A 70,946-nucleotide genomic window follows, 5' to 3' on the forward strand; every position below is an offset into this window, starting at 1 on the left:
GAAGGTGCCTGCCTTTTGTAATGTAAACAAAAGACTGAAACACGTGCTGGCTGCAGGCGCATGCGCTGGCACCTAACAGTTAACATGTTAACATCAGGTCTCAGCATGTTGCAAGTTGCTTTTAAAGATGCTGCAAGCCACCGGCCCGGCACAGTACGCTGCCAGCAATCGTTCGGTTGAGACCCCTTTAAGCCTTTATTCCCTAAACGCAAACTGGCAACAAGTGTCCCCTCAGAGATGTGCGTAAATACCGCTGTAAAATTCATAATTTTCGGGTATTCCTTCATACTACTGGCGACTGCGGTTTGCGGTTTCAATCAAAATGCAACGAACCTGCGGGAGGACTGCGGCAGCACGCAGCGCATGGTGGATAATTGCTTCAAGGATTTGCCGCCGCATCTAATGGAGTTTCTGCAGAACACCAAAATCATCATCAGCAAGAGCGACATTACGACCAAGTGCAAGTAAGCCGAGGACAGTCCTAAGCAGCTGCCAAGAAGTGCAGCTAAATTATTTATGGGTGCAGAATGCAAGCTGATGAGTGCAGACTCAAGTAGCAAGACTTAGAGAGGGAAATGTGCAGCCATTCCAGGCATTATTTATGTGTCACTCAAGAAGATCTCTAGTCAAAAATTATACAATATTTGTCAAGTCTCTTACTTATCTTACATTTATTAAATATGAGAAAAGTCTGCCAAGTGACAGACACTTAGCTTACAGCAATTAAAACTATTAAACGATGGCCAAAGTTGCAGGTTTAAATTTCCCAAGATTGTGGCCTGATTGGTGCTCCCTAATTTCTAAATATTTGCCAGCCTCTTTGGCTTACTCTCCGGCAAACAATTTCAAGTGAATTTCCTGATGAAAACCCACAGCCACAGCCACTCTCAGTTGTGTTCCAACTTTAGACAAAAGTTTGCACAAATTTGTTACCGAATGGGCAGACTTTGTAGACACTTTGGAACTTGTTAGTTACTTTGTTGGACGGCACTTTCCAGCTGATTGAATTCCTCATCTATGAAGAGCCTAGAACGTATGGGAAGGGTTCCGATATGAGCCTTCTCATCCTTCTATTTTCGTTTAGCCCTTAGGATTTACTTTGCAAAGTGGTTCAATTGACTTTGGGAATTGTTGAACCAGAACACCTTTCGGTCAGACATCAATGAAGCAGTCAGGGAGAGAATTTGTGCTTATTTTTACTCATTTATGCCACCATTTTGCAGCATTTTCAACCGTGGCATGCGATGCTTCGATGCCTACTCAAAGCGCTGCCTGAATGACCGCAAGCTGGAAACCTTCAAGATCAATGTGGAGGGTGCGCGGCGATTTTTCTATAAATTCTGCGGCGATGAGGATTTTCAGCGAGGTAAGCGACGTGTGAAGTGAGACAGTTGGCAGGAATTAAGTTCACACATTCAGAACGGTACACACACAGAGAGGCACACCACACACACAGAGAGGCACACCACACACACACCCACGCACGACCAGACACGAGCCCAAGGCATAGATACAGCCAAAAGCTTAACAACTCCAAAGCAGAGCCAACACTGAGATTATCCAGCTAAGACCCGGCCAAAGTTCACACAAAGGACAAGTCGACTTGACAGCACTTTAAGTGGTCTGCCAGATGATTTATTCATTTGCTGGTGCGGCTCCCCACTCTTGCAGATTACCTGCGGCACAAGGACTGCTTCGCCTACATCCAGCTGGACTGGGTCAGCTGCACATCCGAGTTCGAGGGCATCCTCAGTGACGAGGTGCACGATGGCACGCGGAATGCCAGCGCAAAATTCATGGAATTCTGTTGGTAAGTTTGGCTTGCAGCAAATTGCATTCGCTATTGGTACTATGTGGCACCCCCCTTGGCTCTTTTTTCAGTGCGCGCTTTGCCTACGAGAATTGCATCTACAACAGCGCGCGATACAAGTGCTACCAGAATTCGGCGGAGTTTGCCCGGGAGACGGCCAAAATGTTGTCGGACGAGAAGCACTTTAGGAACTGCGCCGTTCTCGAGAATATCTGCGGACAGGCCACGCGCCTGGCACGCCACTGGCTGGTTAGCCAGCTCAGCCTGCTCCTGATTTTGTTTGTGGTGCGAGTCCTGCCGTAAATCGAAGAATGAATGAGCGAATGTGAGTGAGTGCCCCTGGGGGAGTGTGTGTGAGTGTGAGTGCTTTGGGTCATGGGTCAGTGGGTGTTTAGTGGGTTTGAGCTTGAGATTTTATTTTGTCTTTTTTGTTTGTCCTTGGGTTGTCCCAAATGAAAATGCCAAGCATTTCTAGTCTACCTCCCTGCCTTACTCTCTCTCCATTTCCCTCTGTTTCTATGTGCCGTTTTTTGTTGTTCGTTGGATATGTTGGGGTGGGTCACGGGGTCGGACAGCGACTCTGGTTTATCTCTAGTCTGTTAAGCTTACATTAAATGTATCTTTCAAATAAAATTATTCTCCATGATGTTCACCTTGAAAGCGCCTTGCTCTTTGGGGAGTGGGGTTTACAGGGAAAGCATTCCTTTCTTTATTGCCAGGTCAGAGGAGAAATATTTTTACAGGTGCTCCAAATAAAATAAAAGAGACACCAAAGCTGATTTGCTACAGCATTTCAAAGAGGGCGAATTTAAATACAATTAAATTTCCCCCAATGTTTTTATCTCTTACCTTTTGGGCAATAATATTTTGCCATTACGGTACTTGCTGCCCCTCTTCCACAAACCTCGGCGATTTCCAGAGAGAGCGTCGAGAGAGCGGACTTACTGCACTCGCTCCTTTCTTTTTGCTTTTCTCCTCTTCTTCACACAACTCCGCGTCAAATTTTTTGCACACACACGCACACGAACACACATTGCCAAAGATCACTTAACAGAACGAAAAAAATAAGATTTGTGCAGAAAATAATATGCTTATACACACTTTTTAATGCACAAAACACTTTTCACTTGGTACCTCCTTTTCCCTCTGCCACGCCTTATGTGTGCCATTTTGATGACGGATGCCTCTACTCTTAATCAACAACCTTTTCTTGCATATTTTATGCCTTTTTCCTTTGAATGCACTGCACACCACAACAAACTGCACTTCACTTCACTTCGCGGCAGTTTTCCGGTTAAATTTTCCATTATTTTTCCGATTTTCGCGACCCGCAACGCGGAGCTGACCTAAAAACGCGCGCTTTGTCCGACCGAAAAATTGAAAAGAGCGGCGCAGATTTGAATGCGTAGGCGACTTAGAACCATGAAGAAACTATACAAGGTGGTACCCTCGGGTGAGTTCGGTCTGTTACTTTTCAGTGCGTGCTCGCTTGTTGATGCAAACCCTTTCACTCGCACTTACTAGCAACATAACATAGTAGACCACCACGGGACTGACGAGTCCTCCTTATATAAATTCTTCATGCTTAGAACATTTCATGCTCTCTTTCTCTCAACCTTGTTCTCCCTCTTGTACTCCAAGCAGCGAATGTTTTGCGCTGTTAATGCAACGGTGAATGTGGAGAAGGGGAAAGTACTCTGCTGCTGGGTTGGCATGTGTGGAAGATGGGGGAAGAAGCTGAGGAGACATAATGAGAATATCGAAAGTAACATCTTGGAATGTTCGAGAAACTAAGATTCGCCCATTTGATGCGCTTCCTAATTGCTCTCTCATTGTATTTTGTCGTTTGTGTTTCCCCTCCAACTCCAAGACAGCGAGCGTTTGTGCGTTTGATGAGTGACCAGTTGTTAATGCAACGGTAAATGCTGAGAAGGGGTAAGATCTTTGCAGCTGGCATGACATCTGTTGGAAGAGGGGAGAAGAAACAGCGATCAAACAACCGTTCTTCTTACTTTTGAGGAGTACAGCAAAAGCAGCAGTGGCAAATGGTAAGAGATGGAAGAGAGAGAAACCAGTACAGCTATTTTGCTCTCCCATACATAGTTGTATAATTTGTAAATACATACATACATATGTAGATAAATATATAATGTAATGTATTTGTTGGGTGTTTGGCTAAATACCGCAAGTATTTATTTTTTGTGTTCCCAGATTTCATGATGTCCTTCTGCTCCTGTTTTGCAGCAGCCACAAAATTACAATATTCTGCGTTCCAGTTTTAGAGAAACTAACAAAAAAACCACAAACCTTATTGCAGCAGCAGGTGCAGCACAAAATAAAACCGTACCACATGCCACTAGCATGAAGCGCATATCGGGGCACAAACTCATTTTCCCAAAAACAGCTGTGGCATAAAATTACCAAAAGAACAGCATTTTCCCCAAAATTAAATATAAAGCTCATCGCTTTGAGAGTGGCTCATGTGGTACCATTGTTCTCAGCTCTGAACCTGCCCGTATTTTGCTCCATAAAAGAAGAGCCAATAAATCGTTTATCCAATTGTTTTGTCATGCGACCTACGGAGCAACGAGCCTGCATCGTTGTTGTTTGGTTCTCCTGGATTTCATGCTGCAGGTCACACGAATACGAACTACAAAATTTATGTTTTTCCAATTGTCAAACAGATCTGTCAATGTCAACGAGCAACACGAGGCCATCAGGTGTGCAACTTAAATCCGTGTTGAATTCCATTTGTATGAATTTTCACAATTTATTGATGGATTGATTGACACTCAATCCGTTTGGAAAACAAACCGCATTTAGTTGTAACCCCCAAAGTAATCCTCTTCCATGCCATTAAAAATACATTGATGACTCTTGGATTTTTTATAAACATTTATTTATGCAAAAAGTTAAACATAATCGTACATAAATATATGTATGGTATAGATTTATATTTATTTGATTTATTACATGTGCGTATTATATGTTTATGTTTGTATTCATAGATAAGCTTTGAACATATGGATTTTCTCACAATTAATTTGATGAATTAAATCATTCTCAGGCGCACGCACCTCAGATCTCTTGGGGCTGCTGCTGCTGCTGGTGTATGATTATTGTTATTTTGTTAAGAGACACAACATTCAACTAAGGATATATAATTTCCAAAATGTTAATTCGTTTTCTTGCAATACAATCATCATAATCAATCAAGAGAAACTTTTATCAACTAGCAAGGCCAAAGAGAATTTTGAAATTGCTACAATTGCACGATTGCCGTTCTTATCTATCATTATTATTATTTATATATTTATGTAGATTCTTTATTATTATGCCTACTATATTTATGCTTTCATCGATGTTGAGTATAAAGTCTCACAATTTGCAAAATAATTTCAAAAGTTTTCGTTTTGATGGGTGCCAATTTTTGTGTGAACGTCATTTAAGGCACAGATTGAGATATAATTTCCTCTCCAAAAATAAACAAATAACAATTCTTCAATTTAAAATAAAACTCATTGCAACAAGTTTCGCTTGGACTGGACTGGACTGTCTGTGTGCTTTGTACCATAATTTAAATGCAATTTATTCGCTTTCTTTTCTCCTTTTCTTTTCGTTCATTCAGCTGTCGCTGGCTAATCTGTCTATAAAATTAATATTTGTGTTTGTATACATATAAAAAAACTGCTCTACATTTATTAAAAGAAAGTTTGTTTACTTCAACAGTGCCTGGAGACCGCGTTTCGTTTGGTGGCTGGAAGTTTATTTTAAATCAAAGAATTATTTTTTGTGGTGCCTGTTCGTGGGCAGCAAAAAGTATTTGTTTGCTCTTCTCTCGCTTTGTTTTTCTATTTGTTGTTTATTTCTGCATATAATACATTAGCTTTAGATTATTTAAAATAATTTAAGTGTAGCTTTTAATTGTACATTATTATATTATGGATGCTTGATATTATTACTCGTACCATAATTATCGTAATATGGTTATTTTTTTCATTAACTAAATATGGCTGTTAGACGTGTTTAATGTGATATATTATGCAAATTGTTTCGCTCGCTTCTTGTTTCGGCTCCTCCGTGCATTCCCACTCACATTTCACACAATCATCTTGGAGTGGGACAGAGGAGACCAAACATATTTATATGGTGTGTGTATATAAAGATATATTTAACATAATCATAATCAAAAAATACTTCATCAACAAGAATTTGCGTCAGTTTAACAACGAAAAAATATAATATTTGTGTTTAATTTAAGCTTAAAGAACTACTATAGCTGTGGCAAGTAATCCGTACTCAACGTGATGAGTAAATATGTACAGATTCCATGCCACACACATCTTGCAATGATACACAATCAATAATATATGTGGGGGGGTTTGTGAGGGGGGTAAAAAATCAACTAATTTCGATTAGCTAATGAAAGATTCTTCTTTGCCTCGCGCATGAAAACAACAAAAGGGGTTTTGTTTCTTTTGTAAAAATTGGTTTTAAAAAAATTAAAACAGTTTCTTGGATGAGATTCCGTTAACATGATAATGTTGCTTTTCTTCCAGCTCTTCTTGTTGAGGATTCTTGAGGGGGTGCGGGGCGGGGCTACTACTTCCCTTCCCTATATACAAATTTGTATATTTATATTTATAAATGATTTAAGTATGTTTTTGTTCGTTGAACTTTTCTTGTTTCACCTAAAAGCTAACTTTTCTTTTTGTTTTGTTTCTTCTTTTGTTTTGTTGATTATGTTAATTATACTAAAATCTATGTTTGATTCTCTTATTAATTGTTGCTCCTTTTTTTTTTTGTTGCTGTTAACAGTTTAATGGCCACAAGATTCAATAATTACTGTTTTTGTTTCTGCTGCTGCTGCTGTACCATTTTTTGTTGCAAAGTGAGTGAAGTGAAGAGATTTTCGAGTAGTTACAGAAACAGGCGCCGCCAGAGCTTCAGGATACAGATTTTTAGTACAAGTTGTTGCTGTTTGTTACTGTAGTGTAAGCCTGGCCAAAAACACATGCCACACACACACATATATTGCATTGCTTTGTTGCTGCAGTCCCAGTGGCTTTGCTGTTGCTTTGGCTTTTCCCCTTGGCGTGGCTCTGCTTGCATGCTCATCTAAGGCGGTTGTTCGGTGGTTCATGGTTCAGGGTTCGTGGTTGTTATTTGGGTTCAAAATGGGTTTGTTGTATGGTTGTGGGGGTGTTTATGTAGTGTTGGGAAAGATTTTTTTTTATAAAATTTCAAGTTACATTTTAATTTTTTTTTATTTTTTTATTTATTTTTTATTTTTTTATTTATTTTTTATTTTAAAATTTTTTAATTTATTTTTCGTGTTTTTACATTTTTTGTGGTGTTATTTGTGTTTTTTTTTTTAGTTTTGTTGTATTATTTTTGTTTGTTTCGAATGTGTGTGGATTTTATTTGTTTTAGTTAGCATGTAAAGAGAGAAAGAAAAAGATTCGTAGACGTGGAAATTGAGTTATGATTAATAATTCATGGTTAGCAGTTACTTTCAATCTCTCTAGGTCCTTTTGTTATGCGAGTTATGAGGCTCAAAAAGTTACCAAATGACAGCTGCAGCACATTAACCGAGAAATTTGATTGTTTTATTTTTTAGCATATTACATGATCAGTGAGGGGACACATACACATGCATATATAGTAGATATTGTACGAGTAGAAATGTATGTGGCATAGAAGGTGGTTCTCTTTTTTTAATGGCTTACAAACGTTTAGTAACTTTTTGCTCAATCATGATCAACCGCATCCTTCAATTAGGATATATACGATGCGGAATACATTTTCTTGGATATAAAGTAAAGACAAACACAGACATCATTAGAAGATTGTATTAAAGTAATAATATAGAAAAGTTGTTGATAGTGCAGTGTTTTGTTTTTGTTTTTTTGGTTTGTTGAAACGTTATTTGATGCAACATTTGAGGGTTATTGAAGTTCGTTCTCAGACTCGAATATACAAGAACATGAAAGATTCTGTTTTGAGATCATTATTGAATTTCTTTGAGCTAGTTTTCTTTTGTTTTTTTGGTTAACTTGGCCTTTGGTTAGTTAAAATTAGCAATAGTATTACATCACATATTTTTTTTGTTTTGTGGCTAGACCTTGGTACTTTTTGTTTTGTTTAATATGCTATATAGTTTTCATCACATAAGTTATTAAGGGAAGTAAATATTAAAATATTTATAAATAAATGTGGTATGTTTATAAAATTGCAGGTGCATTAGCTCACATTTTTTGATTATATATTTACAAATGCCAGAATAGAATTATTACGGTATAAACGAAAGCGTTATTTACATGTTTTTGGTCATTTTTACATTTAAAAAATAAACATAATGGTTTTAATTTAGAATTTGTTCATCTTTTGAGCATGGGGTTGCGCAGAGTCCGATTTAAGTTCTTTGGTGCAGATATTGTGTTCATTTTTGTTTGTCAAAAATAGATTTTGTTGCCATTCGATTAATGGAAAGCCATAAAAAAAGTCTCGAAGAATATCAAGCAACCGTGATGGTTAAATGATCAAAATTGATATTAAAATGTTACAAACTTTGAGTAATCGATTAAATGGTTGTATTACCATCACCTATCATAGTTGTTTGTTTATCGATAATTATCGATGAAGTTTTTTTACTCTTGTTTTTAAACTATTTTCCTTTGTACATGTCTATAATTGTTTCTTGTTTTGTTTTGTAAGCAAATGCAAATGCAATTTCATCATAAATGGAGTTATACAAGTTATAAATGTATCATTAAATAACTAAGCTAAGAGAACAATTAATCGCAAATGTATATAGATTACTGTGATACCAAAACCCATAAGCTTAGAGAGTAAATCTGTTAAGTACACGTATGCAGATACACATATCGGATATATCTGATGTATTTTAAGTTTATGTGCATATGCCATGGCATTGGTAATGTTTTTGGTGGTGGTAGTAGTTGGTTGGTTGGGGCTGGCTGGGGATGCGGTTCAGACTGGGTTCTGATGTGGATATCGTGGTAAGCATAGTGTGTGTTTATGTGAGGGGTTTTATGTATAGGTATGTGTGGTGTTTCATATCTATCGTTAAGTTCTCTTAGTGACTAGAGTTGCAAACAAACAAAGTGAAGTGTTTTTTCTTTTTTTTTGTATTAATAGTTCTGATCAATGAGTTATGTGTGACTGATAAATACTTTTAATTTTTTAATTATTTTTTTGGTGGGGGGTTTAGTTTTCGGAAAGCGTTAGATTTTTTTTGGTTGAAAGTTTATTTCGAGAGAGAGTGGAGAACTCTGTTCTCCGTGGAGAATTTCTGAAAGAATTCAAGTAAAGAATCATAAGACTTGGTATGGATTTTGTTTTGTTTTTGTTGTGTTCGCTTCTTTTTTTTTTTAAGATTTTCTGTTTGTTTTGCATTGCAACAAAAATCATTGATCTTTATTGTGGTACACTTTCTCGGGGGGTTTTCGGTTCAATTGCAACATCATTTACATTCGAACGCATAATACAAAATAATCGTAGAATCATTACAGACTAAACAGGGGGGACTTATGGCCTAGGATACACATGTAAAATTCTCATATCTCATAAAGAGTATATTTATGTATATGGTATATGGCTTATTCGAGAGTAATACAAGGGAAAAGTCTACTACAATTTTCTCTTTTTGATTTTTTTTTTTTTGTTCTTTTCTTTTTCTTTTCTAAAACATCAAAGGCACAAGTCAACGTGGAAACAAAGGAAAAAAAATTACAATATAAAAAGATTGCGTGTATGTGTGTGTGTGTGTGTAAAAATATTCATATCTAAGAAAAATAAACAACTTTTCGTTTTCAGCAGCATCATCTCAAAACTCGCAAAAATTTTACGAAAACAAAATGCAAGCGGGAACAGAACCCATTTGCATTTTATTTCCACGCGTAAAAAAAGGATAACATATATAGAGAAAGTAACAGTAAAGAAAGTAAATGAGTGGAAAACACAACTAACCTGTGGAGGCGGTGCCACTTGCACTTTTGCCACTTGGCAATTGCTTTTTTTGTTTTTGGATACGAGTGACGACCGATCAGGGCAAAGCGGCGGCGGCCTGGGCCTGGGCCTGGCCAACAGCTTCGGCGGTGTTTCATTGGTACGTCGATGTGTGTGGTTATAAATGACAGCAAAATGTTTATAATAATTGTTCTACATTGAATGGTTGTTGGGGTAAAAACACAATCAGGGCCCAAGCAACCATCAAATTCGAATATCTTTTGTTACGACTTTCGATTATTTTTTTTAACTTTGTTTTATATTTATGATTTTTTGATTAATTTTGTGGTTAAAGTTTCGCCAAAAACGAAACGAAATTCTGTAGTTTTTTGTTGTTTTTGTTTTCTGTTGGTTTTGTTGGCTTGCGGTGTTTACTGTATCTCAATGAAACCCGCCGGCTTGGCTGGCACACCGACCGTTGCGCGCTGATAGGGGTGCTCTCTGTTAGCCGCCAAACGACGCTGCTGCTTAATGGCGCCTACTAAAATATACGATACGATACATGTAGATACAGATACAAAATACAGATAAATATATATGTATAGATATATGCATTATATAGGCATAAAATAGATTGTGAACATATTCGCTAAATAGCAATTAAAACTTAATAACTAATAAATATATTGCATACGATTTGCTCATTTTTTGATTTCATTTCACACTTTTGTTTTCTTTTTGCTTGTTTTTTTTGTTGCCAATTTTGCGGGTGGAAATCTTCTCCAGTTTTACTTTGTAACATTTAAATTCTCTGCTTCTTTGGAATGAGTCGTTCATATGTTTGTTTGTGTGTGTTTTGTGTGGTTTCTTTTTGTTTTGTTTTGCTTTGATCATTTCTTGGACACAAAATAAGTGATTTTCAAGCCGCTTAGCCTAAGGCTGGGGGTATTGGGGTTGGGGTTTCTCCTGTTTGTGTGTGTTTTTGTTTAATTCTAGAAATAATATATATTTTTGCTGTGTATGGTTTCCCTCCTTCTCTTGATTAAATCTAGAAATATATATTTGTTTTTGTTTGTTTGTGTAGTAGTAGTAATATTGATTTAAATATTGTTCATCTTCATCTCGATTTGCTGACTAGTTGTGCATTCAATTCTTGATTCTATTTCTGTTGCTGTTGCTGTATTCCTGGACGGCTGCCTTGACTTAAAAACTTATTAACTAAATTAAGCACCAACTCGATTCAAGGCTCCCTTTTTTCTTACTAGATTAAGTTACATTTTGCATACGATATAAAAGCTCTGCTGCAATTCTGACAAATGGCACTGGCTGGAAAAAATTGAAACGGTTCGCTCGCTACGGTTTTTCTTTTTTGTTCTGCTACGTAAGGTACATTTGTGCATAAATACTGTCCCGCCCCATCATCATATTTAATCCTCCTCATCATCGCTAGTAAAAATAACTATGCAAAAGAAAAAACAAAACAAAAAATACTAGACTAAAAATTGCACTTACGAAACGACCCTTAAACCACAAGGTATAATTATAAGAAAATGCTAATAATAATAATAATAAAATAGATTTTGCAACTCTGCCAACTTGGTTGAAAGTTTTTTTTTTATCGCTCACTCTCTACTAAAAAAATTGAAAATACTAAAAGGGTTCCACGAAAAAAACAAAATTTATGAGAATCAACAACTCTGCTGCTGCTGCGCTGCTGGGCGCTCTGCTGCCGTTCTCAACTAGAATATACTCATATCAAAAAACATATTTGGGGGGGAAACTCGGGGATTGATAAATACTCGGATAAAGACAACTAAAAGAACTACAATTAATGGGCCTAAAAATCACTTATTTTCGCCAAATAGTCATAGAACTTTCCTTGCGACCTATCGACTAATTATTAGAACAGGAGAAAAATAAACCCAAATTCATTGACGAGCAATAATTACAACTCTTTTTCTTCCATTATTTTTCATTTGAGTATTTTGTTTGTTTGTTGTTGTTGATCTTGTTGTGCCGTTTGTTTACTCTTTTTGTTCTCTAAACATATTAAATTTGTTTATAAAACAGTCGCTAATTTGTGACTGCAACTAAAGAAAGGTTTAAGCTAACAATTTCTGGATTTCTGGATTTCTGGATTGGTTTTGGATTGTTGGTAATTCTGTTTTTACTCAGGGGGAAAAATAATAGAGAGTGGGGATAGAAGTTCAAAAGACGGAGCCGGCATGCATATATCGACCAACTGGAAATATTTATGTTTGTAACAAAAATTGTTTGTATAAAAAGTATAAGACAAGAATAATGATTTATTTTTTTGGTGGAAAAATAAATAATGATTTAACATTTTTAGTTCTGTTAGCTATGGGAGGGTTTTTCTCTTTTTTTCTTGTGTGTTATTATTATTAATATAAAATAATAATATAATTTAAATATTTTGAAAGCAATCCATGCCCAATAGAGGGGTTAAAAAGCGTGCACTGTGGCTATATAATTGTTTTATAGACAGTTACTTTATGGCACTGATTGAAAATTCCAGTCGTGGTTTAGTGAATTTATTAGCAGCCACAAGCCAAAAATTGTTTCAAAAAAACCTTCATCTACTACTTCATTCAGGAACCCTGCAGTTGTTTTGATATTTTAGACTACACAATTAATTTTTTATCAACTATTCTGTTGTTCCCCTTACGAAAGATGGGCACCAAAAAAATGTTTACAGCTTCTAACAAAAAGTGCTGCATACTCTTGGGATTTCATTGTGTAGTTATCATGTAGTAAGTATGTAAAATATTTGTTTGCTGTCAAGTATGGTTCGACTAGGACTCGGACAACATTCAATGTGTAACAATCGATCAAATTTTGTGAGTATTATAGGTTCTTTCTTTCTCTAAAAATAGCCAGATGAATGCTTAGATTGATGCACCTTTTGTATCTATTAATGAACAAGAAATTGGTTCCTTCCCTAGCCAAAAAAATAAATGCAAACTATGTGCAAGACAATCAAAAAATGAATAAAACTACATCAAAATGCGCGTTTTAAAGATCAATCAAAAATAATACTAACTAGAGTTCGCTGCTGAAAGTTGAACTCAAACGACTGCACTTGGTTTTATTTGGCTTTTGTGTGTTAAGGGAAGTGTTAAGAGCAAAGGCAAACAAAAAAGTTAGCTGGACAGAGAGCGAGATAGAGAAATAAAGAGGCCAACGCCAACCCGGCGTATGCGTAATGTGTGTATAAGTGTGTCTGTAGATCGTGTTAGGGGGTGGTGATATTTGATTATTGCTCGCAAAACTCTTTCAATTACACTCAGATTCTATGTTACTTTGCTCCTAAATTATGTTTGGTTTCCCCTCAAATTTTTCCCCGGTTTGTGATGTTTGATTATTGTGTGTTGGGTGTGGGTGTGTGTGTGTCTACAGTTATGGCGCATAATAAATAAAAATAATATGTATTATAGTTTCGGTAGAGTGAGAGAGTGATTGAGTGAAAGATTGTGGTAGGATGTTATAGTAAAATTATCTGGCAAACAACCCACCGCTATGATCAGCATATTCCGCGAGCAGAGGATTGCCAGCGAGTGCCGCATAATTCGCATAGTCCGCATATGGGGCAAAGATCATTTGATGTCCACTCTGATCGAAGGCACCCGACGGCGCCTGGGACAATATGCTGGCCGCCGATGTGGGCACGGACATCCTTGGGTTCAGTATCAATGGTGCGCCCAGCGGCGCCGATGATGGGGCACGTATCTGTGCGGCCAATCCAGCGGGCAGGCCGGCGGGTGTTAGCAGGCGATTGTCGGATCCAGCCATCAGACGACGCCATTCCTCTTCGCACACTGCGGGATACAGAACAGAAGCAGAGGGAGAGCCAACGCATGAGAAAGCTGTTCGTCGGCGTACACAGAAATATTCGTAGAAAAAGTTAAAAAAAACAGTTGTCAAATCAATGTAAAAATCCAAAAATGTATCATAATAATAGATAATAATATACGACGAGTATGTCTAGCGTTAATGGTTAGACGGACGTTGGGAGAGCCTTTTCGCTTGATTTGATTTCTGGGTTATCCATTCGTTAATTGTTAAACATTTCTGGTTAGACATTCTCGATTAGCTGGATTGAAATTATATCTTGGAGAGATTGTTACGGATATTTCGATCGATTGAGCGATAGATAGAGTGAGAGACTTTGTTTTGTTTTTCGACATACCTGCGACAGATTTCGCTGTTGTGTCCCTATAGGTGCCATTTATTATGGCCAATTCCATTAGTTGACGTTTCTTGAGCTCGTCTTCGCCTTCGGCTTGCTGTTAGTACAGACACGGCAAATGGTTCGGTGTGTGTGTGTGTGTTTTGTGTGTGTATTTAAGGCAGATTAGATTTATTTTTTGTTTTTGGGCAAAGGAGAAAAGATGAGAGAAAAATATACATTATTAATTATATTTTTTGTGGTTAACATTCAATTTTAGCTATGAAATAATTAAACATTAAAAGTGGGTAAAGGAGGGCAACAGGCAGAGGGCTAAAACTTGCTTCTTCTTTGGTTTTTAATCATTTTTCTGGTGTGAAATCTATTTTTATTTTATTTTTTCTACGACTTACCGGCACTAGCAATTTTTGTACTTCGCCCACAGCCTGAGCCAGCTTGACCTTGGCACGATTCTCGGTGTCCTCGACGGTGATCAGGACATGCAGATCATCGGACAAATGCTCCCAATTGGGCTTGCCACGATTGGCATCCTCCTGCAAGCAGAAAATATAACAGAAAATATTTAAATAAAAATAAAGAAAAGCAAAAAGAATTATGAAAAATTTTTAGATTAATTTTAAAGACATTTTTAGGCCATAATTAGCATTCAAGTAAATCCTTTTAATATTCCGAAGCCTCGTTAAAGTGCAAAACAAATGATAAAAACGAAATGCGCCTTCAGCATGTGTGTGCTAATGGGCGCGCACAATTAATTGTGGGCGTGCCGCATCACTGATGCACAGATAAAGCATACAAAAAATTATATTCATATTTTTTGGCTTCTGTTGATGTTGTTATTACTTATGGCGCGACGTTTCTTGGCTGGCTCACTCGAAAAATATGCAAAAAAAAAGACATCCCTCTCACTGTCGTTGTCAACTTTTGACCCACAATTTAGAAACAATTAAGCCTCAAATTAGACAGAGAATTATATAGAAGGAGCGTGTGTCAGCGCTGGCTGTCAGCCTGGTTCCAGGTTGCAGCTAATCTCGTGTCAAATTAAGATGGGAAAAAAACTCAACTAAACAATAATAAGAGGGCAGAAGTACATATCACACCTCTAAGCAGACTTTGCCTCTGCCTATGACTAATGTTATGTTTTTTTGGGGAACTAAAATAAGAAAAATAATGCCAACAGTAAACACAAATTGTTGCTCTTCGTTTTCGTTTTTGTCTTGGCATTTCTTTTGCTTCAGAGTGAAGTCTCTTTGCTGTTTCTTTTGACGATGACTAAGAGACACTCGTGTGGGCGTCACTCTCGTATTTGCTACTAAATTATCAAAATATTGCATCGAAATTAAACATCTCTCACCCACTGCCCGTCTAACTGTCTACCTTTCTTTTCGTTGCTTTCTTTCTGTTGTTTGTCTCCCCATCTGCCTGTTTTTCTGTCACACAAACCCCGCCACATTTAACAATTACAAAAATACATTTAATCGTCTCGAGTCACTCGATTCATATTCGCATTTTTCGCTTTTTTTGATGCTGCCAGCGGAAATTAAATCATCAACGAAATTTTGACTGACAGGAATTTTTGGCATCTAGTATAATTTTGGGTACGTTCTGGTCTGTGCCTGTGCCTGTGTCTTACTCGTGTGTGGACTTTAAAATGCTCTCCAATTAGTATGATGTTTCAGAAGAAAACAAGAAAAAGTCCGAGCAGGTGTGAGAGCGGTGCTGCGCAGCTCTTGCTCCTTCAGTAGTGCACATCAGCGCGTCCTTTCTCTCTCTCTCTTCCTTTTTCGCTATGCATACCAACCGATGGGCGCTGCCGCATGACGTTCTAACGCACGCCCGAACATAAATGAGATAAAAGCATGGACTTTTCCATACCTATTTTTAGATATTTGCTGATATCCTTTTGTTATAATCTCTATGCAAGAATTCTTTATTAATTTCTTTACTATATTTATCCTCTAGACAACTGCAGCATGTGCTACTCTTTGTAGAGGCTGTCAACTCTCAGTTGGCATGGAATTCATACAACGAAAAGTCAGCCAAGAAACTTCCTCTTGTGTGGAAAAATATTATTAAAGTGCAACATTTGGTTCTATAGTCTCCAAGAGCTGGATGTAAATGTGTAGATATATAAATAGATGGACAGACACACAGCAGCTATTCATAAATATACAATAAATACATAGAGAGGCATCCCGCTGCTTCTCTTTTTGCCTTTAATTAAGTACGAGCACAATTCTCATTTGGCACGGAAACCGACTGTCAAGAGTAATGTAATACCCGTGTATGTGCGAGATATTTATGATAATTCCAAATTGAAATTGAAGCGCGACGCCAATGTGTGAATGGAATTCGCCAAAGAATGAATGAATTTCACTCTTGAAACTATATTTACTCACCTTCTTCTTGTCGCGCATGGAGCCCTTGCCTCGGACCATGATCTTGCAGCCAGTCTCCTGCTCCAATTGTTTGGCTGTCATGCCGCGTGGTCCCAGAATGCGACCGACAAAGTTGAACTGAAATGGGAAATGGAAGCAAAAATAAATGAATTAATATGAGAGGAAATCATTAGCGGAAACTAATTAAGTTCAAAGTTTTTATATTTTTTTTTGGCAAATTTAAAACGCATTAGAAGACCGGATTGGAGATCATGACTCACACAGAGACAGATCTTTGGAGTGCATAAAACTCGAAATCATTCAGTTTCCATTTCTGTTTTTGCGGTTTGAAGGTTGACTTGGAAGCGTCACACACCCGCTACAACAATGGGTGGCATGCACCCATGACAATATCTACTGCAAAATGGTAAATGGCTAAGGTAATATGACCGGAGGCGACACGCCTGAATTTGGCACGATAAACCAATCAGTCAGAAAAAAAACACGCAAAGAAAAAGTGCAGAACATTTCAATAATAAAATCTAGAAAATTCAATAAAATTCATTAAACATTTTGGCGCTGAAATCTTTGCTGTTTTTTCGCTCAGTGCAGCTCTTGCATGCTTATAAACCAAAGTGCAGTCATTCAGTCAGTCTGTCAGTTAGTCATTCAATCGACAGGCGGCGACATTCAAAAGAATTGACGCGCCTGTCGCTTGCCCAGAACCGAGCAGCAAATGATGGACACGGCTCAGTCGAGGCTCTAAGCCGGGCCAACAAGGGGCAGCGCTTGGCGCCCAATTATCATACACACACACACACATTATCGTAGATATATTTTGTAGCTCGGGGCCTGGTGTGATGTGCTGATAAATTTCGATTTATTAGCCACATCGAAAGGCGATTTTCATGTGAGTTATTGCAAATTGTTGAAAAAACTAGTTCTGTTTTGGTGGAGCCCCAAAGGCAGCACACAACCCACCCACAACGGACACAGAGATACAGTGGAAAATCTATTCCAAAAGCGATGATGTGATGGGGGATGTGAGATATTGAATGCTCCCCCTCTCAACCGTGTGCGATGCGATCATCGGGCAGTCAGCCTCAGGCAACAATCAGCAGCAACAGTCAGCAGTCAGCCGGCAACAGTCAGCAGCAGCTGTTTGTCAGTCTCAATGTGCACATATCTGTATCTTATAGCCTGGCATCTGCAACTGCCACTGCCACTGCCACTGCGGCAGCAGAGAGATCAAATCAATTGAAAATTGCCGCCATGATCCGAAGAATGCAGTTAATGCCTAATGGCTTTGGCAATTTTAATTAAATTTTGCAGCAAAAAACTCAGCCAAAGTGGCAACAACAATCTATCCTCCTCCTTAAATGTTGCACAAATATGGCGAGAAAGTTTGCTTCTTTTTGTATCTACGGGTTCAGGCCGTTGCCTAGCTTTAAGCTTAATTAAAAATACCCAAAATGATAAACAAATGATCGCACAAACGGAAATTAAAAATTCACCCAAACCGCTGCAGCTCTTTTTATGTCCCTTCAGCCGCACACTTGAAGCTACCACAAAGCGTTCCACAAATATTGAGCCAGGGTAAACAATTATAAGAGTGGGGCTATATAAATGATAAATGATTAAAGGTTAAAGCAGAAATGAATGCACTTGAGGTGGCGGGAGTTGGTTGTGCAGAAGCAGAAGAGTTTTTTAAATATTTTATAGCTTGGAAGAGACACACGAAAAATGAGTAAAAAATATGTTAAAAAAATCTAAAAAAAAATTTAATAACTTCAGAAAATATTCCTTATTTTTCAAGTTGTGTAACTTAGTTCCAAAATAATTATTACAGATCCCTTCATGATTGAAATTGATGTAAAATAAACAAATTTCTATCGCTAAATATTTCACATTTCCTATGTGTATTTTAGTCTGCTCTAATCCTCTTCCTTACCCCTTCTCCACACTCATAATATCATTTACTTTGTTGTCGCTTTATGAACTACATATACAATAATTACGAGTGCCAGACAAGCAGCAGCAGGAGCAGCTCCCTCAAGTGTCCCCACACACGCGTGCCGCTAGGAATTCCAAAAACCAAAAACAGCAACAGCAGCAGCAACAGGCAAATGGCAACAGCAACGCTAAAGCAAACAGTTTTGGATGTTTTATTATTTGTGTTTGTACGTTTATTGGCATTTTCCAGGGAGGCACTTGAAGCAGACAGCAGGCAGGCAGACAGCAGGCAGGCAGAAACGGGAGTCAAGTGGGAGAGTGGAGAGCGGGAGAGTGGAGAGCGGGAGAGAGGAGAGTGAAGAGCGGGCGAGTGGAGGAGAATGGAAAGTGAAAAGTGGAGTGGAGTGGAAGCAAAGCAAAGACACATTCCGATGTGATTCAATTCAAGTGAACAAATAAATAAATAAATGCCTGTACATTGTACATTTATGTATTAAATTATTTGACAGATTCTCAGAGCAGATAAGGCAGGCGCACACAAGTGGAAAAGTACATAAATATGTGTGTCTGTGTACTTGGAAAATATTTAGATTTCATATACAATTTCTACAATAATTTTCAATAAAGCAAAGGTACAAGAAATTGATAAGAGAACGAGGGAGAGTAGCCAGGGAGGAGAGGAGACTTGCACGCACACAAAAGGGCCCCCAAGAGATAAGGAAATGTGTTTGTGTGTTTGTGTGTTGTGTGTGTGTGTGTGTGTGTGTGTGTGTGTGTAGTGGCCTAGCCAACAGACTTGTGCGGTGTGGGTGCGACCATGACAACGAAACCGAAGCCGATTGTCCTCAGCTCTCAATGTTCTATGCAATATCAAATGAAAAGCCAACATCAATTTTTGCGAGCACAAAGCAAATGGCAATGACACGTTTTCATTTGGGTAAACCTTTGCCCAGCCGCCCACAACTTCAATCATTAATAGCCGAATTTGTTGTATTTTTATCACAAAAAGGTTGTGGTTTTTCCCACAGGCACATGAAAAGTTTGGCCAGATCCTAATCGATTTACAAAGAGTGGCATAAAATATTTGCAGCTTATGATATTTGAGAGCAAGGGGCTGACAGTTCGACTACGGGAAGAACGTGTACTAGTAAAGGGTTGAAAAGCTGAATAAATCCAAGAAAAATAGACGAGAAACGAGAAATGCATTATCTATTTTTAATTTGCTTATTCTATTGCGAAAGGTTCCTTCCAACTGAGAGGCCATGGATCCAGTCCATTTTGCTTGCAAAAAATGGCTTCCCATTGTTGATTTACTTCTTCTCCAGCAACCAATATAAAGGTCTACAAATACAGATATAGATCCCACCCAAAAATATCTAAATCTTTCAGTTAGTTCCCTATAAAAACACCTCTCCAGCGAAAAATGTATAAAAGTGCACTTGCAACGATGACAGGCAGAGGGTCGGCATAGATCAAATAGATTAGACTCGTATTCGCTTATTTTATATGCATCTTAAACATGTATGTAAATACTCTCTATAGAGCGACACTTTAGCGCACATACATAATTAAGCTAACAACAACAAAAAAGCTCGTCTATTACACGGAAAAATAAATCAAAAATTGACATGACAGGCAGCAGCAGCAGCAACAGGCAGCAAAATTTGAATGACTGAAAATTATACTTTGAGAATAATGTTTGCCACAGGGGGCTGCGGGGCTTGTCGGCTGGCTAATGCGTTGGCATTTTTGCGTTTTTTACCCCCATTAAATTAGCCAGTGGAACAACCGAAAATGTACATAAAAATTGCATGTAATTAGCATTTCCATGTTTATGACTAATTTGCTGCAGTTTGTAGATTAATTGGCCTTTGTGTTAACGGCCTTAGACAATTAGACAGACAAACAAAAACACAAACAAACAAAAAGTAAAGTGTTTTTTTGCGCTGGATGGGTTGCTGTTGGAATATAATACAATTATGCCATGTACCATGTACACGGGCGGTATTTAAGGCGGCAGCATTTAAGCGTTTTGAGCGCTATAAATCTCTGGCAGAATCGACCTTAAGGCCAGCATCTCAGACGTGGCTTAAATGTGAGTTGCAGTTGGCTTTTTATGTTTTGTGGGTGTGACCCAAACAACATTACATTACATTTAATGTAGCAGATCATAATTGATTGATTAAGCCACAGTTGATTGAATAATTACAATAATCAAGTGCGCAGTGGGAGGAACTAGAGAATGTGAGGGCAAAGCTGAGGCAGCGGAGGGAAAATGTAAATTTTGGAGAGGAAAAGGTAGGTCAAGGTAGTCTTTTTTTTAAGGGAATAGCTGAAAGACTTTTTTGATAATTTTAGCAGTGGAAAGAATGTGTCAAGGGACTCCTTTTTAATTGAATTTTGTGCCAATAAAGATCCGAGAAGTGTTATTAATATTTAATATAAAAGATCTTTCTCTCTGCTTAGAAATTACTGCAGTAGAAAATCTTTAGCTACTTTGTGGGATTATGATCACAACTGATCGGAGTCTAGCTCCATTAAATCATCCACTAATTAGCATTCATTCCTTTTCATACATAAATACGAATACTTTTCTATGACTCTCTGCCATGTAATGACTGCTTCAAGCATCAAGCATCAAAATGATTTCATTTAACAGAATACAAAACACAAAAATGATTTGGCCATAAAGAATGTCAAACATAATTTTCTATTCGCTCATAGATACAGATACAGATACACGCACTGGGCAACGGGTTGCTGCTGCTGTTTTGCTCAGTGGGTCAACTGTCGCATGTCGCCACGGGGCGTATGAGCAATGAGCGTTGACAGTCGTACAAGCACAACATACACACTAGAAAGAGAGATGAATAGAATACAATGGAAAGAGACAGCAGACAGACAGATGAGACAGTGGAGACAGACGACTTTGGAGCGTTAATAGCGTGGCCTGTAATTAATTGTAAACTGTTTTAATGCGCCGCTGGACGGGCTCTTGGACTGGACTGACTCTTGGCTGTTGGTTGGACTGTCTGCTGTCTGCTGCCTGCCGTCTCTTGGCTGCTTTAATTAAGTTGCATTTATGTTTTTGGTCGCAAAACAAGCTGCAAGCAATCCACACCAGCCACTGCCTCGCCTCTCTGCATTCGGTTAACCCGTTGACAAATTGTTGTCCATTTACATGGCACACGAAATACTCTCGTATTGTTTGGGGCCTGTCACTTCTATGACTCCTCTGACAAATCTCTATTTACATTGTGTGTTTTTGGTATAAATTATTAACTGCCATTATGCCGAAATGCCTTGAAATTTATGTCCAATGACGTGGCGGCATCCTCTGGGTTGTGTCTGTTGCATTTTCCATGTTATTTGAAGCGCAATTTATCTTGCTTAAACATATATTTAACAAACAGCAACCGAGAGACGTGGCAAATGTGGAATATTGCACAAATTTTGCTCAAAATGATTGCAATTAAATGAAATGATTTATGACGCGTAGAGAAATGTGCCCCGAAGACGCCCACGCCGAAAGGCACTCGAACATTGAACACCTTTAGGAAATTTCCAACCATTTGGTTATTAAAAATAGACTGATTTGAACACCTGAAAGCGGGTCTAAAGATGCGCCGATTGGAGCTATAGATTCTGTGCCAGTTTTCATTTGGAAAATGTCAGAAAAACAACATCAAAAGTTGTCGCTGCGGGCTCAAGTTTGTGTTTCATTATGAAATTATTCATGTTCTTGCTTAATTTATGAACTTAACTCTTTCATATTCCTTTGGAATTGGTCTGGCAGAACCTACATAACATGAGAAATGGGCTGGGAGCGTTTTGATAAAATAACATTTTCATGTTTTTTTATGTTTTGATTTACTTTAGGCGCCTTCGTCTATGATTTTTTCGCTTTGTTCTGCAGTTTATGATCTGCTTAAACTCTTGGGAAATGTTTTACTATGATTCAGGGATAAATTCTGCATAGATTTTGAATGTAGATCTCATTATCTGCAGAGAGTTTTCATTGATATATCTTCCTTTTGGCTTTTACTGCTTGATTTTTTAAGAGAAATATTTCTAAAAAATTCAGAAAAATTCCAGTTGAAGATCTGCCACATATCAACTGATACAAAATAGATCTAACTTCATCTAGTTCCAGCCTGAACCTCTCCTAGCCCCCTCCCCTGTGCCGCCTGGGTCACAGTTTCACCCTGAACCATTGCTTTGGCGCCAGCCAGCCACTCATTTGCCCAAGAAAATTATTATAACAGCTGTTTGGACAAGCAGCACTCGATCTGAAATGCTTTCGAGTCTAATTAATGCTATTTAAATTTATGCATCCTACTCGCAGATATCTGGAACGCCAGCAGAGAGTGGAGAGTGAGGAGTGAGGAGGGGAGGTGAGGGCAAAAATACATCAGCATAAAATACATCCAAAGGCAAAGTGTGTCATGCAATAAAATAAATTTCCTCGTCTGCTGCTGTCAGGCCATAAATAAATAGAGGAGGGAGCAAAAACAAGACAAAAAACAAGAAAAAACTACGCCCAAACAATTTCCAAATTAAACGAGAAACAAAAGACAGAGCGGGGATTGAAACGGTTCGGTTCGGTTCGGTTCGGAGTGCGCAACATTTTAAATTGCATAAAATTAAATCAAATTCTAATGTGGCAGGGCCCTGAGGCTGGGCTTGGCTTTGGCTTTGGCTTTGGCTTTGACATGACGCCTACAAGTAAATGAAATGAAATGAAATGAAACCGGAGTGAGCGCTGCCGTCAAACGACTTCCTAAAACGCTTCAATGATTCCGCGCATCTAATCCATATAGTGGCTATGTAGGGATGGGTTGGCAAGGGGTACAGCTTTGCATTTGGCAACTGGCATCTGGCATCTGGCATGGGGCGTGTTGCCTCTTGTCTCAAAGACACTTTAACACACGACTGACTCTATCAGTGGCACACAAGAAGACAGTACAGTGTGTCGTAGGTAGGTACTGGCACACCTTAAAGCCATTTCCGGTGTACCAGTTGCTCAGTGAACAGCTCCGAGACTGTGTCGTTGTCACTTTTCTAATTAGCGGAAACCCGGAGCCATCGAAATGTATCGTTGTCGATCCATAAATTAGATCATCATTATTTATCATTCAACGTTAATTTTTGTGCTTAAACTTACATCTGGATGTTCACGAACTGGCACATAAACCTTCTCGTTCATCGTCACGACAGCGCCCTCGGGCTCGGGCAGTGTCAGTGGCTCCTTCTTGACCCCATTGATCTGGAAGAGTGAGGCGCGCACGCGTGCAATTTCTGTAATAACAAATAAAAGGAATTTGAGATTAAATATAGAGGAATATAAATACAGGCTTTGTGGTGGATCATCGATGGGTTTTTCGAGTTTCCGAAAAGTATTTCAATTTATATGAAAAATATTTCTGGCTCAAAAAAAGTGAAACTGCGGCTCAAATGGAGGATAGATCGATGCGCTTAGAGCCTTAATCTAACTGTAACCAAATTATATATAAAATCTACTTAATTGCGCAACAAATGCCACTTTTTCCATGTCCGAGAAAATGCATAAAAATAAATAAATTCTCTGCTGAAAAGCGCACAAACAAATTTTAATTGCTAGCCTCAACCACAACTGAGTTCCATTTGTCATTTGGCTAAGTGGTCGTATTAAATTACGTTTAATTCATGTACTAAATGGGCATCAATAAAATGGCGTGTGAATAATATGTTCAGCCATGCAGTTGAGTGCTACTTTTGTTATTTATTAGGTTGTTGGGCTGATACTTAGCCAATGAAATCACTTGGTTTATATTTATACAAATTATGCCATGCATTTTCCCTAGCTCCCAACCCCTAGGTGGGCTCTGAGGTCAGCCCCAACATTTCACACTTCTGTTCGGGGTGGGGTGCTGTGTGAGTTGCCCCCAACTGTGCCAGTTGACAGCCCCTCTCGAATTGATATGATCAACATTTTGTGGCTGCTGTTATTCTGCTTTTGTGCATAATCCCAAACCCAATTGCATTGCCATTGTTTGTCTTTGGCATGTGCCTTCACAATTTGTCACTAAATACTTGGTAATTGTTGGGGCTTGTGTGTGCTGCTTCATGGGGGGGCAGGCACATGTCATAGAAGTGACTCAAGATTTGCGCCCACAAGTGACATCAATTAAACGCCCCACTGACTTGTCCAACTAAATGAAAAACGAGTGACTAAACTTTGACAAGAAAATACTGTTTGATGGGCAGCTTAATGCTTTGTGGAATTTATTTTATAGCAATTTTTAGAGTCTTAAATCCTTTGCCGGTCTTTGCCCGTCTTGGCCTTCCTTGAACCGTTTTTCCATCTTTGCCTTGAGTTTCTTCTCTTTTAACACTTAAATTAATTAACTTTTTATATACACCCAACAATGTATCTAGCTTGCGGCATCTTTTTTTGTCTTTTGTGTGTCACATAAATAAAATTAAGAACAAAAATCTGAAATCTGCAAACTGAAATCTGTGCTGCGGCAAAACAAAGAAAAGCCAAAAAGCTTTCGCCTGCAAAGACGCAGAAAAAGAAATTGCACAAAAAATTTAAAATTACTTTTTTTTTTTTTCGCGGTAAAGCAAAGAGATGAAAAATAAAAAGATGTTTTTCCATTCCAGAGTTCAGCGTGGGTTTCGGGGTCAAAGAACCCATCAAGAAATTTATAGAAAAAGATGAAGAATAATTGTGGGGCAGTCGCCAGCAGAAGCAACACAAAAATTTTAGAAAAATATCTATTGATGGTAGAGATTTTCGCCTCGAGCGAGGAAAACTGAATGGGCTTTTCATTTGAGAGTAGAGTTTTTCCGTCAAGCCGTGTGTAATTACTGGAGACACGCAGCATGGAAGAGCATTCCATCAAGATCAGAATAGATCGGATCAGTTCAGATCAGAGCTTTGAGATCATTCAATCAAGACAGCTGTCAGTTCTAATCGAGCATATGTCAATGTGCAACGTGACCGAAGCGTTGTGCAGCAGATTGTGCAGCCAGATTAGATGAATAAGACTCTAAGAGAGTCGCCGCCGCCGGAGTGGAGGTTAAATTGGTGTGAAATCATTTGCATTTGGCCGAACCGAACCGATGACGAAGTCGCAGCGTATCGAATCGAATTAGTCACTTCTGGCAATGGCTTATTTGATAGGCGGCATTTAGATAAATTACTATAATCAGACGGCATATTGTGCAGGCGGCTTAATTAATAACTTGGGTCTCTCTCTCTCTCGCATCTCTCAGATCTATAATTAAATCCCTTACTCAGAGAACAACCTGTTGTTGCTGTCCCCCCACACACAGAATGTCCATTTAAGGGCAGACAGAACTCAGAACTCTGAAATGAGAGAGCTGGCCGAGTGTGGGCGAACCGAACGAGAGCAGTAACAATTATCAATGAACGATCATTTTATTCATTAACATGTCGAGTCGTTTGTGCTTTTAAGGCAACTCTCGGATCTCCTTCATCTTTCATATTCATTCAGTCCGCGCCTAATGCAAGTTTGAGTCATAATTTGCATAGATAGAGACAACTTTTATGACTCTATATCTGTATCTATCTGTGTGGCTCTTGGCCAACGCTCAAGCTCTATATATGGCAGCAGCAGCGGAGGAGCTGCCACCAAATTGGGCACAAAACTTTGCGTGTGGTGTGCTCAAGTATTATTATTATTATTATTATCATTTTGTAGAAACCTCAGCGCCCACAATGTGGCTCCACCAAGTGGGTTACCTTTCCGAATGGAGTGTTATTAGTGGCAACAAAAAATTGGCTTAAACTCAAGGCTAAAGGATGAATGGAATCGGTTTAATTTGTATATGACATCATTTTTGATTTGGATTTCACAGAATGAAATCTCTTCTGGGTGCGCCCTACCCTTTCCCTCTCTCTCTCTCTCTCTCTTCGCCGCCACATTTTGCAACATTTAAATATAAAATTTAGCTTCTGCACTTTTTCTTGAATTTTCTGTTGCTTTTTTCTGCTTTTTTCCTGCACTTGAGAGATGGTACGAATCCGTACGAAGAGCCACTCGAGCGTCCATAAGTTGTCAAATTTTATGCACCACGACTTTTATTTTTTTGGCAAGGGTTCTTCGGGGTCTTGCTGCCCCGCAGGCAAGTAGGGCATAAAATATATACAAAGTGGGTGGCTGTAGGGTGGCAGAAATGATTACACATTAAACATATATTTTGATGCGTGGGGTGAACACTTTTTTGAAGTGCCTCTTGGGCTTGATTTTGGGATTGAATTCTGCGGAATTTAATTGAACAGATTGAAAGATGGAAGAGGGTACTTTTTCGGTGCTGTCATAAATGGATTTTGATTGAATTTCGCAGCAAATTGAATGGCCTTAAAATATTTAGGATAAATGTGCAAACATTTAGCTACTATTTTTGGTGCAGTTGATATTTAATTAGTTATCGAATGGCTGCTGTTGCCCCTATTAGTATTTTCATTATTATTATTTCTTCAACTATTAAGAACTTTATTTTAATTCTCTTTTGATCTTACGATTTTCAGTGGAAGCAAATAAATATTCTCGGTGTCCCTCTCTTCTGTGCTTCTGTTACTTTGCTTCCCTTACTTCCGTTACCTTGCTGGACATTCACCGCTTTGTTTTGCTTGCAGAGTGAGAGCGGGTGCATTGAGAGGCCCCCGCTCAGAGAGGACCACATGAGCGAGCAGATAAGAGCGCAGTCCTTGGTGCTGCTGAGTGCGAGTGGGATGGAAGTACGTGCTGAGAGAGAGACTCGCTCATATTTGCGCAAAGCGATAAGCGGGGTTTTACCGAGTGCGACTGCACATGAAATTCCGTTGTGTAAACAGCATGAGCAAGAGTAAAAAATAATCAATGCAACTTTTAATCAGCAGCTAAATTAAGGAAATCTTTCAAGCACTTCCACCATTCACAGCCATAGCCCCGACAGCCTTGCGCTCCCACCAAATACGAGTGTAGCCCCGCATCGAATCGTATCCCCAAATTGAATGTCACAGACAGCTCATAAGATATGCAAGAGACAGCGCGCAGAGCAGAGCGACACCTTAAACCAAATTAAAACTGAGCTTAGCTCAGCAGCTTAACACGAGAGATCGCATCTCATCAGGGGGGAGGCGCTGATTGATTGTTTTTTTTTTTTTTGTAGCTGGGAGAACAATTTGCATTGGCTCACGATTTTCATGGCTAACAGGCGACAAGTGCGGGCGTGGTGGGGACTGTGGCTAAGTGCGACACATATCTAAGTATCTGCCAGCTAATTTATGAATGCAAAACCATTCATACAAGCGAGTACCACACGATATTCGAGCGTGGGTGTCTGTCAACCCAAAGCCAACAATGTCAAATGAGTTCTGTCGGTCTGGTCTGAGTCTGTCTCGTGTCTCTCTGTGTGGGTTTCGACCTGACCATGCGACTCTTGCCTTAACAAAATTGTCCACAGAAATGGCAAAGAAACGTTTAAGGTTCTCATTGATTGCTGCACTTAAGCCCCCATCGGGTACCCGGTATTTTAGTAATTTTTTGCGTGTTTTATTTTTGGTTTTGAACTCCATTGGCCTTGGAAATATTATTTGCAATTTGGCAGTGTATTTGTACAACCAAAAATCGAAACCAAAACCGAAACGCCACAAAAAAAGGAATGTTTATTGTGCGTTCAAGTAATTTCATTATTCGCTTGTATTTTTATTTTTTCGTGAAGCTTTTGCATATTTTGTGCATATCTTTCATGTCTTATGATTGTGGTTGTGGTTGGAACAGTGCGTGTCGTAGCTATAAGTCGAGCAGAGCTAAGGCAATAAATTCATTTATTTTTGATTTGTTTCATGAAATTCTAAAAGCACCTGCAGCTATTTGGGTGTTTCGCAACACTGGAAAAATAAATATTTGTTAATTTAGCTGAGAATTCGCGTTTTCTTTGGTTTTTTTTGTTTTTTTTTTTTTATTATTATTTTTCAGTATGTATTTTAATTAATGAATATTTCCAAAGCTGGCGAGCGACACAAATGACAGTTTTTTATGCATTTTTATAAATAAATTTGCTACAATCATAAAACTGTCAGTGGCATGTCGGTTCACACGCTCGATTCGTGGCTGTTATTTCCAAGATTTCTATTCTATTCAAGCAAAATGGTTATTTCTGAACAAACAAAATAATATAAATATTAGCGGGGTTTCTTTGTTGTTGTCAACATGATTTTATAATTAAAATTGCACATGCAGGCAACATTTTTGTCTGTTTTTTACGCTCATTTTTTGGGAGAGTCACGGAAGACAAAAGTTTGCTGAAAGTTGTAACCGATGGGGAGTGAAAATGTAATTTCTGGCTAACAATATCCGCAGAGAAATAAACTCAAACAAAACAAAAGGAAACACAATTAAAGTTTGCGTAAAAAAAAAACAGAGACTAAAAGCGAAAAATAGGGGAAAGGGAGCAGTAAAAAGAGCAAAGTTCCAATAAAAAAGATCAGCAGTGGGTTAACGATAGATAGAGAGGGAGAGGGAAAATGCCTTGTCCTTGTAACTGGGTTAGAAGTAGAGAACGAGAGACAGAACGGAGACGGTAACGGAAATGCCATTAAAAAGTGGGAAGAGATGCTCATTTCATGTTAAATCTCTGTAGAAAAGACCATAGAAAACTGCCGACTTTAAAGAACTTTTGAGTATCGTAAAATGTTTTTCAATGCTAGAGAATTCTTAACTTCCGTTTTAATATTTCCAAATAATGTGTGGCAGGTACTTTCCAGTTATTTTTACACTTCCATGAGCTACCCTAAAAAACTTCCGAGTGAAACTTTGCCAGAATTAAGCTTGCATTTATGTTAGCCTTAAAAGCTGAAAGATAAACATTTGGACAACAGTTTCCATGCAAAATATTAATCATTTGCCCTTGGCTTTACATAAACTTGGTGGCTTTGAAATTTTAAGGAAATTTTGCGCAGTTTTTGCCAATAAATTCGTACAATTATTGATTACATTTTTCGCACAATTTCAGCTGCGAATATTTTAAACAATTTTCTTTGTTTTAATTCTCAGACTCTTAATTTCGATGTGTTTGTTTAATGTGCAGTGAAATATTGCAAATGATTTTGCAACAAAAGAGTGGCGAAAAGCTAGAACCCAACCAGAAATCACGGATACGTGTCGGAATATAATAAATCTTCACCTGGTTCGGCATCCCAGACATGCGGATAAACACTTGAACAAATACGCCCTGAGAAATGATAAAACGCACATTAGGCCAACAATAACACGGAATAATTGTACAAATTGTTAGTTAAATAAACCCCAAAATTTCCCTGTTTGGATGTTGATTTTTTTCATTACTTTTTCTTTGGATTCTGGCACAAGCCGTCGATAGAATAAACACTTCCCCAGAGCAGAGACATGCTCTATTTTTGGGGCTGTACCGAATGTCAAATTCTGACTTAAATGTGGCTATAAATATATTCGGTTAAGGCAATAAATTGGCCATAATTTGTTTAACCAAATATTGTGTTTGCATTTTGATAGGTTTTTATTTATTTTAGAGGCGGACAACCGTGGATGATGTAACTGTGTTGTCTATTATTATTTTTAGATTATTGTTTAACTCTTATTGGTCAGAAGTAAGAGAGAAAGAATTGCTTTTGGTAGCCCTTGCACATCATCGATGGAAAGATTTTATCTGCTCAGCCAACATCTGTTCAAAATCATATTACCCTCGAGCAAACATGAAAATCAATGGATGGAAGATTTAAAGGCGCGAACAATTTTTGATTTAATTAAATGTGTGAATAATTTACAGTACATTGTGGGATATTTTGGGATTTAACAGGCGTATCAATAGCCTGTGTTAATATATTAAATGTAATTCAATAAAAATTAAAACAAGATTAAATTGCTGTTACCAAATCATGTTCTGGGCCACAGCCACACTCGGGAACCAGTTCGCCAGGCATTTGGCAACAAATAAATCGTTGCGATTAAGATCTCACAGCATTTACTTGGTCAAACGTGCAAAAATGTATCAAGCAAATCCCCCCCCAACAAATTCGTGACTAATTTTCGACTTCGTAATGCCCCCGAAATATATTCTCACACACAGACACACATAATCTTTTTATTAGCCATCGCAATGAGTGGCTGTTGCCGTTTAATTACGTGGCAACAAAGAAATATTGTATTAAAAAGAAATGGGAGGAGGCGGAATTTTAATGGACACTCAATGTGCGAGGGTACCTCAATTTAAGCTGGTGGCTGGCTGGCCAACAGCGTAAATTCTCTCCTTCTATTGGCCATTAATATGGCTCATCATTGTCATCATACGTCTAAGGGCATTAAAAGCTAATGCCGGCACCCACATCCGCACACACATCGCAAAGAGGAGCCAAAGATTTGGCATATTTCAAAGGAGAAGTGTACAAAGTACATGTGACTAAAGGAAACGCAGAAATACACAGACAAGTAATGCGACTAGCTGATACCTTGGACGCGCATAAAATAAACTAAGAAAATTCTTTCAAATTGTAAATGCCACGCAGGTTTCTAAGACTCCAACCATTGCGAGGCACATCAGAAAATGTGTCAAAGAAAAGGAAAAACTGTGAAATAAATAAAAAACAATGCAGAATTGGCCAACAAGCAGACTTTTCACATGTCACAGACGAGAGTGAAGACAACGACACACTTCTGCTGGAAGTCGCTCTGTGTGCCACATTTTGACGAGCTTTGACTCTTGTCGACACGCCAGAATGCTTTCGAGGGAGACTAGGGTGAGTGGGAGTGGCTTTAGCATTTCCCCTTAGAGCGAAAGATGAGGTGTTGCTGAATCCGAAAGGAAGTGAAATGTTAAATTTGAACTTTCAGTTTTCCACAGACAATGGAAATGTGGAAAGTTGTTTGCCAGCGCACACGCAGCAGCACTTAAACTCAAACAAGCAGCATTATGCACACACACAGAAAGACAGAGAGACGAACAGACAAGACAGACACAAATTATGTATGTTTTCCGCTGTGGGTTGGTCTTGATCGGGGAAGCCCCCAGATTAAAGCACATTTTCACATGCACTTGGAAAACAAAGCAAAACAAAACAACAAATGAAAGAAAATACTTGTGGGACGCAGGCAGGCAGCAGCAGCAGAGCTTTGCATTAAGTAGGGCTCCGCAAATCGCTTAAGAGCATCAAGGGCGGAAACAGTAGAAGTGGGTGTGCCCGTGGCGTATGAGAGTATGTCAGTCAGTCAGTCAGTCAATCACGAACAGCAGCAGCAGCCACTTATCAACGAAATTAAATATGTGTCAAAACAATCAATCAAATTAACAAGACAAAAGGTGTTGAGATTACCCTTGAAATGTTTTGTTTATAGCTTGATTGATTTTTGGTAATTGGAGTAGGTTAGTATTTCTATAGGGTATGCGTATAGTCGTTACTGTGAGTTTAAAAAGTAGTAAACAGGAACTGCGTAGCAAAGTAGAAGTACCGTAAGCTTGCGCTTGTTCCTCATGCTTAAGTATGTGCTGAGAGCGAGAGAGAGGGCGCGCGCGAGGCTAAAGCTCATTGTGGTTGTGTTCTTTGTCAGGAATGATCAAGAGAGCGCATTGGAACACAGGAATTGGAAGAGCATGTAATGCGTGAGAGCAGGAGCAATGCACGTGAAATGAAACGGCAGAAGTCAATCCCGTTTGCCGACAACTACAAAGTGCAGCGGCTACCTGCGCTCGCTTTTTGCTGTGGTTGTTGTTGCAGAGAGAGCAATGGAGTGAAGAATTCGCGAGAGAATGGCTTGGCGTGAGAGCAAAGCAATGCGCGTGTAGATGAAATCAAGATGAAGAGATAAGACAATTGCGACTGGACAGCAAAAAAGTAGGAGCCAGCTGGCTTTACATCTCTGAAGTTATGTGTACATTATGTATACACTTATTTAGATTGAAATCTTCTCCTTTGAAACACATTTCTAATTTCCAATGAAATTGTTAACTGATTCACAATGCCAAACGTTTCCATCACCACTGAGTCATGGGACAAATAAACATTTTCACAGCTGTCCGGCAAGGCACTCATTAAATGTGGGGTGTACTCCCCCCGACCCCCAATCCATCCACACCATCCCCACACTATTTTCGTGAGAGCCGAAGGCAAACAGTTATGTGGCTGCTGCAACTCGAAAACAAACAAACAAAAACAAACACGTTTGGAAAATTGCTAACCAAAAAGAGGAGAGAAACAAAAATACCCAATTGCAACGGCAACTTGTCGTTGCCAAAAAACATTGCAAATGTCGTCTGGCAGTTACTGTTTCTGCAGTGGCTCGATCGATCGATCGATGGTCGATGGTCGGCTTGTCACTCCGAAGGCAGCGAGAGTCGTAGCCTACGAGAAGCCACTAACCGCTAATCAATCAGTTCCCATGAGCACAATTTTCAGCAAAATGCCCCCACAAAACGAGTATATAACCCAGAGGCCTAGGGAGAAACGAACCCAAAAACGTATCGAATAAATGCGCAATCAAAGCGCAAATTGCTTCGAAAATAAATGATTAAAGGAAAAATGCTAGCTAAACCGCATTCAACTATAATGAGTATAGAATGCTCCTTATTTTAGTACATGCAATTATTTGTAGTTAAGGATAAATAATTGCCCCTAAATGTTGGCTTAAATATTTTCTAATCGATTTATCCTGATCCGTTAGAGTCCAGCTCGTAGCCTTTGTCGCTGTATCAATTAAAAGTGTACTCCCATTCAAAGAATATCTAAAACCAAAGCAGGAAGCCGCACCCAACTCCAAGCTGAAGCCAAAAATAAAAAAATCCAAAAAATACACACAAAGAAAATTAATTAATTAAGAGTAATGAAACATTCGGGTGGCTTCCCACTGCTGGCTTGCTGCTTTGCTGCTCCGCTCCCTTCGGCAAGGGGTTCAGTTGAGCTTCTCTTTTGAATGGAAAAATGCCAAACCTTTGAGTGCATAAATTTCATAGCCGAGCGGCGGCGACTGGGGGCCACTGGCGAGAGAGATGAATGACAATTTAGTCATTTCCTACAAATAAAATGATAAAAAACTCAGCAAAACGGTAGTCGGGTAGACACACGCGCCCATTTTTATAAAGCAATTAACTGAAGCTGATTTTTATGGGCGACTCACCCCATACCCCCCGAAACCCCAGAGGGGGGGACTCATAAAACCCAGCTCAAAGCAACAAAATAACATCAATGTGGATGATGATGATGGCCCTCCCTCAGCGCTGCCTCTGCCCTGCTCTGACGACTGCAATGGCTGCTTAAACCAATTAAAAGTTAACAATTTATAGTATAGCTAATAGACGATTTGTGTACTCAGCCAATCAGGTTAGCCTCTCCCTCTCCACAGCAGTCACAGCCGTCGGCATTTTGTTGCCGTCTGCTGCTACCGTGTGTGGGCAGTAACTCGCTTTATCGCATTTGACGCCGTGATAAGGGAAAACTCACCTGCAAATAAACAAAAAAGAGGGAGAATAAATTTCAGATTAGATAAGATAATAATCATAATACATTGAAATGGCGGTTTGCATATATGAAAACAATTTATGATCCTCCTACCAACAGAATTTCCACTGATTTGTGAAACAGCCTGGCGGAGAATTTATTGGGTAAATATATTATGAAGATGCCATCATGTCTAGAGTTTAATTTGACATACAAATAGGGATATTTTTTTCAGGAATTTCTTGGAAGTGGCAGAAGCTAGTGGGAGTCTTACTTCGTCTACAAAATTCTAAAAAGTCAGCTAAGGAACAGTAAAAACTGTACAAATTCATGATTAAAATATTAGGAAATCAAGGAGAGACTTCCTTAATCCTTTTCATCCAAAAATATACCTTCTAAGAGCTTAAGTATAAAAGTAAATCGAATCCGTAACCATTTTTCCCAAGCACCCAAGCACCTCAATCAACAGACAAATTTCAACGTTTTCTTGCCACATTTCAACGTTGTTTGTGGGACTTCTATTTTTAAGAATATTTAGAATATAAGATTTCAGTCTTGCCCCATGCCACACACTGCCAAACTGCTGCTGCTTCTGGCTTGTTTATTTCTGGAGTAGCCGAATGACTTTTCCGGAGTCGCGGCTACCCGTGGGGGGGAACATAAACAAAGACCAAGATGATGCCACAGAACAGGGAGAGGGAAAAGACACCCGCAGGGTTCATGACCTTTTTGGGCAGATGTATACATACAATTGTACATATATTTCTCCATAGAAATATATTGAATATTTCGTTACATCCTGTTAAATTTGCTCCCTTCGCTGCATTTCGTTTCTGGCAATTAATTTTTTCGTTATACAAAAATGATATTCGAGCAATTTCCAATCGCTAATCATCATCGAAATTGTGTAAACATAAACAATAAATAACGCTAGAACAGAAAAATGGGAAAAACGCTGCATTCCATCAAATGTTAAACATTCTGTTTTTATTTCAAAGTACAAAATACAGGCCCGTGCGATGGCCGTTTGCCGTCAGTCAGCTGCCTGCTTGCCCCATAATAATGTTTGGCTATTGGAAAATCATTTGTTGCCTTATGGCATTCCGGTGAAAGTTGCAGTTTGGTGCCGTTTTTGGATCAGCCGGACGGACCGGACCGGCAATGGCTGTGGATATATGGCTATCGCTGCTTATGTCATGTTTATAATATTTGTTTTCAAGCACAGCCCCCACAGCACCATAATTAGCCCAACAAAAAAATAACACATAAAATAACTCGATTTGGTCCATATTTGTTGGGAGTGAGATATTGAGCGATCAAAATACCTCACAGGCACTATGGGGTTAAAGAGAGTGATGGCATGGTGAGCGCAAATGAAAGGAATGGAAGGACGCTAACTGCAAGAGAGAACATATAAAAGCACTGACTGCAAGAGAGAGAGAGAGAGAGAGCAAATGTCAACTAGAAGCAGAGAGCTAGAAGGAATGCAGCGGGAGAGAGAGATCGCGTAAGCTGGAAAGGAGGGGAATGCATATCCCGTTAGAGAGCGCATCGGGCAGCAAGTAGAACATCGCATTCTAACAAAAGGGGAGGGTGTGTGTGGGAGAGTAAAGCTTTCACGTGATATTCCTTCCCCACTGCAATGCAAGAAAACTTCAGCTAAAAGTATTCCTCACATATTTAAACCAAAATTTCGAAAGCTCAAAACATTTCTATTACATTAAGTAAATATTTATTTGCCATATTTAGTATGTATGAGTATGTGTATCTTTGAATGGGTCATGGTCTTGCCTGCCTCTCACTTTTTGTCGCATAATCAATTGCGCTTTAAGCGCTCTCCCACTCTCACTCTCTCTCTCGCTCTCTCTCAGTTTGTCTGTCTATCAACCGAAAATGATTTACGTGTAGGAACGAGCATTAGCTTACACCAACACAACCGCGTCGTAATTATTTTTATATATAGCGTAATATGCGCTTGACTTGACCAACATTGAAGTGTGGCCGAAAACAACTCGTTTTGAAACAAAAGCCCAAAGCTGCCGCCAGCCTTTTTCTTTTCCCTTTTTTTCTTGTTTTTGCTTTGCACCCACCCGGTACCCAGTCTTTGCCTTGAATGGGATTTATTATAATAATAAATGTACACAGTCGTACGCCCGTACGAGTAAACTTTGTATTTGTGATCTGTCTGTGGTATCTGTTTGGCATCTGTGGGTAGTTTTAGCCTGTTGGATTTGGGGCTTTGTTGAGTGTGCAACTTGTTCTTAACACCTTTTTCATTTCTTTCTTCTTCCTTTTGGCTTTTTTTTTCTCTCTTTGTTGTTGTTGTTTCTTTCGCGCCCACGTTTTTTGTTTATTTTTAGTCATGCCGCTGCGGGGCACTCGTCAATCTCTTCTTCGTTTTTCGTTTTCCTTTTCTTTTGCTGTTAATTTATTTATTTTTGATTTTATTTTTTGTTGTCTTCTTTTCTTTACACTTTTGTTATGGCCTGTCTCCGCCTCAAGTGTCGCTTTGTATGACAATTTATATGTTGGTGTGTGGTGTGTGGGTTTCGCCTCTTCTAGTGCGTGGAAAACCGGAAAATCCTACGTATAAACTTTAACTGTGGGCCAGAAAATGCAAGTGCACCCCACACCCCGTATCTGCGGTGTGATGTTGTGGCATATGCCAATGACATTCGAGCTGTTGCCATGGCTGATAAGCCACAAGTCGTCCTTGGACATCGTTCGATGATGATGCCACAAAGCGGAGGGACTGCCAGAGCGCAAAAGATGCGGAGGCGAAGAGAGAGGGAAAGGCAGAGCTAAACTGCAGGTCGTGTGGGCAGTTTTGTATTTCAAAAAAAAGCAAAGGCCTTGGAGGCAAAGAAATTGTCATTAAATAAGAGTGAAATAAATACACACAAATTCGAAAATATTCCAGTAGATCAAATGCAATTTGTAATGGGTAATTTTGCACTGCTTTGCACTGCTTGCTGCGGAATAGCAAAGTGCCAGTCATGCGCGTAAATCGATCGAATGACACATTCCAGTGGAATCACTATACAAATGATTGATTGATTGAATGATTGCACCAACCGTTTCAACAATTGAATTTGTTTATGCCCGTTGCAAGTGCAAACGTTTTATTTAATTGCAAATCGAAACCACGCTGAATTCAATGGAAATCTCTGATTGCACCCGCGCCACATTAGATCGATCGTACAGGATAACCATTTAAAGCAAAATATGAGTTTCCAACACAGACACAATTAATTCATTCGCCTACAGTGGCCTGCCTGCCTGCCTGCCACATGATTGACATGAGCAGAGAGCGAGAGATCCGACACAGTGCCAGCGCCAGCGCCTGGGCGTCCATATAAAATGGGCATTTAACCCAAAAAACGCATACGACCGGCATACAGTGTAAACGTGGCCAACGCAGCACGACATTAAAAAACATTTATGGCATATCAAAGGCAGCCACTAAAAACTGCCAAAAATGAAAAACAATTCAAGCCAAAGGCAAGAGGCAACAGGCAAAAGAGACAAAACACAAAACGCAAAACGCAAACGCAAAAAGCCAATCAAAACTAAAGACAAAAGCAAAATGCAGCACTCCCCCACACACACAGCAGAACCTCACAGAGGGTTGGGGAGAGGGGCACAAAATGTGAACAGATGATGGCAAATGCCACAATTAGGTGCCCATTGGGGTGTGGCATTTGTTAAATTTTATGAAATACGAAATACTTTCAATCGAAACGATTGAAAGAGACCAAACTGCAGGCGAATGGACGAGTGCGTTTGCCAAAAATAGCGCAAAATTGAAACGGCTGTTGTGAAGGCGCCCCCGTAAAGAAATCTAAAGCCAAAAGCCATCACACACACACACACACACAGACAGAGAGTGAGTCTGAGATAGTCTGGTATACACTCGAAGAGATACAAAGATACAGTGGCAGACAGCAGACAGTCGGACAGGTTAAGGCAAGAAGACGTGACACATGCTGGCAGCCAAGATTCATTCATTCATGCTGCAAAAAGCAAACACGCGTCGTCGCCTCTTGCTAAACCCTTCCCCGCACAATTGCAACCATCGAAGCGCGTTGAAAAAGTCACAAAATGAAGATACCAAAGATACAACGATTGAGGACACTTGAGCTGCGAATTGAACTGCTAAAAAAGATCAACTTAGTTTTGCGTCTCCGATGGAAGTTAGGCGCGTTTAATCCACTGAAGATATTAGTTTGTGCCTTTCACTTATGGATAATTTGTGCAGCAAAGTTCTCTGCCAAATTCCAGAGTATTCCCAACTTCCATTTCCCATGTTCCTAGGGTTCTACAAACCCATTTGCATGGGCTCCAACGGCATTTCTATTTCGTATCTTTTGCATCTCTTGCCTTACATTTATTTCCCACTTTTTGCCATCTGCTTTTTGCGCGCATTACGCTGCTGTTAATTGTCTCGTATCAATGACACACTGGAGAATATATGGCAAGAAGTAGAGAAAGAAGCAACAACATAAAACCGAGGATATTAAGATGCAATCTGTATATGTGTCTTTTGTTGTGCTTTTTGTTTGATTTTTTGCTTCTCTTTTTTAATTTTTTTGGGTTTGTTTCTGTTTTTCTACGTACGATGCATATTATTTTAAAGAATTCAAGAAAATGAGGTAAAACCCCTCTCTTTCGCAGAGTAGCTTAGCAATAAAGGTGGAATTTTCATGTATAAAATTTCCACAAATAATGCGCACCATCTCCAATCCCCAAAAGGTAATCCCCAAAGGTAATTAATTCCCATTCTCTTCATTTGAATTTTTTCACTTCAACACCTTTAGTTTATTTACTTCAAATATTAAATAAATAAACCTTGAAGCAAACGAAAGGTGACTTTAAGATGAGCCAATACAGGAAATCGTTGGGTGGAATTTGTACATTTTGTTAATTAAATACCTCTCGGAATGTGCTAAATATTTGAAATACTTTTTCTTCCATTTTCAAACATTTTCCAAAGTTCAAACAAAGTTTGTTGGAATTTTGGACCCAAAATGTGTTTTTAAGGGCGAGGTTTGGCCCGCATTTCACACGCCCCGAGTCGAGATCTTTCCCTCTCTATGTCCCTCCCTGCCTTGAGGTCTCTGTGGGTCCTTAAGTACAATTGAAAAATTAAATTGATTGCCGATATCCAATCGAATGGCGAATGCAATACTTCAGGCTGCAATAAAATTGATTCACTTTCAAGTGGCAGGCAGGCAGCATCCCAACCAACCATATATGTATTTCTAAAGAGTTTTAAGTTCGAGTTGAAGTCAGAGATGGAGAGATACCGTCCGACCATATGGCGGCGGGCACACTGAAAGCCCCCGCAACTTCAAAGGCCACACAATCCCACAATGTTGCCTCTTTGTGTGCGCGTCTCTCAAGTGTGTTGGCAGTCGGGTCTTTTGCCCTCTCCTCTGCCTGCTCCGCGTTATCAAATTGTTCAATTTGTGCAGCTTGTCGACTACTGTGTGTGAGTGCCCCTGTGCCGGTGCCTGTGCCCATGCCTGTGCCCATGCCTGTGCCGCCTGGTGGCATATTAAAGCAATTGTCTAATGCCACATGGCTGGCTGGCGGCTGCTGGTAGTCGCGTGCCCCAGCCAGAAGGGGAGACGACGGCAGTCTAGGGGCTGAGCAGGCACTCCAAAAATGTTTCAAAGTTTTTCTGTTGCGTGAGGCAGAGGCAGGAGGCAGAGGCAGAAATATGAGACTCATGCAAAAAAATATATATTTTAATTACGCGCCTCTTTGTTTCACATTTTCCTAATGCTATTTTTGTCAAAAATTATATTCCTCCTCCAGCTATTGCCACACACACACACGGACACATTTGTGGCACGCTTGGCTATCAAATGACATGCCGCCAAATGACGCAATAATTCATGTTGCAAAAGCATTTACAAGGAAAATAAATAATTGCTAATTGAAGGCTGCCAAAAAAGGCTGCGGTAACAGGCAGGCTGGGTCTCATTAATCGGAATTCTAGGGTCCAGCCTCTGCTTTATCGAGCTGTCAAGTGATTAAAACAAAGCCCAAAAGATCATTTAAAGCGCTAAGCGAAAATGCAAACGAAAAAAACAATATTTTCTCAATGTTTTAGCTGCGTAAAATATTGTTCTTCATCCTTCTTTTGGAGTCTTTCGGTTATCTTTTGGTTATTGGCATTTCAGACCATTCATTCTCGAGTAAGAAAACGCTGAGAATTTCTGCACAAATTTCTGATACAAACTGCCATCGATTGCACATGATTTCCCATCTAAATCTCTCTCAACTTTGTAATGATCATGCAATGCACACCACGATTAGATAATAATTCCCCACAATCAAGATCCACTTTCCATGACAAATTCATTCGACCAAAACGAAAGCCAATTCAAAAAGCCTGCAGCAAACTTTCGCCTCATCAACGTACAAAACATATGGAGGGATCCAACCCAATCGATTGATCAACGATCAACGATCAATGCCCTTTACATGCAACAAAATGCAATGGGCATTGCAACTGCCACTGACTGGCTGGTCGTCTGAGAGTCGTATTAGTTTTGGTCTTGTGTCGATGGCTTCATTTGGTTTTGGTTTTAGCTTTGGTCAACTTCCGCGGTGGTCGTATGCTTGATTGCATTTATACGAACAGATATAAAGAAAGAAAGAGCCAACCCAGCCAACCAAGCGACCCATCCAAACGGCCAATAAAACAAATAACACAAATCAAAACAAAACCAAACGACGTACGATCGCTGGCTGCTCGTAGACAAAAGATTTTAATTGAATTTGAAAACTCAATGAGACGTGGAATCGCTTTTGGATTTGAATGATTTTGTTTGGTCGGGTGGGAGGGTTTCGTGCGGGTAGGAGGACACTTTCGAGGGTGCGGGTGCGCTGTTGCTTCTGCGCTATAAACAGCAGCTGTCCGTGCCTACGCGTTCCGCATAACAATTGTCAACAAATTTATGATCACGTCAGTACGGAGGAGTAGGAGGAGCGAAAATTTATGGAACCTGATGGAAGCTAGTGGTGGCACTGCCTGCGTATGAACATTTTGCATTAAAAGTGCTTCAAGTGCTCAATGGAGCGATAAATATATTCTTGCTATCGATAATGCATGGCTGTGAACGATTGTAAATCGATTTGATAGATTTTTTCGATAATTTTTCTATTTATTTGTGTGTTGCGAGAATAAACCTTGAACATGGCCCATAAAAAGCCTCTGAGCAGATTGCAAAGAGTGGCAATCGAAATCGTTAACAGCTCTCGGATAAACCTAATCGATCGTTAAGTTTAATGCTTTCGGAAGCGCTGATGATCGATCATCAAATGTAACTTTTGTAATGAGAGACGAATGGATGGGCAGCTGTCCCATGGCCAAAGGTTCAAGTAATTTGTTTGCATTTTGGCAACGCGCTGCTTGTTTGCATTCGACTCGATGGACCACCATTAGTGTCAACAAGCTGGCAAGCACTTTAAATACCAATTTTAATGATCAAATCCCCGCCCTTGCCCGACCCTGCCACTTTGAATCACAGGAAAAACAACGCCCTAAAACGGTAGCATAGAGAAAATTCCAACGATGGAAAGGCCGACAGGCAGGCAGGAACGGCAGCCGAAAAAGCCATTTCGTTTTTCCAATAATCTAAATTTAGATGAAATGAAACACATTTCAAAATTTTCATGAAAAATGTCGGACATGGTGAGAAGAGAACGATTTCCTTTTTTTTTTTTTTTGTGTATCTGAGAAATGCCAAGATACAAACACAGGAATATACATATGTACTCTGTGTGTGTGTTTGTATCTATATATACATACAGCAAGATGTAGCTGTATCTGTGTGCATGTTTATAGATATATTCCGCATGCGGGCGTACGAGTAATTTGATTTTTATTTTCCTGTAGCAAGGGGATCGGTTAGCAATTCGAGAGAGCTACACCTCAGGCTCTGCAGTCATTTACATATAATTTATTTCGGTCAGGTGTAGGTTGGGGCGTCGTCTCCTTTTTCATCAAAATATACATCATACACATAAGAAAGTCTAAAGTGTATCAAAAAGATGGGTTGGCTTTTGTTTGCTAGCTGGGCGTTCTTTTTTTAGCGGCAGTGTAAACAAACGTCATGCGGAAGATGGAAGAAAGATCTGTGGGCTCTCGGATCGGATCGGATCGTATAGTACGTGCAGTTATGCTTGGACTACGGCATCGCGTCGCCGGTAATCCGAGTGTGTGTGCTGCTGGCTTGACGTTTTCCACACAGTCCATCCAGTGTTTTCCACAGTCTAGGCACACTTCAACTGTGCGAAATGCGACGACTATGAATAGGCCAACAGAGAAACAGAATACAGCAGCCAGCAGTCAGCACTCGTCCGGAGATACAGATACAGATACAACTGCAGCAACAGATATACCAGAGGCTACAAACCGAAGAAACGTGCTCCAGCGGCGTGTGTCATAAAAGCTATCTAACAGATACAATACAAACGAATGCCAGCCCCGATCTCCTCTCTCTCTTTCTCTTCCTCTCTCTGTGCACTCGACTCGACCGCCGAAACTTATTCTTCGCCTTCGTTTGGGGCGGCGGCGTGAGTCAGAAAACCGAAAAACAAACAACACAGCAACACAAATTTATGTCAGCAGTGCCAAAAGCGTCGAGCGGAATGAAGACGACGATAAAAAAAAACGCGGCAAATAAACAGAAAAAGAGTAAAAATGTAGAAAAATATATCTACATGCACAAAATGTACGTGGTTGTACAGTGCGTTTCATGATTGAAGAGTTGGGGAGATAGATAGAAACTACAAAAAAAATGTTGCGGGTACATTTTTCAAATGCTACAAATGCTATTTATTCGAATTTAATTGAAAAATTAAGTAAATTGTCGACCAAAAATCGATTTTAGCCATGAAATATTTATCAAAAATCTCTTATGGATATTATGGCTTTTGTAACAATGAAATCTGAGATGATATTGCTTGAAATTATTAACAAAAACTTATCAAAACTATTTTTTTTTCCTGTTTATCATAAATTTGCCGATAATACTGATTAAAATTTGCTTAAAAATGGAGCTTCTGTTCTGTTTTTAGATGAATTTTGATGGTAAAATTCAAGAATATGATAGGAAAAAATACAACCAACAGGTTTACTACAATTATCTGAAGGAAGATATGGGATGGTGATGTAAGATCATCGTGGACACACCATCTCTCAACTCGTATTGCCCAGCGTTAATGGCCAAAGAGCATCCTTTTGGTTTATATTAAATTATGAAGATTATAAGCTATAATTTAGTTCCGCACTGTATCCACACACCAGCACACACTCACATCTCTCATGGTGTGGGTTTGGATATCTATTCAAATGTAATCACAAGCTGTGCATTTTAAATGAACAGACGCCCCAACAGGTAGTATTGCCCCACGGATGAGTATAGAACCCCAAAGAGGAACAAACCCAAAGCAAACATTGTTGCACACCCCCAACAACAACAACCACAATTGGAATATCATCGCAGAAACCGCAACCTCAAACACCCGTCGGGGTCGGTCTCTAGGGTTTTGTTGTTGATGTTGATGTTGTTGTTGGTTGTTTGCTGTGGTTTTGTGTGTTGCTGCCGCAGCTTGGGGTAAGGCAGGAACCTAATTAGATCTCTCGCAACCGAGCAACAGAGCAAATATGTGTGTAAAAAGTATATATGCAAAATTATGTTAAGCAACTTAAGAATTTTTCAGTTTTAAGAAATTAAAGAGTTAAAGAGTTTTCAGATTTACTAAAAATAAAACCTTTAAAGCCATTTAAATTCCTGCCAATCTCCAAATTCCCAAAATCCTTCTTAAACACTTTAAAATTTTCAATTTTAAAGGAATGGCAAGTCACTATTTTTTTAAGGTTCTTCGGGGGGGACACGCATGCACACATATGAATGTAAAATGTTTTTGCCTCGTTTTGACCCGCATGTTGTCGAAAACAAAACAGAGAAAACAACAAGCGACGACAGCAATTGAAAAGAGAAAGTTGCCAAATGAGAAAAACACAAAAAACTTCTAGCAGAGGTAACCCCCTAGAGGGAGAGGCAAAAGGCAAAAGGCAGCCCCCAAGCCCCGCAGCAGAAGTTGAAAAGTTTAAAGCCGTTAGCTGCCGTCCAGTGTCCAGCGTACAAGCTGTGGTCCCCAGAGCACCCCGAGTGCTAGATTTTGGCAAGAGTGTGGCTTGTGGCTCACTCCCACTAAGCTGATAAGACAGCTACTCCCGAGAGACCAGAGCAGGGATTGTCGTACCCTAGTAGAGCAAGGGTATGCTGTTTTCGTGTGCAGCAGGCAGCAGAAAGGAATTCCAGGTGTGAGATTATTATAATATATGTATATTTTTGAGGAGTTTTAGGAATGAAATTATTAAAACTTTACATCAAAGCCTTTACCTTTGCTGCTTCTAAAATATATTTCCCTTCAATTTTATTTCCCAAAATCCGTCTAACGGGTATAGCTTTAGTCCATAATATTACCTCGGAACATTCTTGTTTTAGTTTTAGCTTTTTTTGTTGTTTCTTAAGTGATTTTTGTGTCTGGTGGTCGAACGAGTTTTACAAATTGTCAACGCTTTGCCTTTAGCAAATACAATTTGTTGAGAGGGAAACTAGTTTGCAGCTATGCGAATACATTAAAAGCAAAAACAAAACCGAAAAATCGGTATCTGTAGCTGTAGTGTAGTGTAGTTTGGTGTAGATCTGTGCAACATAATTTTGTCATTACCGTGCGGACCCATACTACGGGCTCTATATGCATATGGGCAACAGATGTTGGGCAAACACACACACACAGATAGATAGTCGTACACTGATACACAAATACTTATAGAGCGCTGCGAGATGCGACCAGGTAGTGGCTTGCTGGCAGACACACACGCCCCAGCCTCGTTTCCCGTAAGTTGACTTTTTGTTGGTTTTCCCTCAAAAAGTGTGTTTGCCTTTGCCTTAAGGCTGGTATTCGGGCGTGGGCAGCGTCGGCGGCAGTGCTACACTTTTACCGCACTTCAATGTAGCCGAAACTCTTGAGTGGAGTATGATGATGATGATGCTGCCCCCCAGGGAGGGGACATGCAACGGAACATCTCAACTCCCTGATCACGCGCTCTCTCTTTCTGTTGTGTACGAATGGCCAAGTCAACAAAGAGTTCATAATAAGAACAACAAAAGCAAAAGGGGAACGCAACATAAGACATGAGTGGAGGCCAAAGACAGAACAAGAGAGAGAGAGAGAACGAGATAGATTCCCAAAGGAGAGAAATTCAATGAGTGAGTCGCTCGCGAAGAGGCGCACAAAAAGGAAGTAACTAAAAATAACAAACAACCGCCGCTCTTCTGCTGTAAGGTGGAATGAACTCGAATGAAAAGGAGACAGACAGAAGATGGGCAGAGAAGAACCAAACGGAGAGTGGCAGGCAGGTCTTAACCCATTAAAGCCAGATCTCTAGTAAAGTAATCTAAACTGTTAAGGTTAACAGAGTAAAGGAAGTTGGTTTTCCCTTTTTTAAAGGCAGAAGAGAGCAAAGTGCCTTTAACCCATTAACCCCAAATGTTACCTTCGTACAAGGCAAATTCTGCAACAGGAATATTCTCTCTGTGCTTACCTTCATCCAAAAGTCGCTCCACATGCGTAAAGACATTCGGGAATGCCGCCAACTGCTTGCGATCCTTCAGCAATTGGGCCAAATAGTCGGCAATGCTCTGTGTGCTCTGTTGCTGTTGTTGGGGCGTCAGATGGGGCACCACCACTTGCGGGGGCTGCTGTTGCTGCTGCTGCTGCTGTTGTTGCTGCTGCTGCTGTTGTTGTTGTTGCTGTGCGACGGCAGCGGCTGCTACGGCGGCGGCAGCGGCTGCTTGTTGCTGCAATTGCTGTTGCAGTTGCTGTTGCACAACGGCTTTGCTCTCACAAACACTCATTATGTTGCTGTGTTTGTGTATGTGTGTGTGAGTGAGTTTGTGGGGGTGTAGGTGAAAGAGAGAGAGCAAACAAGTGAGAGAGAATGTTGCTCTGTAGATTTGTTTATTCTTTTGAAATGAAAACTGTTTACTCTTGAGAGATTCTTTTATTTCGTTGATTGTTCTCTGATTTCATTTACTTATTGCACAATTTGTTTAATTTTCTTTAACACGTTACTGCAAAAGAGAGACACAACGGGCAATGTGTTATTATTATGTATTTGCGGAAGAGAAAACGGAATGAAAACAACTCCACCCAAAATATTTCGGTTATTTTTTTGCCTTTGAGAAACAGTAACAGCAACGAGACAAAAACTGCGTGAGCGAGGAACACTCACAAAGCCAGGAGAGACAGATAGAGCGAGAAGACAGAAAATTCCTCAGCGCCGCCGCTGCAGATCGATCGTGTGTGCAAAGAGGCAGGCCAGAGTCACACACACACACGCACACACACTCTCGCAGGCAGCCAGACGGCGACAGAGAAGAGAGCGCAGTTAATATGATAGTGAGCGTGAGTGCGGCGGAGATGAATGAAAGCAGAATGTCAAAATATCTGCTAGCTCGCTCCCACTCACAGGCACGGCTGCTGCAGCCCCGCAGAGAGAGCAAATACAACAAAAAGGAAAATAATTTTATATGCAAATTATTCTACACATTTTCCAGCGTATTTTAACAAATTAATGAAATTAATTAACACAACTGCAGGGATTCCAGTGCGACATTCGCTCGAGTATATTCGAATTTTTGCAGAAATATGCACAGTTGCTGATTATGTTGATGGCAGGGCCGCAGCAGCGTTGCTGTTTGTCTGTTTTATCTCTTTGGTTTAGGGTTTGCCTTCATTTGGTTTTCACTGGAATACGCGTTGGAAATGTTCCAATATACACACTTCTTATGGTTTAAGCGAATGAGGATTCCTTTTCTAGTGATTATTTTATTATTATTCGAGTCGGAGAAGAACGAATGGGGATCGATCTCGGGGACTTTGCTTGAACGCGATTCCGTTTACCGTTTATTCCTACAGCTGAACCGAGCGCGAAGACAGAGAAAAAGAATCTGAATGCGAGGCATAGAGCGCGATAGCTCGACAGTGTGCGATCGTGCTTGTGCGTTTGAGAGGGTGGCATTTTTGACATTCGCTCTCTTTCGATTGAGCTCTCGCGTGACGTCACAAGTGTGGTTTTGAACACAAGGAGGTTTTCAATAATAATACTAGAAGTCGGAGTAAGAGGGGAAGATCAAATTAATTAGAAGTTCAACTAATAATTTTGGAAGGGCTTTAGCAGTTTAAATGTATATTTTTTTAAGTTTTTGTATAAATATTTGTACATAGTGGTTGTAATTTTACCTTACTTTTTTATTTTTTCTCAAATTTACCTATTCTAAAATGTATGTTTTTTTGAAGGAAATCCTTTTTATTCCTTATTCTAGCCTATAACATACAATAAATACGTGTTTTAGTGCATCGGCCATACAAAACCACACCAATCTGCCTTTTGTGACGTCACGCGCTCTCTTGTGTGGCTCTCTCTCTACGTTTCGAATATCAGTCACACCCTAATTTTCGCGCATTGCACCGAATAGAGTTGTTGCAGCTGTTTAGGTTATTGCAGATATTTTCGCTTAAAGTTTAAATAATTGAGTTGACAAATTATAGGACATCCCAAATGTAGCTAAATACACATGGGGTTAATAAATTAAAGGCTTAATATTGCTGACAAAGTGAATATTTTAAAACAAAGAAGCTGGCGTTGCCACCTGGCAGAAAAATGATCAACAATTTGGCGCGTTGGCTTACATTTGAATGAGATTTTAGATGGTGCGGTATTACTAACTAAATTATAGCTAGTATGACACAAAAATCTGGATACACCCATCTATATTTATATAATTTAATTTACTGTATGGCTAGGGACGCAGGCAGGGCATTAATTACGCACGGAAATTGCTGGCAGATTAGAACCAAGCAAACGTTTTGTTGTTCTCCGACATTGTGCATAGATGCGGGGGCAAAAGCAGTTGCGGGCTGGCCAAAAGCACATGCAAATGAACACCGTACCTTGTTGGTGTTAACTCCTTTGCCTTTAAGCCAAATGCTGAAATGTATGTGGGAAAATTGGCATTCGCAGTGGTCTGATGATGGTGGCGCAGGCGCTGCTGCTGGCTGGCGACGCACCATATAAGCCCACCCTATGCCAGCGACAACTTTTACTTTCCATAGCGAAAATATATAATTTTTCATTTGTACACTTGGCTGAGAGGGGTACGACGATTAGCCCTAACATAATGCAAGATTTGTTGTACTCTATAAATTATTTTTACACATTTTGCTGTAACATTTTAGTGAAAAATCATTTAGTAATCATTATCGAAGTGTATCTTAAACTTCGCCTGCCCCTAAAGTTTCAGCCTTTCTTTCTTGTTTTCAGTTGACTTTGGCTCGTCTGCGGCTTCCGTGTGTTCAGCACCCGCATGCACTTAAATGAGACGAGAAAGTTTAGAGTGGACGTGGACATTGGAAAGCAGGCAGGCGGACAAGCAGGCGCCCACCACCAGACCACACCACACCACATCTGATCTCGCCCGACAAGTCTGCCAAATTTGTGGTGCACTTGCCAGGGGTATGGGCTATGGGGCTATGGTCATATGGTCATTGTGTGTGGGCCGTTATCCAGTTTTATTGCCATTGAAATATGTGTCAATGTGGCGTAAAGATGAAGACATTGTATTGCTTATGGATTTTCGATTTACAATCTACAAAAGCCTCCAATCTAAAAGCCCTTTCCAATCTCTTTACACCTACGAAAACATTTTTTGGACAGCACATCTGTTTGTGGCATGATGGCGGGGCGATCTTAATGTTTCCCGTGGGCCGCTTAATCTCTCTAGGCCTTTGGCTTTTTATTGAAGATATATTTTTTCTTTTAGGTAGCACTTTCAGTTTTTTTTTTCTGACAAAAAAATAAATCCTAAAACAACAAAATTTCTAGCAGCTGTTAAGTGCTTGGCTGTCTCTAGGAAAATGTTTTGAAATTTTCACACAACTTTGTCAAGAAATAAAACTGTGGCGAGGCGTGAGTTATTATAATGCATCATTGGTCAGATCTGATCTGTGATCTCTGAAATTTATTTCAATTGTTTCGGACAGGCCAAAGAGTTCCAAAACGAGACGCAGTTCGTATAAGGAAGTGCGCTCCCCAGCCAGTCAGTGTTCACACTCTATCGCATTATCCTTGGTTGTGCGGATTGCCTTTTCTGTATGTCGCACGTTTTATGGTCACAAATGCAAATTTGGCTTTGTGTGGCTGCGGCTGTTGTGTTTGCCGCCAAATTATGCATTTCATTGGTTAATTTATAGCCGACACAGAAAAACCGCAGTCAGGCTATAGCCCGTGTGCGATTGTAATTAGCAGAATGTTGGCGAAAAGACAGGCGGGCAGGCAGTAGCCGGGCTATTAACCAGTTTGTAGTTGTTTTCGCTGCATTACATGGCTGGAGGGGGGAGCCTGCGCCTTCTGTGTCTCTAACACCCACACAAACACAGGCAGGCAGGCAGCAGGAAATCAAAGACAACACCCTAAAATGTCCAAGACGGTTTGCCACTGTGCTCGAGAGTTTTGTTTCGTACATTTTTGCATGCAAACCAGAGCTCAAAGACAATTATTTGCGACGCAGTTATCATTTGTCTCCCTCTCTCACCCACACTCACTGCACAGGCAAACGCTCGACGCTCAATTTCTCGCTCCTTGGATCCTCTCTGAGCGAATCACCACTCACTCCTCTCGCTCTCTCTCACACGAGTACCGCAATTGCAGGGACAGAAGACAAGAAGAACTGTAAATTGACCAAGGAGATGAGACAACACACAAGAAGGAGAAAAATAAAAAGGGCACAGGCGACACATAAAACTGAAAGCAGAGAAACGAAGTATGTAACTAAGGAAATCTTTTTGTGGAGTGACTCATATTATGTGCAACTCTAATCGAAATTAAGTCGTTGTAAAGAATCGTAAAAGTCTTTACAACTTCAAGACAATTACCACCACTTTTGTCGCCTGCACGCCATGCAGTTTCTGTGTCACAACAGACAGGCAGCAGCCCACAGGTGGAGCTGCCCCCCTCCACGCTTCTCTTCCCCCCTTTGTATTCATTCATAAAGTCCCCCTCGAGTTTTGCATTTTATGCACTGAAGCCAGCTGATTGGTTATAACCAGCACAAAGCCACAAACTAAACTTCGATCTGCTGTGTTGCATGAATGAATCGAACCGAGGGGGCGACGGGTGGACCATGGCTTTTCATTCACAGAAATCTATCGTTGGAGCCGCGCTGCGCTGCTTGAGGTGTAGCGAAACGCAGTGAGCGTACGGCGTTGTTGGTTTTAGACATTCGTTCAGCCCACGCCCACGTCCCATACCCCGTCCAACTTCCAATTTGCTGCTACATTTTGATGGGCTGTCCGTGCGATCGTCTCAGTGTCCCACGTTTTTGGTTTCATTAGGTTGCGCATTTAGTTTTTTATTTTATTTCGTGGGTGACTCTTCGGGGGGGAGAAACTTGTTTTATTAGAAAATTGATCACTGGTACGGGCAGGCAGCTCAATGCTGTTTCAATTGGCCCCAACGCAGCGTGCAGTGGGCGCCCCCAATTGATTAAACGTTCGATTATCGAACTACAGACTATTTGGCACACAGTTTTGAGAGCATTGGCAGCAGCTCACCCACACAACACATTTTGGTGCCAAATTTGGGGCAGCGACAACAATAAACATTTGAAACAAACAGAGCGCGAGCGAAAGACAAATAAGGAGAAGCCACATCCGCGTGTCGAGATGAGGCGAGTTTCGAGTGGGATGCGGCTGCCAAAAGTGGTTAAAGTTACGTGAACATCGGATCGGTTTATGTGTATATATTCACCTCATATACAAGTATTAAAAGCAAAAGATTGTACAATATACACAATGGTATCTAAATTGGTTTTGGGTCTTACAAACTATTCGCACAATTCACTAACGCATAAATTTCTTGGCCTGGTCACGAGTGACCTGCTTGAAGTGGCGCTGCTTCGAGGCGGATGTGTCATTCATTTGTCTGTAGTAACCGAAACCGCCGCCACCCACACGCTTCTCCGGCCGCTGTCGCTTGGCAGCGCCCACCTTGAGGTCAACCACGGGTGGCACCAGGAATCCAAAGCTCTTCGACACCGCCTGCAGATCCAGCGTATTCACATTGAATATTTGCTTCAGCTGATGCGAATCATAGGCGCGCACATACGACTTGAAGGCCTCCTTGGCTGATTGATTTAGGAAGTAGTTCTTGGCTATCAGTTTCTCGAGCTGCAAAGGGGAAGATTATGCATGAAACGAGACTCCAGTTTGAACTCTCTTCGTACGCACCTGCAGCTGTATGTCGGCAATCTTTTGCCAGGAGAACTCAAACTCATTCAGCGGCACCTTCGCCGCCTTGAGGTAGCGCAAGAAGCCCAACTCCTCCGGTCGCATCAGCAGCAGCGCGTGGCCCGACGTGCCCGATCCTCTAGCCGTACGACCCACACGGTGAATGTACTCCTTGGGATCATCTGGTGGATCGTACTGCACAATCCAGTCGACCTGCGGTATGTCCAGCCCACGAGCTGCCACGTCTGTGCAGAGCAGAATGCCCGTCTCGGCATTGCAGAACTGGAAGAAGGTCGTCGTGCGCTTGGTTTGCTTCTGCTTGCCGTGTATGGACGTCACCGGCAGATCAATGTAGTTGAACAGCTCGTGATGGTACTTGACGGACATGCAGGACGAGAAGAAGACCATCACCTTCTTCTTGCGATTCTTCTTGAGGAAGGTGAAGAGCACGAGCAGCCGCTTCTCCGACGGGCACACAATGTAGCCCTGCTCGAGACCATCAACAGTGGCCGTCACCTCATCATCATGCACGCCCACATAGATGGGCTCCGACTTGAGGGCCAGCTTCGAGAGCGCCTCAATGCGCGCCGTTTGTGTGGCCGAAAAGAGCATCGTCTGACGGCGTTCTGGGTACAAAAAGAGAGCAAAATTGATGACAATTGAAAAGATTTAAGGGCTAAAATTCTACGTACTTGGCAGCAGATTAATAATTTGCTTTAGTTCTTCCTCGAAACCAATCTCCAATATCCGATCCACCTCATCAATGATCAGACACTGCAAATTCTTGTACAAAAAGTCGGGAGAGTTCTGCAAGTGATCCAACAGTCGACCCGGTGTGGCCACCAGTATATTGATGCCCTTGCCCAGCTTCTCGCTCTCCACCTGACGATTGGAGCCACCCATGACGAGGCCGTACGTGTGATGATGATGTGCCATCAGCTCCTTGAGCACACCAAATGTCTGCATGGACAGCTCACGCGTCGGGGAGATAATAATAACGCCCGTGCCATTGCGTGGCATAAAGCGCAGCTTGTTGATCAGCTCCACGGCGGGTATCAAAAATGCCAGCGTCTTGCCGGAGCCTGTCTGCGCTGCACCCACAAGATCGCGTCCCTTGAGCAGCGGCGTCAGCGATTTCGCTTGGATTTCGGTCATCTCCGAGAAGCCCATCTCCTTGATGGCGCGCAGCGTGGCCTCCGAGACGGCGCCCTTGAGCGAACTGAAGGCGCGATCATCCGAGTCACGTTGGTCCAGCGAAGCCAGCGAGGATTCCACGGTGAAGGGCACATCGTCATGGCTGGACTCGCCATTCTGCTCCTTCGATTTGTTGGGCAGCAGCTTGACTTTCTTGGCAGGCACGGGTGCAGCAGCTGCAAGGGATACACAGATTATTTATACACTGTAAGCAGGGGTAAGCTGTTGCCAAATGAATTGCTTTTCAGTGGGTTTATAAATTAATTTCATGCCCGCACACTGGCAGCAGTAACTCGCTGTTCCAATGGCCGCTCAAATTCGCCTTTAAATCATCATTAAGTGCCAAGAAACCTCACGTCTTTCAGTTGTCCATTTACTAACCTTCATTGTCGGACTCCTCCTCCTCCTCTATGTCCTCATCTTCATCGCTATCTTCATTCAAATCGTCATCCGCCTCCTCGTCCTCGTCCTCATCTGAATCTGAGTTGGCGACTTGAATTTGCGGCTTCTTTTTCTGCTGCTTTTGCTTCGGTGGCGGCGAGACCTCCTCTTCCTCATCTTCCTCACTGTCGCTCATCACAATATCCTCCTCATCCTCATCTTCTTCGTCGGAGTCCGAGTCAGAGTTTGCCACCTGAATTTGCGGCTTCTTTTTTTGTTGTTTCTTCTTGGGCAGCAGCGGTGCGCTCTGGAAATCATCTTCCAAATCATCATCTGTGGGGTATAAAACATAGTTAAAGCAGTTCCACAGTGTCACGCATTCCTTACTCATACCTTCTTCCATCGCAAAAGGTCCCTTTTTTGGTTTCTGTTGCTTTTTATTCACTTTTTTCCCATTCTGTTGAGGCGGCGCTGGCGCTGCCACGGGCGGCTGCTGCTTGTTTTTGCCCTTCTTCTGCGAGAGCTCCTTCTTCATTTTCTCGCGCTTCACTATCTTCTTCATCAGCAGCTTCTCTCTGATCGACATCTTGCAGTTAGTTAATTATCTATTAGTTTATTGCTAAAATGTGCTTAAAGTAAAAGGAATCGCGCAAAATATGCGCGCACGTGTTGATTAGAGGTGGGAACTATCGATGGCACAATCGGTACTATCGATGGTTTAAAGTCTCGATAGTGGCCGATAGTGTGGAGTCGATTCAATCGACTCGATTGACAAATAAAAAGAAAATTAATAAAAACAGTGAAAAAAACAATCAAAATAGTAAATAGATCGCATCCTTCAAAAAGGTAATATTCATGGTATATAAACACTGTTGATGTTAGGTCAGTGTGACCACGGAATTATCGATAAAATATGCCAAATATACTCGTAAATATACCATTTCATATTCAAAATATACCGTAAATATACCGTAGTCTTAAATCAAATGCCTTGATTTGTATGTTCTATTTGATATTGCTAGCTTGCAAAGACTTTCACCACTGAAACAATAATTTGATCCGATTTAATTATTATAGCAAACAAGAAGCTAATAGAGAAAAATAAGTATTTAAATACCTTGGATCGTCCGCAAAAGATTGCAAATAATTTTTCCTTTTGCTTTTGTGTGCAAAGAAATAGGTGGCGCGGCCTCGAATATTATTACATTAATTTAACATTTACATGTTAACGAAACAAGCATGAACAGAACATCTTTCAAATTATGGAAGCTATGAAACTATCAGAACTGGCTGGCAGCCAGTGGCTGCTATGACCGTTGCACGCCGTTGCTGCAGAAGAATCGATTCAGAGCTATAAGCAAATAAGCAAGTTCAAATGAAAACCAATAACGCTTTCGATATTTGACATTATATTTCCTTAACAGTGATGGCCACTGCGAAGAGACAGCTTTAGCTTAGATCTTCTTTCTGTTTTGATTTTCAATTACTCTCAGCCAGAGGGGACAGCCACAAACAAATTCTTGAAAGTTCTTTTGTGGCGCCATCTAGCATATTTTGCGCTGCCACCTGCCGCATTTTATGTTAATTTCGTTAACAGCTGTTGAAAACGGTTAACAGAGACCTTTAACAGCGGCACAAATAGGAGTAGACAAAAATGAAATTTCAAAAGAAATACGTTAAAATAGGAGCGGAAACAGTGCTGCAGCGCACGTCAATTTGTGTGGCAAGTGGAGTTAGCATTTCTATTCAAGTCACTGCTCAATCTCTTGCTCTCTAATTACCCCATTGGGTGGAGGCATTTCCCTGGCGCTCTCCTCTGCCCCGTCTTTCCCCCTGCTGCTTGCCACTTGTCGTCCTGTCTCCGTCTCCGTCTTCTTTTCTATTTATTGTTTGTCTAATATTCACTTAAGCATATTTAACCAGGCAAGAAAGGGCTACAACGATTTCCAGAGACAAAAAGCAAACAAACAATCACAAGACGAAGGAAAAATAATAAAACTTTTTGGGGCTGCTGTGGCTACGGCTATGTTGCAAGGTTGCTGCCACTTGTGCTCCTCTGTTGTTGTTGCAGGTTGTTGGGCAAGTGCCACTGACAAACACAGCTGTCGAGTGTGGCGCTTAAATGGCAAGTAAACTGCAGCACCAGAGCCCCGTTTGCTTTGCTAATTTTTGCACAGACCAGGCCCAGGCCCAGGCCGCCTTTGGGTGCCACCTTCTGCAATTGTGTGGGCGTGGCAGCAACAACAACAACAACAACAGAGTGTGGCAAGGCAAGGTGGCTGGCTGGGGCGTGGCTGTGCACTTGCTGCTTATTATTTGCACTCGGCGGCAAGGCCAACAGCATAATAAATTGGTGTGAGGATGAGGCAGGAGCCAGCGTCTGGGGGGTGAATCGGAAAATCTTTTATTCATGAATGCCCCCATGCCAGCTCCACCCCGCCCCGCTTTCGACCGTAAAAATTGCACAATTTGAAGCCGGTTCCTCCATGTTCCATGCTCCATCCTGCAGCTTCCATTTTGTGGCAGACGTATGTCCAAAAAAGAGGAGAAAAAAACGTGCAAAAAATTTACGCGCCTTGGGCGGTTCTCTCAAGGATTTCGGCAATGGCTCTCTGGCTGTCCCTGCCATCTCCTGCCCCCCTCCTGCAACGTCTTGGGCGGGTGCTGCAGGCGATAGTTGCATAAATCATAAAAGGCGCGTTCTCCAGCTTCGCCGCCACTCGGCGAAGGACTTGACGACACTTAAGCAACCGCTTGCCGAGAGGCGGAGGCAGGAGCTGGAGCTGGAGCTGGAGCAGGGGCGAAGGTGCCACAGAGAATGTCTCCAAACGTCTGAATTTGATTGCGCGGCCACAACAGGCGCCTCCAGGATCCCTACTCCATTCTGCAGCAAAACTCCCACTTGAAATACTTTCAGCATTTATTTATGAAGGTCTGAAGGTCCTTGAGTGAATATCTGTGGATTTTCGAGGCTGCAAAATTGTGTTACTGTCGCAGCAGAGTGGCACGAAAGGAGCGACAAAGAAGGGGGTAGAGACAGAGGCAGCGGGGAGATGCCTGTCGTGAGATATAGATAGCTAGAAGGAGGGCGCACAGATACAGGATACATTGTTCAGTGACACTTTGCAACGAATGCAACAAGTTTGGTGCGAGAAAAATCACTTCAGGCATTTGACAAGAACACCCCGAAAATTCCCAAAAACTTCAGCAAACAAAACGTGAAGAGAACTTCGGTTTGAAACAAAATTAAATGAACTCAAATGATAATAGAAACAGCAAAAGATTACAGCCCGAAATGAACACCAAAGACCTAACAGACTCAGCAATGGGAATGGAAACAAATCAAGAATTTGCATAATGTGTGAAATATGTGTGTGGGGATTATCGGGAAATGTTTGTGCTGCAAAGTGATGAAAAACAATTGCAAATATTGAGCAAGGATAAGGCCACAAAAGACAAGTTTTGCAGCAGCTTAAAGTCGAGACAATAGTCAGAGGTCAATCAAGGAGCAAATTTAGGAGAAGTTTATGGGTAATGGAAGCTGCAGTGGGGATTATTACTGAGGTATTTGGACACAGCAGAGACAGCGCTGAGGAGTCTGTTAATTTATGACAAATCCCCCAGATTATCCACATTTTTATTTACAAATAAAATATCAATAAATGTTACAACGAATTTTCGTAACACTTTGAAACTTTCGCTGCAACAAACAGCCTGCCCCGGTCCTCTGCCCTCCTGGCCCCTCTGTTAGCTTGGGTCAGAGCGGACTTAATTTATGACTTGGCGGGCAATAATTCAAAGTCATAGGCCTCCAGAGACCATTCAGGCAACACTCGGACCGGACCACTCATTCGTCCAAAGTGGCAAGGCGACTGGCGGGGGTGAGGCACAAACACCTCAGAGCTCAGGGCCAACACCTCGGCACAAGGCAAATTGTGGCTAAGGAATTTTTAATTAAAATATTAAAGCATTGGCCGTAAGGTGTTTTTAAACTTGAAAATTGTTTTAATTGTTATTTAGGATTTGTTGTTCCCCCTCCCCATCCCCTCCTCCAACCCAGTGGGCGTGGCCCTGACTGTTTTTTGTGCGGTGCAATTTATGTGCGCCTAATTAGAACAGACAACGACGGTGTCAGAGAGGTTCTGCTTTCTGTTGTTCCTCTCAGAGTCATTTTTTTTTATTTTTAATATTTTTTTGTAGCTGCTTTTCTGGCGTTTTTTTCTGTTCTGTTTCGCTCTGATGCAAAGCCGCTTCATAATTACCATATTTTCAAATTACCATTCGCCAAGTGCGTCCGGGGCCATGGCCATGGCCGCCATTTTCCTTTGCCCGGCGGCCATAAAAGCTAATTGTATGCGTGCGTGGAGCCACACCCCCCCACGCCCACAAAGAGTGTGGAGTGGGAGAGGGCAGAGCGCTGCCTGAAGTGGGGCTTAGTGGGTGTGAGGTAAATCCTTGGCATGTTGTTGCTCGGTGATTTATATTTAATTGTTGTCATTATGGTCATCAAAATCGTGTGAAGTTCCAGCGGCTCTCGCGGTGGAAAGAAGCGAAAGACTGGGGAGAGGAAACAGCAGAGAGGGGAGTGGGGAGAGCGGAGCAAGGTGTTGTTGTTTTTTGTTGTGGCATGATGGAGTGCCTGCTGCGGCCACCTGCCGCAGGACTTGCTTGTACACTTGGCAAATGTATGAGAAATATGGCGACAAAATATTTAGAAAATAAATAAAGAGATTTATTTTAAGTGTGTTTGAAAAAACATAAAAAAAATATCAAAAAATAGCACTTGATTTTAATTTGTTTTAGGATTGTTTTAAGTATATTTCAGAATTTGTTGGAGCTTCATATTTGATCAGGATTAAAGCACAAAAATTGAAGAAAGTCACGGGGTTCTGATATGAATAGAGCTAAAAATATGTTCAAAACAATATAAAGGATTATTTTTAAATGCATTTAAAAAATGTCTAAAAAAATGTACAAAAATAGAATTTGTTTTGCATTTTTATCAAGACAGCTTAAAGTTTATTGACAGATATTTTGTTTGCCATAATCCATCAAGATTACAAAATTCCCTCAATAATCAAAAAAATAGTACCTAAACAATAAAAAAAATAATTTATACAAAAATAAAATACTCTCATCTTGAGCTCTAATATTTTTAAAAGATTTCACCTTGTTTTTTCCTCAGTGCATTTGTTGCCTTGTCTGTGGAAAAGTATTCCCTGCCAGCTGCCTAATTGTTGTGCAAGTTTTTGGCCCGTGCTGGCGCTGTTTACGTTTTCCTCTTCCTAGGAAATTCCATTCGCCTCTCTTAGAACGGAACCTAAGAGCAAAGAAACATTTGCAACATTGTGGCAATGGAACAGAGAGACATGTAGCTGGAGCTCGGCGCATGCCTTCTGCTCGTTTCATTGTGGATTCGTTTCAGAGCTGCAGGACACCGGACATCGTTTTGGTGTTGGCTTCGTCTCATTCGTTGGCCGTTTATGGCTCCATTTGGACCGATTCGAATGCAGAAAATGTGCTTGGGCTTTCACCTACAAATAAACGTAATTTATGCTGGCCAGAGGATGTGCCATGTGTCGATTGTAGGTGGAGCAGCAGCAGAGGATACATTTGTTATTGATATGCAACTTATCAAATTAATTTGCCTTTGAATGCGTTTTGGGGGGGGTTCTGAGCTATATTCACACGAATAATGCTGCAAAATTGTAATTGAATTGAATTGGGGAATGTACTCTGTATGGATATGGATTTGATTATGCAATTTGGGCTTTAAGTGTGCATAAAAGTCAATTTGCCAGCCGCTGTCCGTTGTCCGCTGTCCGTTGGCCCACTGTCCGCTGGTTGATTGCTCGCTGTCCGTTTGTCCGCTGTCCGTTGGTCCGCTGTCTGTTGTTGCAGTTCATCAGCATTCTGGGGGGCGGGGGCGTAACCCAATAAATAATTTCAATTATTAATGGAATAAAGCGTACACTTATTTGTCTGATTAATACAATTTTCCCTGTCCGTTGCGCCACGTTCTCTGCCTCTCTCTCGCTTCGCCTCTCTCCGAATTGACACAAATTAAATTAAATTCTTTTTCTTTTTTTTGTGTTCTTTCGCTCGTTTCGGTTGCATGCGAACAAAAAACACAGAATAACATCAGTCTGAAACAGCACGAACCATATTCATTAGTGATATTAATTCAATATGAAATGCCTTTTCTCATTGGTTTTGATGCTATTTTCTCCTGCTGTGCCGTCGTTCTGCTGCAGCTCTTGCTCATCCTCCCTCTCCTCGTAATCGATTGTATTTTTAAATAGATTATTAATTTAAGTTCGTTCAATGCCATTTGTACGCTACCCTCACGAATTGTGGTTGGGCATCAATCAGCGCGAAGAGTATTGCGTTTCATTCACTTGTTTTATTCATGTTTTCATCACTTTTTAACCATGAAATATTTACGTACAGTTGTTTGTTATATGCAATAATTTTCTGCCTAAACTAATTTCACCGATTACACTGTTTTTTTTTTTGGGTAATTAAAATTAATTAAAATGTTATTAATGCATATCTTTGGCATAACATCATAAATAGGCAGATGCAAAAAACTATTTTTTAATGCTAAAAATAAGTCGCATTTTGAGCGGGAATATTGTTTATTTTATACACTACGATTCTAGTTTATGGATGCAATTTAAAATTCTTGTAAAGAGATCTTTGGATTAGCAAAAAAATATTTAAAATTTTTTTTTTTTAATTTTTTTATTTAATTTTATTTTTTGTTTTGTTTTTATGAATGATGTTTTTTTTTTATATTCTGCAAATAATGTAAGCTTTATTTATTTTTTAATTCGAATTTTTATATTTATTTTTATTTTTTAAGCTAAAAAATTAAGGATAATCCAAAAATCCACTGCCACTTGGCAGCGTATTCCCCTATTCGCTTTATCCTTGCCGCATTTTACCTCTGTAGTTACATTTTGTAATTGTCTTATCGCATAGTTGCGGCCAGCCTCTCATTGCATTTTTGTACTTATTTTATTTTTTAACATTTTTGTTCGTGCAAACGACAAGCGCATTCAGCGCACAGATTGTGAGCTGATATAATCAGCTTCTCGCTGGTTAACCAGCAGCTGCAGATACTCGTAGTTCTGTGCCATGAATTAGCTACGGAAAATTTCCGAGTAAAATTACAAAAATTCTGCCACTCATCCTAACCATTTTCCTTACAAATGTAGGAAAAAAGGGAGAACAGCGCAAAGCATTGATGCCAGGGAGGGGGAAAAACAAATTACTCAGGTTTGTTTGTTTTGCAAAAATATATATTTTTCCTGGGGCTGGGGATCCGTAGACAAAAGCGCCTCGAGGGCCAAAAATATGGCTTCGTCATTTGCAAATTCGACAGTTTTCTGCCATCGGGGAGTGTATCGAAATGAGGCACAAACGGAGGAGCAGGCATGGTAAAATGAGTACAACCCACGTAAATATCTAAAATTGAGTCCCCATTCCACACTACACAAAGAGAAAGAGCCACAGAAATATTCCAATAAATATGAGCTGGAGGGGGGAAATAAAATATCTCTCGTTAAATGATGACAGCAGCAAATATGAAAGCATTGCCTCGGGGGCAACAGATACAGATACAATTACAGATCCACAGATACGCCGGCTTTCCACACCTGTCCGAAAGAGGGGGGAAGTGGCTGGAGTGAGTGTGGGATATGTGTGCGTGTGTGGGAGAGCGCATTAATTACAACTGTCTAAGTGCGATTCAGCAGAGAAGAAACGCTGGCAGGCAGGAGCAGGCTTAGGCACAGTCTGAGGCCCACTCCCAGTCAAGTGCTGCTCTCCTGCTAAACAAATATTTAAGTCGATTGGGGGGCGGCTCTCTGCAAAAAAGTTTCCACACTCAAGGAGTTCACCAAATTCGCATAAATTCAATGCGTGCCGTGCCCTGGCAGCCGTGAACTTTTTAATGTATTTTAAAACACTTTCCACTAAACATTTTAAGCAAACTGCTTTGGTCTCCCAGCCTCTCTCTCTCGCTGCCAGTTCATCTTCGCTTCTGTTTCAGTCGCAGTCTCAGGCACAGTCTCAGTCCCACTCGCAAGTCCAAGTCCTCGCTGGGGCTGCCAAGTTGACTTCCTGTGCGAGAGCGGCAAAAGTTTTTCGCTTCAGCCCAAGATCCCACGGAGGCTGAAATCAAGTATTTCATTTTGGATTCAACTGCTGTCCGAGAGCATTGCAACAACTAAATGCGAGAGCTACCCAAAAAGGAAAGCAAAGGGGAAATTGGGAAAAATAAAAACGAAGTTGAAATGCGCTGTACAAAAATTAATTTAAATTTATAAAAACACTCAAAAAGTTAGGTGCTTTTTTTTTGTAATGAAAGGTAAAGGCATTCCGCAAACTATCATTATTTTATATATTTTTTATTCTATTTATTTATATTTTATAATAAGTATTTTATAAATCTTCAGTTTTGCTCACCCTTTTGGCAGCTTCAAAAACTCCCTAATAAATTATTTAAAATATTTCTTTTACCACCAAAAAATAACTGTTTTATGTATCTCTCAAAATATATTCCAAACTCCCCCGTTAACCCCTTCCTCACCGCTCATTGACTGCCCAGAAAATCAGCTGATAATTGCTCAAACCAAGGGCAATTCTGCTTCAATTCTTATGATACTTTCGCGTAACTTGAGCCGCTGATTGAGCGATTGCTAGGACTACGGGAAGTGCTTAATCCACAGATTTCACGCCTGCTTCTAAAAAGGGAACTCGAGAAGGCAGCCTCAACGTGGCAATAACAATGCCAGGGAAGAAGAAAAACTTCTTGAGGAGTTTTCGGCGCTCTTAAAACATCTTTGGGTTGCTCCAGCTCAAACCCAGCTTGCTGCAACACTTCCCTCTGGTTGCTCCTTGCCAACTGAGTTTCCAGCAAGTTTTTGCCTCCACAACAAATAAACAAAACAAACTCCATTTTGTGCAGCTTTTGCCTTTCCCTGGTCAGTGTGTCAATGTTTGTTCTATGTGCCTAGGCCAAAGTTTTACCTTATTCCAAAAAGGAAACCTACCATGCTGCCCATGTACATATTTTTTAATTAATTATAGACAACAGGCAGCAGACAAAAGGCAAAGAGCAGGAAAATCTTTGATTTGCGCACACACAAAAGCGATTAATAATGCTCTGTCGATGATGCACTGGCCGAACATAATTTGTGTGTGTTTGAAGTCCATTTAGAGCGGCTTAGGAATGCCTCTCTGCCTGGCATTTAATTGCATTAATTTATTTGGTCCGAAACGTTGGCCAGTGCGCTGCCAGAACTGATCTTTGACCACGACTTTTGCTCGAACTTTTGCTCGTAATTAAAACACTGAAATGTGACTGGGGAAAATATATTCTAAAGAGTGTGTGTGGGGTCTGTGTGTGTGGGGGCAAACAAAAGTTGTGCACATTTGCACAAAATCCAAGTTGGATTTGTTTTAGTTTTTGCTTAGCATTGTTGCCAAATATTTGCATGGGCCCAGAGATTTGTTTGCTGCATTTACAGTGAGGCGCTCACAATGGCCCACAAAATCCTTGACGTCCGGCAATTGGAATTTGCTTTTAATTGTTTTTAATTAAGTATAATTTATTGTGCAAACGGAGTGGCCACACACGAGTTTTGTACGCAAATAGTGCTTGAGATTTTCTTGGCACATTCTGGACATTTTTGCACTGTGGCTAAGGTTTGCTCTAGTTACTTGAGTTTAAATAATAAATGCCACGGCCGCTGAGGGTTAATGCGTTTTGGCTTAATTGGTTATTGATTTTTCGGAGCAGTTAAAGCAGCAAATTCTAGAGACACTGAGCCGAAAATTGTGCTAGAAATTTTGCTAGTATTTTGGGGCATGAAAAGTGCATTTGAAATTTGAAATTTTTTGGTGTCTTTTCAATGGAAAATTGCTCATAATTTTGGGGCTGCCTATTACCCTCTTTAATTTCTTCTAGTTGCTGCATTTATTTGTGCTCAGTGCAGCCAAAATCCTGTGCTATAAAAGCAGGCCACACCTGGCAGTGCAGTTCCACTTGCCCCAACATGCTGACAGCGAAGTTTCTCCGGCTGCAGTCCTTTTACTTTCGCCTGCTGGGAATGCAGCTGCTGGAGGAGCGGGAGCTGGATAGAAGTCGCAGCCTTTGCTGCCTACTGTCCATAGTCACATTTCTGCCATTGACCATTGCCTTTGGTTTGAGAAGCATCCACAACATGGACAGGCTGACGGACACACTCTGCTCGGTGCTGGTGGATCTGTTGGCGCTCTGCAAAATTGGCTGCTGCCTGGGGCGCTATAAGGAGACCAGAAGACTCATAAAAAGCCTGCACGAGCTGCTGGAGAGGGGTAAATATTGTCAGTAATTTGTTTTCTTTGATGGAAGAAAGGAATCTCCATTAGAGCATCACTTTCCCGTGGCAGCTGCGATCATTGCACGACAGAACGAACGCGATCAATTCATTAGTTCCCTCTACACGCTGTGCTTCCTGCTGGCTGGTTTCTCTGCCTGTTTGATGTCTCCCCTAAACATGATAATTAGCTATTGGAGAACAGGCCAACTGCAGCCGGACTATCCCTTTCCCAGCGTGTAAGTGCAGGAACAAGAGGTGGAGTCTTAGTATGTCTATCCTCCTGCCTTACAGCTACCCCTGGGACAATCGTCAGCTGCACAATTACCTCTGCGCGTATCTGTGGAATGTGTGTGCCGCTTTGGGCGTGGCACTGCCCACCATCTGTGTGGACACACTCTTCTGCTCGCTGACCCACAATCTGTGTGCAGTCTTTGAGATTTGCCGACACAAAATGAAAAGTTTCAGAGGCAGCGCTGCGGCGCATAGCCAGCGGAAGCTGCGGCACATCTTCCACCTGTATGGCGATTGCTTGGACTTTGGCAGCTCATTAAAACGCCTCTTCAGGCCGCTCATCTTTGCGCAGCTTATTGCCGCCTCGCTGCACCTGTGCGTGCTCTGCTATCAGCTCTCCACGAACCTGCTGCAGCCCGGAGTGCTCTTCTATGCCGCCTTCATGGCCACCATGCTCGGCCAGCTGGCCATCTACTGCCATGGCGGGTCGTGTGTCCAGACGGAGAGCCAGCTCTTCGCACAGGCCATCTACGAGAGCGATTGGCTGGAGCTGCTGCTGGCTGGATATCCGGCTGTGGGACGTTCCCTGCAGTTTGCCATGACACGTGCCCAGCGCGGCTGTCGCATCGATGGCTACTTCTTTCAGGCAAATCGAAAGACATTTGTGTTGGTGTGTGAATGGGTTTGCTCAGTGATTAAGAAAATGACACTCAATGTTCTTCACACTCTCTTGCAGATTGTTCGCACGGCCATTTCGTATGTGACGCTGCTGCGATCGTTCACTTAGATAAGCGAGACACGGAGAGCAACAGAGTCTGTGCAGTTAGCAGAGACATTAACAGAAACTATAACAGAGGCAATAACAGAGCCCATAATAGAACAAATAACAGCGCGGTAGAACCCAGAGCCAATAACAGAATAAGTAACAGCGGGAGACAGAGAGCAGAAGCAGATAACAGAATTAACATAACAAGTAAAAGCGAGAGAGAGACCAGCAGCGGCCGTCGAACAAAGAGAGGAGCCGATCAGTGCACGAGGCCAAATGATTCGGTGCCAAAGTCTCTCTTGAAAATGCCTATAATTAGGAGTGCAAGTAAATTTATAATATTTATGTATGTATATTAAATAAAAAATTATATAATAATAAATTAAAGACTAAAAATATTACAGCCTGTGGTTGTGTGTCATGGATAACACATAAAACTACGGAGCCCGTGGCCACATACAAAGCTTAAGTGGTGAAAAAATACCCTTGATGTACCGCGATTTATTATGAATTTACACGCAGACACCTTTTTGCATCGATTTATCAAGAATTTAGCAGCAGAAACTATTTAGCGTTAAATATTCATAAATTTTTCCTAAGCTTTTGAATAAAAATTACAACATTTGGTAGTCTATTTTGGTTTCAGTTTTCGCATTACCATCTAAATTTTGGCGAAAAGTGATTTTATACACTGGCTGTTACACAAATCTCTGCTTTTTGCTTTCTTTTTTTGGTTGCGTTGGATATGTGTGGAAATGATTATTTCTGCATAAATTTATACAATACACCGATAGAATTCGTGAGGTTTTGCTGACCATTAGAAGCTACCTAATACTTTGGTGGAAAATCGTGTGAAATTTACATTCGGAATAATGAAAAATAGAATAAAATGTTTACCTTTATGCAAGAGTTTTCTATTGGTTTAGGAATACATCTATTATCTATCTTTTATTTGTACAAATTTATCTTTTTGCTTCTTGGATGTTCTTTCATCAACCTTGGCAAGCTCTTTCTTTAACTGAAACTCTCCTTCGCCATTTCTTTTAGTTCCTGGCAGAAAGAATATTCTTTCCATTCACTGCCTCTGCCACTTTCAATAAAAGTACTTCCCCTTTCACTCAATGCACTGCCCTCTCCCCCATTCAATGTTCATGAGTGCCTCGCAGCTCTGTGCGCTCTGATTTTTGATTAAGCTGCGTGAAAATATTTACAATTATGCTTTAAGCTGAATGCGGTTTAAGCCACTTGGCTAATTAAGCCATGTTAATGGCAATAACTGTGTGGAAAAATCAGTGCCGGCTGCCCTGTTAATGCCTTTTGCATTATTGGCCCAGGCACTCGCTGCTGCCGCACGTATACGTAATATTTGCTCTGCGTTGTTTGCTTTTTATTTGTATTTTTGTTGTTTTTTTTGCTGTTGTTCAGCACAACATTGCGGTTGTCTGCACGTGCCTGGGCCTGGGCCTGGGCCCACTATTATATATAAAAGTGTGACATGGTCAAAGGATTTTGGGCGATTTAACTTTGTTTCGCCGATAGACATGGCAGCCCTCTGTCTGTTGTGTTTGTGTGTGTTTGCGTGTGTGGCACGTGAGTGCGGTCGCGGCCAAAGCCAATTGCAGTGACATGGATTTTGGTGCGCATCCGCCGCATGCAACGCTTTTGTCATAAACTGCACGCAACACGGAGGCTTAAGCTTAGCCGATTTTGTAATTTGACAGTGGCCACAAGGGGCAGCAGAGGTGGCAGCAAAAAGGGGTAGCAAAAAGTAGGCCTGGAGCTCAGAAAAAGCAGCAAAAAGTTGGTTGTGGAACCATAACTGGAAGCAAAGTATTCAAATCTGTACTGGAAAATTCTTAATAAAAATTACAAAAATCCTCCTCGAGCTGCCAATGGCCCACCAATTTGTTGCCTGATTCATTTGCTGATTATGCCAAAGTTTGCTGCGATTAAACATGACAAAATGCTGTGTAATTCCCTCTGCCCTTTGCTGTGTAATTCCAAGTGTAACTCCTTGCCCTTTGCTATGTAATTCCTCCCACAGCCCTCGGGCACAGGCCAGCCACTTGTACCGTTCAATTGTGGGGTGGAGGGAACACAAGTTTTTTGGGTGGCTCCAAACCAGGCAACAGACAAACAAAAATCAAAGACAGTCAACACTTTGTGGTGCGCGCGGGACGGGTGGCGAAAGTAGCGAAAAATATGCCCCAAGGGCATTGGAACTATCACTGTCTGCAGTTGGTTCTCCCCTCTCTCTCTCTCTCTCTCTTTGCGCTCTCTTTCTAGCACTGCTTCATGCTATTGCCTTTGCCTTTTGGCGTGTCGTGTGGCGCTTTGTGGCCCATTGAGGCAAATAGTTTCGGTTTAGTCCAATAATGATGCTATTGCAACAGAGAGTTTGTCGCCCAGTCCCAGTCAGTCCCTCGCCACTGATATGCCCTTCGCTTCTGTGTGTGTGTGTATCTGTGTGTGGGCGTGTCCGTTTCGTCGTCCACTTTCATTCAATTGACGCTCCTCGAGCTGAAATGCCATAATAAATTCAATTGTGCCTGTGAGACTCTGCCACACCCGCCGCCGCCACCGCCGCAGGGCGTCTGTCACTTTTGTGTCGCCACAGATCCGTTGCCAGCATTCCATTTGATCTCCCATCTTTCCTGCACCAAAATCATTTATTATTATTTTGGTCTACCCACATTGTCATAACATTTTCTTTCCTTTTCTCTTGCCTTTTTCGATTTTCTCGCATTTTTCTCGCTGTCAGGAAATTCCCTTTTTTAATTTGCCAATTAATCGAATCAATCGCCTGCACTTCCCTCGGCCTTTTGTTATTTTAATGCCGCTAATTTATGTGGTCAATTGTTTTTAGTTTTAACGAGCATTCCATGCCATTCCGTTCTCCATTTTTTATGCTGCCGCTTCAATGAATTTCTGGGGCCGGATGCGCCTCTAATTTTGGGGTTTTCTTTTTGTGGGTTTCTTGTAATTTGGGTGGAGAAATAATGGCAAGTAACATTTTAAATGCCGAAATTTGTGTACTCTTGTGGGTCTAGTTATAGGGGAAAAGAAAGGGAGTTACTGTCTGGGATTGAACGCTGCTAATCTGTGAGAGAAATCTATCTAAAATGTTGCATCTATGATAAAAGTGAAAGAAGGCGCTGACAAGTCAAAAATTACTATAATTTAATCGAAATATACTCGGAATCTAATCGGAATTTACACCGAATCTACTCCGAATTTACTGAGAATTTACTCCGAATTTACTTTAAATTTACTCCGAACTTACTCGAAATCTGCTCGGAATCTACTCGGAATTTACTCCGAATTTACTCTGAATTGACTCCGAAATTACCACGAATCTACTCCGAACTTACTCGAAATCTGCTCGGAATCTACTCGAATCTACTACTCCGCATCTACTTAAAATCTACTCGAAATCTACTCCGCAACTACTCCGAATCTACTCGAAATCTACTCGGAATTTACTCCGAATCTACTCCGCAACTACTCCGAACTACACTCATCTCCCACTGCTGCCAAAGCCACTTCCACTTGCTTAACAAATTGCAGATTTGCTGTCGCATTTGATGCCCCAGAGCAAGATATGCAGGCAGCTCGCTGAGCAATCATTCGCTCTAAGCAAATACTGCCATGACTTAAAGCTGACCTAACGAATGTTGATGGCAGACACAGCAGGGCACAGAGGCGCAGGCAGGACATGGTTCAGGGTCTAGGCTGCACCCTCAATTAGAGCATAAATATCAAATATTACGTACGAGTATGTGCATACGCCTGGCACTTCGCATAGTCAAACATTGAGGGCAAAACTAATGGATTCATTTATGGATATTGCTGGGTAAACGTTCGATGCAAAAATGCTCATAGTTTGGCTACAATATACGAGCAGATGAAGCCATCTTGAGGTTTTTGGGCCGAAGGTTTATTAAAGGCGGACGAGATGCAGACCCACACCCTAACCCTGCCTAAAGGTCGGCATTGTACATGAAATTGTTATAAAGAGCTAACCGGATATTTTGGGAATTTTTAATTAATTCGTCTGCCCTCGAAGCGGGCTACCTATACACATCCTGGGCAGTCATGTCCGGTGGCAAGGACTTGCCTTGTCCTGCCTTGTTGTCCGGCAACTTGCAACTCAGCTGCTGCCACACTATATATGCATGTCATGCATGTGTGTGTGAGTTCAATTTGCAGCTGTATTGCAGTTGTCAAAGAGCGAGTGCGAGCAGAGAGCTCTGCAGCAATTTTCGGCAATTGCTATCCTGGCTAAGGACACACTATTGCTGGTGCTCCTTCCCTCTACCGTTTGCCTCTTCATCGCCATCTCCTGCTGCTCCTTTGTTGTTGCTCATTCATTGTGCAAAGTTTGTATAAATTTTTGATTTCTTTACACAAAATGCTGTGCATGTCTCTCTCGCTCCTGTCTGTCTGTCCGTCTGTCTGTGATGTCCTGCTGTTCCTGCTGCAGAGCAAGACTTCCTCGTCCTTGTACTCATTCTGGCATCGCATCGTTGCCGCCGTCACACAACACAAATGCCATTGATTGAGTCACATCGCCTGGGCATATAAATCTCCACCGATGGGGTGTGGCACGCTTGCCTGCTGTCAGAATATTTCTGGCTTGCCTACCTTAAAGTTTTTCGCCGTGCTGCCATGCCTCAGCGGAGCCACCCAGACTGAGGCAGGAGTCGCCGTCAGCAGCAGAGTCTGTGGCGTTTGGCGTAACTTGCCCGATGATTTCGTTATTGTTCGATTGACAATAAAAAATCAACTGAAAGTTGCAAAAGGCACAAAACTGTCATTGAATTCCACACACACACACAGAGCAGCGAAATGAATACTTCGATGAGAGGTCAGAACATGGATGGTCCTGGAGCCGAGGCAAAATTTAAGCATATAAAAATAAGTCGCTTGGGGGGCTTCTCCTCCTCCTTCTCCTTCTCCCCACTGCCATTTTTCGGACAAAAGCTCTCCGAATTTGTATGCAAAAATGCAATAAGCGAATGCAGCTTAAATAAAATGCATTTCAATGATTGCATTTTGGATTAAAACAACAACAGCAACAACAACAACAATTTCTACATACAAATTTATTAAAAAGTTTTCGTCTCTTTTTTTTCTGTTTTTTCTTGTCTTCTTTTTTGTTGCTTAAGTTGTACAATTTGCTGGCAAATGGCACTGACAGACATTGCCATATCTGCTCGGGGTTTTCCTCTCAGTTTGCGTCCAAGTTTAGGTTTAATGAAGTGCAAACAGAAATATTTTCAATTAGAGGAAAGGATAACCGGTGAAAGCAGCAGCAGAAAACCCGAGACCGAAACAATGTGGAAAAAAAGGGTAAAAGTCGACAAGAGCAGCGCAGGTGAGTGGCATGCAAATGCAGCTTGCCACACTTTCTCTTGCCACACTTACACACACACAGGCACAGTCACACCCAACAGACAAAAGCCGAAGTGCACTCACGCAAAGCTAGAAGCTCGAATTTGCTGTCGGCTTTGGGTTGGCTTTTTTCTCCGTTTGCCATCAGCCTTCAGGTGGAGCTTACACAGCCAGCTAAAAGTGCCTTGCTGGCAGCTACTGAGATCTGCGATCCTACTTGATCACTTGGCCTCACTTTGCCAGCACTGAATGTCACACAACATTTTGGAATATCTCTGGGATAAGACATTGCCAAGAGTCACTGATTTGTCTCCCAACTGGAGTGGGCTTTACATTTCTCAGGCTAAAGCTCCTTCAATGTTTTCTACAAATTGTTGTAAGGATATCTTAACGATAAGGCTACCAGGCTTCAGCACGTGCGTGATTTATGCTCAAGTCTGTGTGTTTCATTGTCTCCCTGATTGCTCATTGTTGGTGTTCGGAGGTCCCCGACTAAACATTCAATAAATAAGGCTACAAAAATTATGATTCGTTGATATTTTTACGACGGCGACGTGCGCATTTAAAAGTTTTTTTGATTTGTTGCCATCGCCGTTGGCGGCACATTAAATTTATATGCCAACATTTCACGCACTTCTAATTTATGTGGCTAAAAGTTGATGTTGCAAGTCGTCGTTTTGCCACCCAACAACTTTATTATTATGCTGCTGGCCTGGCCCTCCACCATCCGTCGGATGCCACCAACAAAACACTTGGGTGATGACATTTTTATGTCTGCTATCAAAAACAAAAAGCGCTTTTTTTTTGTCCCAGACCAATGAATGGTAAATTATTATACGCACAAAAGAGATTTGTCCTTAAGGACACGAAAGTGAAACTACAGAGGAAGGAAGGAAATCTGTAAAATCTAAAGCCCATTATCATTTGCTGATATACTCAATGATTGATGATTAATGTTACGACACATGAAACTGAGTTGAATTATCTGAAAAAGAATCACTTGCAAACATTTATACGAAGCTGCGTTCGAGCGAACATACGAACAAACATATGAACATATGTACATACATATGTACATTGTACAATCATACATATGTATGTATGTACATATTTATGTAAAGATTAAAGACAAGAAAAACTGCCGCACAGCAAAATAGATTCACAGACCAAGCACCCACCTACATACATACATATATACATTCACATACGCAAGCATTAGTGGGAGAACAAGATATCTACACTGGTTTCTTATCTCTTCCGTCTCTTACCTTTTGCCACTTTCTGCATTTGCTGTTCCACACATAAGAACATTCGTTTTTGCGCTGCTTCCTCTCCCCTCTTCCACCACAGCAGCAAAGCACATTCCCCTTCACGATATTCACCGTTGCTTTAATAAGTGGTCACTAGCGCACCCGTTCGCTCTTTTGGAGTAGGAGGGAAAACACAAAAGACAAAGTACAA

At 40.9% G+C, this 70,946-nt stretch overlaps 4 protein-coding genes across 11 annotated transcripts; 2 read left to right on the top strand and 2 right to left on the bottom strand.

The window, feature by feature from the left end:
* The first annotated feature begins 221 nt into the window (after nucleotides 1–221).
* On the top strand, nucleotides 222–2,170 carry LOC117899331. The gene is made up of 4 exons (XM_034809267.1): nucleotides 222–464; nucleotides 1,224–1,366; nucleotides 1,672–1,810; nucleotides 1,882–2,170. The coding sequence occupies exons 1-4, from the start codon at nucleotides 238–240 to the stop codon at nucleotides 2,111–2,113; spliced, it is 741 nt and encodes a 246-aa protein (XP_034665158.1). The 5' UTR covers nucleotides 222–237; the 3' UTR covers nucleotides 2,114–2,170.
* A 6,919-nt stretch (nucleotides 2,171–9,089) lies between these two features.
* Nucleotides 9,090–46,803, bottom strand: LOC117896132 (protein held out wings). Of its 7 annotated transcripts, none has more exons than XM_034804193.1 (8): nucleotides 46,647–46,803; nucleotides 45,406–45,934; nucleotides 23,481–23,614; nucleotides 16,385–16,501; nucleotides 14,381–14,521; nucleotides 13,989–14,085; nucleotides 13,315–13,665; nucleotides 9,090–10,322 (listed from the first exon to the last, which is right to left on the bottom strand). In XM_034804193.1, exons 2-8 carry the CDS (start codon nucleotides 45,716–45,718, stop codon nucleotides 10,213–10,215), a joined length of 1,263 nt encoding a protein of 420 aa, XP_034660084.1. In that variant the 5' UTR covers nucleotides 45,719–45,934; nucleotides 46,647–46,803; the 3' UTR covers nucleotides 9,090–10,212. The 7 variants fall into 7 exon arrangements, with proteins under 7 accessions (XP_034660084.1, XP_034660087.1, XP_034660086.1 ...); XM_034804196.1 differs by having other exon boundaries at nucleotides 9,855–10,319; nucleotides 13,315–13,617; XM_034804195.1 differs by having other exon boundaries at nucleotides 9,855–10,322; nucleotides 13,315–13,617.
* Nucleotides 46,804–50,738: 3,935 nt separating this feature from the next.
* LOC117897576 (probable ATP-dependent RNA helicase pitchoune) lies at nucleotides 50,739–53,411 on the bottom strand. 2 transcript variants are annotated; one of them, XM_034806529.1, is made up of 6 exons: nucleotides 53,118–53,411; nucleotides 52,933–53,057; nucleotides 52,725–52,902; nucleotides 51,842–52,519; nucleotides 51,150–51,775; nucleotides 50,739–51,089 (listed from the first exon to the last, which is right to left on the bottom strand). In XM_034806529.1, exons 1-6 carry the CDS (start codon nucleotides 53,308–53,310, stop codon nucleotides 50,763–50,765), a joined length of 2,127 nt encoding a protein of 708 aa, XP_034662420.1. In that variant the 5' UTR covers nucleotides 53,311–53,411; the 3' UTR covers nucleotides 50,739–50,762. The 2 variants fall into 2 exon arrangements, with proteins under 2 accessions (XP_034662420.1, XP_034662419.1); XM_034806528.1 differs by having other exon boundaries at nucleotides 52,725–53,057.
* A 9,377-nt stretch (nucleotides 53,412–62,788) lies between these two features.
* Nucleotides 62,789–64,112, top strand: LOC117899167 (putative odorant receptor 98b). Its single transcript, XM_034809026.1, has 4 exons — nucleotides 62,789–63,089; nucleotides 63,144–63,330; nucleotides 63,386–63,995; nucleotides 64,062–64,112. Exons 1-4 carry the CDS (start codon nucleotides 62,789–62,791, stop codon nucleotides 64,110–64,112), a joined length of 1,149 nt encoding a protein of 382 aa, XP_034664917.1.
* The last annotated feature ends 6,834 nt before the right edge of the window (nucleotides 64,113–70,946 follow it).

Source organism: Drosophila subobscura, chromosome O (genome assembly GCF_008121235.1).
Source record: "Drosophila subobscura isolate 14011-0131.10 chromosome O, UCBerk_Dsub_1.0, whole genome shotgun sequence".
Classification (NCBI taxonomy): Eukaryota; Metazoa; Arthropoda; class Insecta; order Diptera; family Drosophilidae; genus Drosophila; species Drosophila subobscura.

Excerpts from the sequence above, each read along its gene's own strand:
- LOC117897576 (XM_034806528.1), bottom strand. The coding sequence starts at position 53,310 with ATGTCGATCAGAGAGAAGCTGCTGATGAAGAAGATAGTGAAGCGCGAG. Across the intron at positions 53,058-53,117 it reads ACCTTTTGCGATGGAAGAAG|ATGATGATTTGGAAGATGAT; the intron begins GTATGAGTAAGG and ends TATACCCCACAG. Across the intron at positions 51,776-51,841 it reads AATTATTAATCTGCTGCCAA|AACGCCGTCAGACGATGCTC; the intron begins GTACGTAGAATT and ends TTTTGTACCCAG.
- LOC117899331 (XM_034809267.1), top strand. The coding sequence starts at position 238 with ATGTGCGTAAATACCGCTGTAAAATTCATAATTTTCGGGTATTCCTTC. Across the intron at positions 465-1,223 it reads GACATTACGACCAAGTGCAA|CATTTTCAACCGTGGCATGC; the intron begins GTAAGCCGAGGA and ends ACCATTTTGCAG. Across the intron at positions 1,367-1,671 it reads CGATGAGGATTTTCAGCGAG|ATTACCTGCGGCACAAGGAC; the intron begins GTAAGCGACGTG and ends CCACTCTTGCAG.
- LOC117899167 (XM_034809026.1), top strand. The coding sequence starts at position 62,789 with ATGCTGACAGCGAAGTTTCTCCGGCTGCAGTCCTTTTACTTTCGCCTG. Across the intron at positions 63,090-63,143 it reads GCACGAGCTGCTGGAGAGGG|AGCATCACTTTCCCGTGGCA; the intron begins GTAAATATTGTC and ends AATCTCCATTAG. Across the intron at positions 63,331-63,385 it reads GACTATCCCTTTCCCAGCGT|CTACCCCTGGGACAATCGTC; the intron begins GTAAGTGCAGGA and ends CCTGCCTTACAG.
- LOC117896132 (XM_034804193.1), bottom strand. The coding sequence starts at position 45,718 with ATGAGTGTTTGTGAGAGCAAAGCCGTTGTGCAACAGCAACTGCAACAG. Across the intron at positions 14,522-16,384 it reads CCATGCGCGACAAGAAGAAG|GAGGATGCCAATCGTGGCAA; the intron begins GTGAGTAAATAT and ends TTCTGCTTGCAG. Across the intron at positions 14,086-14,380 it reads TACAAAAATTGCTAGTGCCG|CAAGCCGAAGGCGAAGACGA; the intron begins GTAAGTCGTAGA and ends CTGTACTAACAG.